A 71,674-nucleotide genomic window follows, 5' to 3' on the forward strand; every position below is an offset into this window, starting at 1 on the left:
CAAGTTGAAGAAAAAGCATTGAAACTATAATAAAGATTTATGAGTTATCATATGCTATATCATTCTTGTATGGCTGGACTTTTATTGATGTTTGACATACATACTTATATTGATTATTTGAGCTTTTGACAGCCGGTATATGAATTCATAATATGCGCTTCGATTTGTCGTGGTTTTCAAATTTACTATAATAAAGATTTATGAGCTATCATATGCTATATCATTCTTGTATGGCTGGACTTTTATTGATGTTTGACGTACATACTTATATTGATTATTTGAGCTTTTGATAGCCGGTATATGAATTCATAATATGTGCTTCAATTTGTCGTGGTTTTCAAATTCACAATATTATTATGTTGGTATGGATGTGTAGGAATTCTTACCGGGCTGTAAAGCTCATCCCCCTTCTTTCTCTTTTAGAGTTGCAGGATGCGTAGACATGGATGGGTGGGCACAGAGCGCGAGTATCAAAGTCATTAGCTAGTTACTTAGTTAATCTTTCTTTGTTGTCGATGAACATTTGAAGATCATGTAATTGAACCAGATTGATTATCTGGATATGTTGGATATGTTGGATTTGTCAATTTGAATTAATTAATTAGTAGTGGTTTTATTGGATTTTTGTTTATCTCAGGCCTTGCATAATCTTTAGGGCACTACTCTAGGGCTCATGCGGCCGGTCATGTACCAAACCCGGGTGATGGGTTCGGGGCGTGACAATCCTATATTTTACATCCTTTATGTAAATTATAATCCCCATTGCGAAAACCAGTAAATCATGCACTTGGGTTAGGGACGTTAGTCCATCACACTACAAAGTTATATTGATGACCCGTCGAACACGACGGCCCTGGCTTTGGCTATAGTTTCGATGACTGGACCGCAAGTTTCACCTTCGATCAATGTGGTCCTGATAGTTACAATGGCATCGTTGTTGGAACATGAAGCAACTATGGACCCATACAAGAGCGGCAAGCATCTTGGTTCTGTTGCACAACCATTGCCGTGGACCAAGCCTTCATCCACAAATGATTAGCTATAAAATATTTTTTGAGCAATAATTGGAAAAGATATATTTATATTCTAAATAAATTGATAATTAGTCTTTAGGTGCGTTAACAATAAAGCTCTGCAAACTCTAGTGTCAAAACATAAGCATTACCAGGTTTCCACCACAAGAGACTCTTACAGTGAGAAGTTATTGCAAGCGCAAAACTACTATATGCTTCTTTTTTTTTAGCGTACTTGACTATAGTTTAACACAAATTGAAAAAATAAAAGGCCGTGACTCCAGCATAATCTTACTTGTAGCGAACATTCAGCAAGTAATAGAAGGAATAGGCAAATTTACCCTTAATCCATATTTGTTCTCATTCACAGTACTAACATTTCTTCTTTTCACACATGCTTCACGAAAACGCAATTGGGTTGTACTGGGAAACCTATAAACATTATTAACTTCTTCGAAGTGGCGGCATAACTCCTAAGAAATAATAAAGTTTGTTTCATCCCCTAACATTCCATTTGTTTGCCAATTGGCTAAATCTCAATCGTGTGAAACCCCATCGAGGAGCCAGCAAGATATGGGCCTTTGACGTAGTTGTCAAAAATGAGTCTCATATAGGAGTTCATTGCACCCAAGCCTGTCAAGAATGTTATCATGAGGAAGGGACGGAAGCCCACCAGTATTATACTTGCCTCGGTCGTCATATTAGAGATTGCCCACAACTCAGAATACCATCTATGAGACACGAGAAATCTTTTGGAGAAAAGAATCAAAATTTCCTGAATGTTTCAATGTTGTTAACACCCATTGTGCAGAGTGCAGACAGCTAGAAACACCATCATTGTGGAAACAAGGTTAACTCCCCACGTTTTCAGACACCTGGGAAGGCCTGTAAACTTCGTGCAATCTTTTTTCCCCTGCACAAGCGACTGACACCTTGCACTCCGTGGGCCTTCCAAAGTTGGTCAAATGTTATCACCACCGTTGGAGTGCCATCCAAAGTGGGTCCGACATTTTTAATTAAATAGTACTTTTGCCAACCTGATGTAACATTGATGAAAAATACGAGCTGCATTAACTTGACAGCCCATGGATCCAAGCCATGTCGGTGTTTCACAAGCATCATGCCACTCGGCAATTGAACGAAAGAAACCGACGACAGAGGCTCCAACCAAATTCATTATGAGCCATGTGGAAGAACCAAAAGGTGGCATAGCGAAGAGTAATGGTTCACCACCTGGATTTTTAAAGTGGACCCACGGGCAGCACAATTTGAAGACGATTTATATTGAATATAAAGAGCTATTTTGAAGAATGTTCTATTGTTTTATGCATCAATAGATTACCATGGCCGGCCAAAGACGAAAGACTTCCAGACTAAGCATGTGTTCAGAAAGACTAACAAAACCGCAGTCTATAGCCTGTCACTCCAAAGGCACTAAGTGGGTTGAGAAAGAAAAATTGTCTGAAGCACTCCGAAACTCGTTGTTCGTCAATTTTATTGAATATATCCATACTAAAACTGTATGAATCATCTTTTCTAACAAAAAAAAAAAAAAAACACATCGACACTTATTTCTTTCTTTATATAATTAAAAATATTTTTGTTTATTTATCTTATTTAGATACATATTCCAAACCTTATGTAGCGGATTGCGAATCTGAATCAAAAGGCAGTTACATTAGCAGTGCGCATGCAACCAGCAATTATAACAGGGACAGTCAATTAGTTCACCACGAGTCCGTCCAACTGGAAAGCCATCCCCTGCACATGGCTAGACAGCCAAAAAATGATCTCTAGGGAAAAAAAAAAAGACGGGGAAGAAATAATGGAACTGCCCTCACTGCATTGCATTAAGAAATCTAGAAAAGCATTCGAGCGTACAAGCAAGCATTAATCTTAATTTACTTAACAAGGAGATCTAACAATCCACATGTGAACAGTTTGGATTAAATATTCCCCGGCTTTAGTGGGTATACTAGAAGGAATCCTTATTCTTATCTAGATTTGAACACCTAATGTCAACAAACTACAATTCTAAGTCCTTTTAATAATAACTTACCATTCTGGTCATATTAATTCTAATGCTATAAAGCATCAGTTGAAAGCAGAAAAGTTTGTTAAGCATTATTCACCAGAATTAAGGGGCCGATCCAAAGTAAGACCCCCTTCTCTACGTCCACTCTAAACCAGACCCAGTTGAGCAACCTTAACACACTCTTCTTCCCTAGTGCCTGCCAAATCAAGCTAAGCACCCTCCACTACACAGGAGCTGGATTAGGAACGAGGAAAAAGACGGACAACTCTAAGTATCTCAACATACAAATCCAAACACAAATAGGATCAAAAGAGAGTTTAAAAAAAGAAAATAATTAAGAACAGATCAGACTAAAACCAAACCAGATGGCAATGAGGTGCTGGTCAGGAAGAATTCTCACAGACGGCAGCCATCCTGAGCTGCGGCGGCCGCTCAGGCTCGCTATTCCGCCGCCAGAACGCCCTCCTCCACCACACCTCGAAGCCCCTCTGGATGTTTGGGCAATCGTCGCCGGAATTCAGGAACCGATCAAACCACGCCAGCAAGATCTCCTGCTGCATTGCCAACGGCAGCGTCAGAATTGTGTTAGCGAGCCCGTCTTCGATAAGATGGCGGTCGAGCCCCTTGCAAGCCCTCCTCATCCACCCGAAGTCCTCGTAAAAAGGCTCAAGCCAAGTCCTTAAGAGCAAGCTTCTCGCCTCCTTGGAGACTAAAATCTGGCCCTTGCCCACCCCGACGAAGAGCCGGGCCGTGACCCGGCTCACCTCGTAGCGGTGGATAGCCGGGACTCTGGAATGCGCCTCCGACAGCTCCAGCTGCGCCGCCCAGGTCCAGAGGAACTCGTCGGCCATCTGGCGGTCGATGAGGATGTCGAGGACCCAGTGGAGGTTGTCGGCCTGCCGGGCGATCTGGGCGGCCTCCGACAGATCGGCGCCGGCGGCGCGGAGGAAGTGGTGGCGGAGAAGGCGGAGGCAGCCGTCGCAGGCGAAGTACAGCGATTCCTTGCTGAGGTCCCCGCCGGCGGCGCCGCCACCGCCCCGGCCGTAGGAGGCGCTGTTTTCCCGGAGCATTTTTGACACGAGACCCTTCATCTCCCGCCGGGCCTTCTCGTCCTTGCCTTCTAAAACCACCTGGAGGAGCCGGACAAGTATCTCCTCGCCGCCATTGCCGTTGGCTTCGTCCGCCGAGGGAGGGGCTACTTCGAGGGAGACCCTTTTGAGCACCTCTCCTGCACCCAAGCTCTCCAGGTGGAGCTGGGAGAGGAGGGAGGCCACCTTTTCCTCCTCGTCCTCGGCCCAGGGGGCGGCCTCCAGGTACTCCAGGCAAGACAAAACCCCCGCATCGAACACGATTGCCGCCGAGACCTGCTCACAAGAGAAGAAAACGGCGACATTTTTATGATAAGAGAGAGCCATTGCCCGGTTTCTCGGAAGGGGGCAAGATACTAGAACTAGATGGTGAAAGGTGGGACCTTTAGGATGCCGAGGACCTTGGAGACGTCCTCCTTCATGAGGCGACGGCGGATGTCCTTGCAGTACATGAGGCGGAGAGTCTCGATGTAGACCTCGACGTCGTCGCAGTCGGAGATCTCGACGAGGTGGGGGAGGGAGCGCTGCTGACGGGACCAGCGGTCGGAGAGCTTGGCGGCGAAGAAGCGGCTGTGGGCAACCAGGATATGGCGGTGGACGTTGAGGGAGACGCTGAGGCCGTCCCTGGAAGTGAGGGTCAGCCGGACGTCGCTGGAGTCCGGGTCGTTGAACTGGTTCCCGGGGCTACAGCTGCCCAGAATACCCGCGACCCGCTCCTGAAGCAGAAGCTGCCGGTCCTGGACAGGGACGGCGCGGCCGGCCGGCGATTGGGGCGGCGGGAGTGCGGGGCGGGCATGGTAGTCGTGCTCGTTGGCCATCATGTCGAAGAGGGTGGGGCTGGAGCGGGTTTTGTCAAGGGGCGGGGGAGACATGGGGTTGAGGAGCCCCGCATTGAGGGCGGAGTTGAACTTGCTGTAGCTCGAGGGGTACGGAGGGTAAACCGGGGCAGCGGCAGGGGAGGCGTCCATGGCGGCGCCTGGCGAGGCCCAACTTGGGGAGGCCTGGGCCGGCGACAGGGAGTGGGATGGCTCCACGGCGAGCGCGGGTTCCGGCTCCGGCGGGGGCGGAGGAGGAGGGCGGCGGGGGTGGGGCGGCGAGGCGGAGGAGGGAGGGGGCTGGTGGTGGTGGGGCTTGGACGAGACGGCGCAGCACCAGGCGCTGCCGTCGGAGGAGACGACGTGGGGAGAGAGGGAGGGGGCGGAGGAAACGGAGATGGTGGTCTCGCGGCGCTTACGACGCTTGGATCTGTGGGAGTGGGGCTGGGTCTGGGTTTTGAGGTGGACGGACGCTGCCATCCAAGCGGGGCGCGGGAGGACCTTGATAACACCCACCGCCGCGGTTGTCGTCTTTTGATGAGAGCGCAGGGAAAATGGGGGCCACGTCTCGGGGAACCGCAGGAATAAAAATTAAAATTTAGACTAATCCATAAACTTACTCTTGCATTCTGAGGACTGGAGTATGGCGATTGTTTCGATGAGGAAGATCGCTGAAACTGGACAGAGAGAGAGGGGGGTGGGGAGATTAAAGTAATGAATGCAAGGTTATAATGGCATGAGGGGCTTGATCACAGACAGACGCGTACTCGTTCCATCCCATAATGCTCTGTACTCTTCTGAATTTTGTCAGATTGCCAGAATGCCGGTGGAGTTCCACCGAGAGCATGACCTGGGACCCAACACGATCAAAACGGACCGTAGGAGAACTTGGTTAGGAAAGGGGCGCCATAGCGCCTTGACCGCTATAGATACTTGTATCTATATCTATACCTATACCTAAAATAGAAGACGTTTGGGGGGGGGAGGATGAATCCCATCTCTCTCTCTCTCACTCACTCTCAGCTTTCACCCTCTCGTGGGCAGCAAGAAAAAGAGTTCCAAGAGGCAAAAGCACCCACTTTTAGAAGATATGATGGATGCTAGGGGGTGCCATACCGTTTAGATTAAACATGTCCTTCGAAAGATTGTGTTGTCCAATTTGTTGCTCATTGTTTTAAAAAATTATTTTGAGTCTATTAAATTTTTGTTTCTTGTGTTTTGTATAACTTTTTTTTAAGACCGTATAATTGGCTATGCTCATATGAGGACAGTGTAAGCGTCGATGAAAATAAAAAAAAATCAAGTTACTGAGGAGTGTGGGGCCGCTGGCCCCTTGGCATTATAACCTTTGGAAACAGCGAGAAAACGGAACATTAATGGCATATTACGCCAAGATCAGGTCCTTTCATCGTACAATGTAGCAATGCCATTTGACAAAGAAGCCAAGAAAATGACGTTGCAGATTTAGAGATTAGATTCAACGCATGTTTAGCGCTCTCCTTGTTAAGGAACATCGTACATCAGCCATGTGAATGTGGTTTTGTTTGCAAGTTAATATTTCAAAGTTTTTGACGATATTTAAATTAAATAAATTTTCGCGTTTGCATTTTTGTTATACTTGGCAAAATTTTATTTGCCATCATTTGGACATGTAAAATTTTAAATTTATATTATCAAAATATAGCATTGAGTCAAGAGGAACATTTACGTATGCTTTTGCACTATCTAAGAAAAGGATATAATTTTTTTAAGTTCACAATAAAAATGTACAATCTCACCAATAGGATTCATTGTCAACGTTAATCTAGATAATTATTCAAGATATCAAAATTCTCCAAATATCCAGATAAATTATTAAGTTGATTCTCTCCAAAAAAAGTATCTCCCCTGGTTATCCTGCATAATTTTTATTTTTAATGAGATTTTTCTGTCTGGTTTTGCTAGGCAATCTAAGCCCAAATCATTTCTCGATGATGCATAGCTTTCATTTCAAAGAGAACTTTATGAATAACTACTATCGTTCAACAAACTCAGTTGTTTTTAAGGATCCAGTTAAAAACACTATTGCTTGAATAACGACTATTACTTTTGTTATATAATGTTCATTGTGGCTGAACAATTGGTTCTTGAATACTTATTATATATGTATAAAACAATGAGGAGTATCATTGCTCATGTGCTGGCATTTCTTGGCGTGATTTTTCAACTTGGATCAAACACAGAATTACCTAGTTCTAATCGAGAATAATCAAATTCATATCTAGGATAGGTTAATGCGGGTATTCATTAAATGAATCTAGTTTAGACAGTTTGACTTGATCAACTCGATCAGCTTGATCGAGATAGACTTACTTAATCCCCAACCCCTGCAAAAAAAAAAAGAAAAAAAATCCTGCAGGGAGAAAACATTTATCTACAAGGGTAACCACTTGTTTATAACTTGCATACAATGAGAAGGGCCCCCAACTCGAGTCGCCCTCAATGCTTTTGGCCCCTTGATAGCGTCCCCGTTGCCCTGCTGTTCATTGCTTAGGAAAATGGTACTGGTGCTGAGCAGCAGGCCCACGCAAGGATAAGCGTGCAGGCGCCACCTTTTCCGCTTTTGCTTTGGTTCTTTGCCTCCGCTTGGAAACGATCCCGGGAAAAGTCCGAACCTTAAAAAAATTTGCCATTGTTTGGTGGGACGATGATGCCGAGCTGGCCGGGAATGCCATGCTTTCTCGCAATTGAAAGGGCCTGGTAATCGTTGGCAATGGAGAGAAGCTTATTCATGGTGAAGCTGTGGGGCTGGGGGAGTCCGGTCCATCAAAGCCACAGGGTTGCAGACCCGGCCGTGCAGGCGATCCGCTGTTAGGCTGGACGAGACTTTACACAAAATAATAATAATAATAATAATTGCCTGGATATTCTCCAAAATACCGAATTTTGCATGAATACTTTTTTAAATTAATATCTACATGTATACTCTAATAAAATACTTCTTTTGTCATTCTATCTTTTTTTTTTATTTTTATTTTTGCGTTTGTACCCATGCTATTTAACGACGTTAAAAAATTAACGATTTCAAATTAAAATGACTAAAATATCCTTAATAAATAGACATGCAAATAGATCATGATCTCAGGAGAAGAAAACAAAGATAATAGCGTAATTTTAAAATTTTATTTTATTTTTAATTAATATAAATATGATTTTTTTAATATGATTAGAACCACTGTTATATTACGAATATTTATACAATAACAGAGTTTAATGAAGGTATACATGCAAATATCAATTTTAAATGAATATTCATACAAAATTTGATATTCAGAAGAATATTTATGCAAAAAATTAGAAAATAAAATGCTACCATGGGTTGCCATTAGCTGGGCAGATATTAAAATTCTTCTGTCTTGAAAAGAAGTTTCAATCTGTTGATGGTCCTCGTATCTCAAGGCATGGTGATCATTTCTAAGAACGGAGGGTTTGAGAAGTTAATTCCGGAAAAATGGCTTGGTGGATGCAGCAATCTTGCAAAAAAACAAAAAAAAGTTTCAAGAATTATGCTATGCCCGAGTAATGTGGTGGAATGGTGCGATTTGTGGCTACTCATGGAATGTCACGTTAGTACCATGTCAGGATCTAGGGTTGCATTGCATTTGCCAGAGGGTTTTATAATTAGTGTTTAACTTTTTCATTGAACTTTTCTCTAGTACACAACACTAGGCAATATGTCACATTCCGACCCAACCGCACGAGTCTTAACACGTTCCATATATAGAATTAGTTCATAGAATATGCAAGACCTGCCTGGATTTTTTTTAATTTATAAACAAATATGCATCAAAGCAGATAGGAGTAGAAGATAAAGCATCTAGAAAATTCCATCATTATTGATTTCATAAATGAATCTAAGTTTAATTAGAAAGAGTCATTGCTTCCAAATTATACAACATTTTTTCAATCTAGATTTGCCCGAATGAGGGGAAACAAGCCAAACGTAGCCCACAATCCTGTCCGAGCTACTCCTCGGCATCTGCTAAAAAGATGAGAACAAAGAGTGAGCTAACAAGCCCGCATTTATATACATACATATATTCATGCGTACATATCAAGAAAGAGAGAGCTGCAGTTGGCTGCACTTGAGTGGATCTCCATTTAGATTCGGTCAAGTTTAGATCAAGCAATGGGGTTCTCATATCAATGATCCGAGCCGTTGGAAATGATCTACTATGTTCAAACTACTTATATGCAAAAAATTATTTGATTTGAAGATCTCTAACCTATGCATCAAATATTTAAAATAATATGTAACCAATTTAAAGATAGTGGATTACATACAACAACTCTGATTATGGATATAGAACCTCCATCATCCAATCAAAATCTAATTGGATTTAAGTAGAGATCGACTCAAGTGTAGCCAAGTCTAGCTAGATATGTATGTATGTACATAATATTCATATAAGTACTATATATGAAAATAAATAATAGTTGACACTAATTTGGTATATCATGTAAGAAATCCATAGCTGACATGTAGATATCTAAAAAATACCTTTCAAAATAATAGTATAAAAACTAGTTTCAAACATATCTCATGGAGGAAAGCTCTTTTATAAAATTTTCATAGCACCATGAGCCGACACATGGGAATAGCCACCACAGGCTTATGTGTGGAATTTTGCAGTCTCGAACTGGGTCATGATTTTGATTAATCTAAAGCTGGAAGTTAACTAATGAAAAACTTGAAAATTAAGTTAATGAGAAATGGATGACATGGCATAAAAATTTGTTACTGAACAATTAGTTACATTTGAATATATATATATATATATATATATATATATATATATATATATATATATATATATGTTTCTTTGAAAAGATGATAAAGAAAATTTATGTGCATGTTACTTATGAGTTTTCTAAGTATTAATACGATATTTATTTATCTAGTATTATTAATTGATTATTTTTTATTACTTATGGTGTAGCGGTTTGGAACTTTTACTGGATTGGAAAAGCTCGTACTCTTTTTATTTCTTTTTAGAGTCACTGGAGGAATAATTTCGAATAGGAGGGACGTGGAGTTTGTACGGCTAGTCATTAGTTAGTTAGTTATTTCTCTTATTTTGCTAATCTGATGGGCATCAAAAAATCTATAATTAATGGAATGATTTAATTATAATTGTTGGTATTGTGTGAATTTTATTTATTTCAGGCCTAACATATTTTCGAGGGCTCTGCCTTAGGAAATGTGTGATGGTGTCGCATTCCGAACCAGGGTGTCGGGTTCGGAGTGCGATAGGAGGGAGGAAAACAAAATATATAGAAAAGACAAAGAAGAAGTAAAAAGCAGGGAGCGTGGAATGAATAGAAGATTCAAACGAGCTATACCAATAACAGATGCTGTACCAGCCTGTTTTCATTATACTGCCAAGGCCTATATGAGCGTGGAACTGCCAAGGTCTAATGTATCTGATACCATATTTCTACGAGATGACCTTTCCATTCTGGTCCCCTGGAAACATGAGGAAGGGGTTTTTCAATTTCCCGTTGCCTTAACATGGGTAAGCTGCAGCTTCGAATCTGTGAAGTGGGTAAGCTTCAGTTACTTCCAACAGCTAGATCTACTATTTATCAGATAAGCAGTGCCTGATGTAGTCCGAAGAGGTCAGAAGCAAAATTAGAACGCCACAGATTTAATTGGTTATTGTCTCAAAGATCATTTTGCTGTTGTCCTGTCACGGTGTACCTGATCTGGCACAACTACGGAATGCTATTTCATCCTGGTCAGGTCTGGCCATCACATTTGGAGTTTTGCTCTTGTTATCTCATATGCTATTTCGTATCTTAATAAGAAAGTATATATCCTTCAAGGTCTGATCACAGAACTTCCAAATGAAGGAGTGCAGCAACTTGAATATAGCCTAATTTACTTGATTATTTTACAATAGACTGGTATGGTAAATAAGAATTTACCGAAATGAAAAGAAATACTGGTTGCAAACTGCATCATGCATGGCCAATAAGAAAAGTACTGGTTACACTCAAAGAGCATGCCATGACGCTATATCATGAATTGCTAAACTCTATATATTTTGGAAAATAAGAAATATTCTGTGACCTCTTCGAATATTGATCTTGAAATTTGTGGGCATCTACATTAGTTGACAACCTCATCCTATTCCAAGATAAAATCAAGTGAAGTTGAAGATTTTAATAATCTATACCGTTCCAATTCAGCATGAACTCATATGGCGAGACAGAGAAACTTGCTTTAGAATTTACCTCTTCAAGAAACACTAACCCTAAGAGACATTGACCAAAGTCAATTAAGTGCTCCACTTCCGCCAGAGCCGCCGCCAGAGCCTCCACTGCTCCAGCCCTAGCCCTAGCCGTGCGCGATTTGCAAAGGGCCAGTCCGCCAGAGCTCGTCGACCATCGTCTTCTTCATCTAGGGTCCGGTGGAGGCGTGGAGGCTCGTCGTCGTCGTCTAGGGTCCGGTGGAGGCGTCGTCGTCGGCTCGTCGAGCGCAGAGGCAAGACGAGAGCGGGGGAGGCTCGTCGTCGTCGGCTCCGGCGTGTGCTCTTCTCTCCCGCCAACGCCTCATACTCATACACCCCCTTTCCCCCCACCCCCACTCTCTCCGGCGTGTCCTCTTCTCTCCGCTTCACACCCTCGACGCACAGCAGGACCAGAAACTCATGTTCGGCCTCCTCTTCTCCCTCCGCTCCTTCACAACCAAGGGTCCAAGTCCCCCCCCCCCCCCCCCCCCCCCCCCCCCCCCCCCCCGCGGTTGCTCCCGTCAAGATCTTGTTTATGGACTCGGGAGGAAACGAGAAAAGGATCCAAAAATTCTAAAGATTTGGGAAGCTTCACAAGATTTGCCTGCCTGTTGTTGAGGTATTGTCTCCTCTTTCTATTTTTGAAAAAAAAAATCGCATAAATAAGCCGTGATTTGATCTTTATTTTCTAATCGTTGCGATTTTCCTATCCTTTTTGGAGATGTGGTCTTCCCCCTCCGTTTTTCTCCTCTCCTATTCAATTAAGTTGTCCGTGCCCTATTTTCCTTTTTCATTGTTCGGGGAAAACCAAGATTTGTTCTTCGTGTCGTTTTCTTTTTATTTGTTCTTCTTTTATGTTATTTGTAAATTTATTCCGCACTGTTTGTATCTTCTAACATTAGGTCTCAAGTTTTTTTTTTTAAATTTTTTGGGTTATCTTATGCTATTCAGCGATTTTCATTTATGTTCGAGCATTGACATTGGCTACTTTTTAATTCCACTTAGGATGCTTATCTTTAGCTTATTCAGATATTTTTGGGAAATTTTTTAGGCTTTCCTTTTCTTAATGTGTCGGGGTTTGAATCTGTACATATCTTTGTGTGATATTGTTATTTGATGTACTATGTGCATAGAAAAGATGAAAGAAAAGATCTATATGAACACGTTTAAGCTGATATTCAAAGCTTTCTGTTAAAATTGCGGGATTTTATTCTCCCTCTTCCACTCCCCCTTCCAGGTGGGTGTTTGTAATTCATACTTTTAGGTATTTGCATATATTCACATGGTTTTTTTCTGGATTCTTGTTAGGTAGAGACTGGTAAGTAAAGCTGTTTTCTGGATTCTTGTTAGGTAGATAGATTTTAAAGCCATGGTGAAAGAAACCGAGTATTATGATACTTTGGGTGTGAATGTTGATGCATCTGCTGCTGAGATAAAGAAGGCCTACTACATCAAGGTAACAAAACATTCCAAACGGGCCGGCCCAGGTTAGGGCCCAACTGGGCCGGCCCAAATGGGCTCGGGCCGGGCTCGGGCTCGGGCCTTGTTCCTTAAAAATTTTTCGGCCCCGGCCCGGCCCGAAGCCCGGAAAAAAAAATTCGGGCCGGGCTCGGGTAGGGGTTTGGCCCGACCCGGCCCGGCCCACTTCCAGCCCTAGCTGCACAGTTTAGACAAGCCATTTGGGCTTTTTTTGGGATCGTCTTGACTCGCCCCACGGTCCTTTTGGGCTGAGCTGAGCTGTTCCAATGCCCGAGCGTGCGAGTGACCATTCGCTAGTTGTTTACTTCACGATCCGAGTTTGGTTTGTTCAACGCTGAATTGTAGGCCCGTAAGGCCCAACCAAGACCTTCATGGGCTATAACGGTTCCAAGAGTTGCAGCGATACCATTGGGTGGGCGTGCTCTATATATAATATAAAAATGGCCATTCCCTTTTCGAAAACTGCCTCTCCAATCTTCTCCAACTTTCTTCTCGAGAGAGGACTCTGCTAGACGCTCTTTCTCTCCTTTTTCTTCTCCTTCTTTGTATAATAAGGCGATGATGGGTGACTCGGAATCGTTCTTCTTCTTCTCCTCTTGTTTGCGTTCCGTATTCTCCAGCGGTTGGCGAGGCAGCTCTGGAAGGCCTGCTGTTCCGCAGATTCCGAACTCGGATCATGATTCTTTTTCAATTATCACGGAAGCGTTGTTCTCCTTCTCCTCTTCTTGGGAGTTCTCTAGTGCAGCCATCGTTAGATGGAGAGACCGCCGGAGGAGAAGAGAACTCGGATCTTTCGTTCCAATCGATTCAAGAACTCTACTAAGCCCTTGTGCCCTAATCCGTGAATCTTTTTCCATTATGACGGAGCCCTTCTTTCTTTTCTACTTTATTCTCTCTTGCTCTCCTCTTTCTTCTTCTTCCTCTTCTCCTTCTTCTTCGTTTTCCAAATTGGGATAGCGGGTATCGCTTTTTAGGGTTATTTATAGAAGTTTTGATGATTCTTGGACCGGGGTTTTGCTGCATTGCCAAGCGGGAAATGGGGGAAATGGCTGTTTCCATGGGCGACACGATCGTGGATGGTCTTCTCCTGTTCTACAGGCAACTCGTTTGCAGGTGTTGCAGAGAGTCACGGACGAACAACTCAATGCTTGCTGGATTAAACGGCGAATCTGAGTCTTTAGGATTTTGTTTTCTAAGCTTTCTTTCATTTCTTTACTATAACTAATTTCTACTTATGAGTTGTTTGCTGGAGGTTGATGAAAGTTTGGCGCGGTAGGGATTGAATCAATATCAGCTACGATTTCGAGAATCCCATTTCTCGAATATTTTGTTTTGGTTTCGAGAAATTTGGGATTATCTGTTTGGGATTTAGCGTTTGTGAGGTCCAGGGGTTTTGAGTCTACTCCCTTCCAAGGAAACTATTTCAGTTACTTCCTTCACCAACAACATTCAAGGGTAAGTTTTTTGCCCTTTTTGTTTCATTCCGTTCTTTATTCGTTTCCTTTTTCCCTTTAAGCGACATTATGACAAATGAGATCTTGAAAATTCTCTAATGCTATCCTCCAGACCTTGAAGGAGAATTTTTCTGTTTGCATGCAAAGCTACATTACCAACTGGAGCTGGCTCTACACCACCGCAGGAGCCGCATAGAGATTTCTCTAGAGCTGATAAGTTTACCCGCTTCCCTGAAATCATCTGACACTTCTTATTTTTAAAATTCTCGAGATCTCAGTCAGATAAGAAGACTTATGCTTGTAACTTGCGAAATTTAACTTTAAAGCATTTTAATATTTTACTTTGTGTTTTTTGTCCTGTATAACAATCCTATGATTTTTTTTGCATTCTTTGCTGCTGAATGTAAAGTCATCCTGGTCTTATATTACTTTGTGGAAGTGAACTTCTTTTTTTGTCTTTATTATTTTACTATTCTCTGTCTCCCTATTTATTTGCTGCCTGCATGTTTGTCCGTGCAAAACTTTTTTTAGATACATGAGCTTTCATGCAACAATGAAGTATGATGAAAGATATCTTATATTTGAACATGTACATACATTTGCATATGAATTCATGCATGTCTTCTCCGTGTTTGGTTGTGTATGAAATCAAACTGGTTTTGACTAGATTAACCTAGAAAGGAGAAAAATATGTGATCATAATCAACCATTAAGATACAATGACAAATGTTCCCCTTGGTAAGACTAAATGCTGAATGATTTTAATAAAGCCAGCCTTTGTATCCATATGAAAGGTTGTTGGCTATGGTTAAATTACAGAAGATATTCCATAATTATTTTTAATGGTGTATGCCAGATTGGTAACCTGCATTGTACTACATTTGTTAAATTGACGTGATATTCATGTTGCATCAAGAGAAAGACTGTGATATTTAATGCAAAATTAAGGTCCTAGGCGGAGGTTGCAGCATCTTATCCAACGATAACATATGTTTTAAGCCAAAGAAATTACAATTTGAGCTAATGTTTTAGCGATCTAAAAGGCTGCTAGACTTCATTATTACTAAATTTGAGCAGTAAAATAAATCACCTTTCACCTTTCAACTGCCGGATATCCTGCTCTGGCATCCAAAGATCCCTTAAAGGTACTTGTTCCTTCCATTCTTTGTGTGCCCGCAAAAATAGAACCATTCTGTCGAACATGTTTACTTTTTATATTTGAGTGCTATAAGGCTATAGGCAGTATAAGCATATTGCTCACACCAACATTTCTTGTTGTTTTTGACATTCATTTGGTTGTTTATGAAAGTAATTTGCTTTAGAGAGGATCCACCTGGTAAAAGAATTCTGGTTTAAAGAGATCATGTAGATGGTTTTGTCAATAAATGTATCCTTTAAGAGGAACAAATGATGATGAAGGGTTTACAAAGTTGGCCTCAAATAGTTGAGGATGATGCTTGTTGGCAATGGATATGGAAGTTCGAGAGAATCTAAAATGGTTTTATGTATAATTACCATGTGGGCATGAACAGTCTTGCACTACATCTTTTAAATTAGTAAAATACTCAAGATGAGTACCGAAAAGAAAAGGCTTGTGTTGTTTGTTCCTAACCTGAAGATACTCATTTTTTTCTTAGAATGCTGTCCAAGAATTAAGATATTTCCTTGTAGATTATCTTATGTTTGTTGGTCATTATCTTTTGATTCTATTATGTATGTAGGCATGGCAGGTAAATAAAATTCACCAACACAGAGCTCTCCTCCAGGTCACTAATATCTAACATCCCGGTGACTTTACCAACTCAACCAGTTGACACCCTTCTTTTCTTTTCTCTATCTTGGTTTTGTTCTTCTTTCATTTTTCCCTAATTGCAAAAGTGGCATTGCTTTTAGGATGATATAAAGAAGCTGTGATGGTTCATGGATGAGGATTTGCTACTTTATGAATTGGAAATAAAATATTTTTAACCACAATGCCGTCTTGGATGGCCTTCTGTTATTTTCCAAGCAACTGTTTGCAGTCATTTTTGATTTAGTTGGATAGAGTTACTGACTAACAGCACGGTGCTGGATTAAATGGTAAATCTGAGCCTCCTCTTCCTCATCCCTTTCTTTGCTATTCTAATTTGTGATTTTCTCAAGATTTTGTTTTTTAAGCTCTCTTTAATTTCTTTACTATATATATATATATATATATATATATATATATATATTTGACAAGTTGTTTCTGTGGCTTCTCAAAAAATTCATAGGATTTGGAGGCTGATGAAAGATTAGAGCAGGGATGCAACAATAGCAGCTAGGGTTTTGAGCAAACAAATCCTTGAATATTTTATTTTGGATTATGTAGGACTTGTAATTGTTTGCATTCAGGGGTTTATTACAATACATTCAGGGGGTTGAAGTCTACTCCTTTTTTTTCAGTTCAGTTTCAGTTAGTTTTTTCACCAATAACAAGGGTTCTGTTCTTCTTTGTATTCCTTTTCTCCATTACTCTATTAACTTTTACTTTTTAAGTTATATTACGATAAATGGCAACTAGAAAAATGTCCATTTGCATCCTCAATGCGTGGAAGGACAATTCTACATTGCTGTGCAAACCTGATGTATACCAGCTAGGTCCCATAAGCTGGTTTTTCTAGCACTTCTCTTCTAACATGCCTTTCTATAGGTGGGATATTATGAGCAATTTTTAAATTCATATTTTATTATCGTTATTACTTTTAGCTTACTTTATGTAGAAGCAGCAGGAACCTGCCTGGATGTTTGTCTGTACCTGATAGTAAGGTTGCCCACTTTGACTCTCCCTCAATGGCGCTAATCTCATTTATATAACCTTTCGATTATTTATGCTGCTACTTTATCTGCTTTTGTTTTTCCAGTCTTCATGGTTATCCTTCTGTAGGTAGTGACAATCTGCTTTTCTTAGGCTTTTATGCATCAAGCACCCCGATCAATTCCCTGTTACTATCAGATGGTTTATCGAGGACTACTATATAAATTTCTACAGCCAGATCAATTCCCTGTTACTATCAGATGGTTTATCAAGGTCTACTCTATAAATTTCTACACAATCTGTTTGCATTTGATATGCACTCGGTTCTCTATAACCATCTCCTCTTTAACATATTTGTATTGCTTGTCTCTAGGAAATTTTCATTTGACTATCTATATGTCACATATTCTTCATGGCTATTTCAGAAAAAGGGTGAACATTTTTATTCTTCTAAAATTGAGAACTTATACTTATCCTTTTATTGCCTACGAACGTTTGTTGGTTATTTGAGAGAAAAAGAGAATAAAAAATGTAAGAAAATTATTCTTTGCAACTTGGATGATCTGTTCTTCTCTAGACAGCTGCAGCAAATTAGAGACCACACATGATCTCTGGCAGATGGGCCAAATAAGCCTTACCTCCTACTTATTGACTCCAAATGCCTTTTCTTTTCCTACTTCGTTATGGTTTACCTTGTTTTTTAGTTATAGATATTACATTTTATTCTTTTGTCAACAGCTAGGAATTTGTCAAGGCCATTTCCTCCAGCTTGTTTTACTCATTACTACATATGGTGTCTTTTTGCTAGTGCATTTCCTTATTTTTCCTTTTTTCGTTCTAATCTGGAAGTGGCAATTTTTGCTCGGCAGTGGTCTGCTTGTTGATTCTATGATGGTCTGTGGTTCTCAATCAACTTCTCTTATCATTATTTTCCTCTGATTGCTGAGGGAATAATGAAATACTTCGAGACTATTTGTCCATGGATTCATTATTTGCATGGAGTACTTCTCTCTTAAGCCAAAACATTCATGATTTTTTTAATTCATCCAGAATATATACCTATTGCTGTTTCCTTTAATATACTTAAAACATTACGATTTTCATTATGCAAATCTTTGCTTTAGTATGTACCGTATATCTACATGTATGCATTGTAAATGTAAATGAGCAAAAATTGCATACATGTGTAGACATATATACACATAAAAAAATTATACGTGCGATGTCCATAAACAATCATACATAAAATTGTTTGATATCAATTTGATAACTGTACTTATTGTTTTATTTTATGACATTTTGTTTCTTAATCATCTACCGTAGAGTGACTATGGAGGGATATATTTACCAAGAAGAGTGTATCTCTAGTGAGGAAGTGAGAGACACATAGCCTTATGCAAATTATTGCCTGTCTGCATAAACATATAGATGCATGCATGCAAGCAATTTTATACATATCCATCATACATGCATGGACACATATTATATACAGAACTTTTTTATCCTAATTTCTTTGTTAAAAATCATATTAACTTTATATGCATCTTTATTCAAATTTTTGTTCTGACTTTTTTTGTGGTTGACTATGTTTCTAAATAGTTCTCTGATCTTAGTTATACAAGAGTTTATTTTAATGTAGGCTGGATAACTCATGGATCTACCTAGTTGGTAATGATTTCTTTATTCTGGCTAGAAATATTGAAGCAAATCTCGGATGATCTGCTGCTTCGCAGGTAAACAGTTGAAGTTTCTGCCATTTGTTTAAGTTCTTTCTTCTTCTTCCTCTTCGTCTACCTCTTCTTCTTCCTCCGCCTCCTCTTCCTCTTCCTTGTCTTCTGCGTCCTCCTCTTCTTCTTCTGCTGCTTCTTATTCTTCCGCTTCTCCTCCTCCTCGTCCTCTTCTTCTTCCTTGTCTTCGTCCTCTTCCTCTTCTTCCTCTTCATTTTCTTCCTCTTCCTCCTCTTCTTCTTCTTCTTCTTCATCTTCTCCTCTTGTTCTTCTTCTACCTCTTATTCGTCTTCCTCCTCCTCCTCCCCCTCCTTCTTCTTCTACCTCTTATTCTCCTCCTCCTCCTCCTTCTTCTACCTCTTCTTCCTCTACCAATTCTTCTTCTCCTCCTCCTCCTGCTTCTTCTCCTTCTTCTTCTTCGCCTTTTTATTCTCCTCGTTCTTTTTCTCCTTCTTCGTCTCCTTTTTATTCTTCTCGTTCTTTTTCTCCTTCTTCATCTCCTTTTTATTCTCCTCCTTCTTTTTCTCCTCCTCCTCCTATTTCTTCTGCTTCTTCTTCCGCTTCTCCTTCTTGTCCTTCTTGTTCTTGTTCTTCTTCTCCTCCTTCTTCTTCATGTCTCTCCCCCTCCTCCTCCTCCTCCTCCTCCTTATTCTTGTTCTTCTTCATCTCCTCCTCCTCCTCCTCCTCCTCCTTCTTCCCCATCTCCTTCTTCTCCTTCTCCGTTCTTCCCCTTCTCCTTTTTCTTCTTCTTCTCCTTCTCCTCCTTTTTCTTCTTCTGCTCCTTCAACTTCTCCTTTTCCCCCTACTGAAGTGAGTTATATAGTCTTGCACATATTCTAGCCACCTTGCATGATTATATATATAAAGGAATGCATAGTACATGCAATTTTTCTATACATTATCCAACATAACTGCATTAGAGTAGATGTACGTACCAAGTTGTTTATATTGATCTTTCTAAAAATTTCGAAGTCAAATAAAATCTGAATCATCTTTTTCAAAATTTTTATGTTCTCATTTTGTATGATTGAATTTATTTTTCTGAATTATTCTCTAATTTCAGTTATGTATAACTTAACTGCTATGTGCCAAATGATTATCTATGTTGTCTGCATGTGCCAAATGACTACCACTTGTTGCCATTGTTAGGTGGCAATGTTGGAAGGTGATGGGTCTGCTTTTGGGATTAGTCCAGACCTCAAAACCCTATTTCACTGTTGTTTCCCTTTTCCTTGTGCTTTACAAATACCCAATACTAATATTATCAACTAAAACTAAGGTACCTTTAAAGTCTGGTTGGTCTTCCTTACTACATGAGGCTTTCTAAGAGTGTGGATGGTTGCCTTTTTAATGGTTATCTTAGTATGGAAAGATATAAGCATATATTAATAATTTTATATTTTTCTTTAATTCTTTATCCAAGTTCTTTCTCAAATTTTGGTGAGTTTTTCATATTTCTTTCTAAAAATTCTGATCTTTGGCCCAAGCCAAATTGTTGTTGATTTCTGACTTGTGACTATGGTTGGACATGGGAGGCCCCACAGTCGAACCCACATGCTGGACTCTAGGGCTTTCTCATTATATAAAGAGTAGATAGAAGAGTAGATGGGCTTTTTCATAGTGGCGAAGGCGGAAGGTGGTATGTATTTCTTTCTTTCTTTTCTTTTTCTAATCATAGAACAGATATTATTTGCTCAAAAAGGGTGAAGACAGGTGGTTCGTCATGTTTTTTTGATGCTAAATCGATCTCTATTATCATTTTCTTTCCGGTTGCTGAGGTAATATGAGATATTGTGAGAGCAATTTGCCCATAACTTAAGCAAAATAATTCATGTTCTTTGATTCATTCAAATTATATACTCTTAGTTGTTTCTTTGCATATGCTTTAAAGATTTGGACTTTTGATCTGAAAATGATTGTTTTAGTACATATGCATGTATGTATATACATGCACTGTACACAAAAATGAGGAAAAAATGCATATAATGCATATTATGCATATATTCGATGAAATTGTATGGGGAGTCCATACATTGTTTTGCCTCGGTTGCTGAGGTAATAATGAGATATTGTGAGAGCAATTTGCCCATAACTTAAGCAAAATAATTCATGTTCTTTGATTCATTCAAATTATATACTCTTAGTACAATTCTTTGCATATGCTTTAAAGATTTGGACTTTTGATCTGAAAATGATTGTTTTAGTACATATGCATGTATGTATATACATGCACTGTACACAAAAATGAGGAAAAATTGCATATAATGCATATTATGCATATATTCGATGAAATTGTATGGGGAGTCCATACGTTGTTTTGCCTCTCTTTCTCCATCAGGGTAGATTTACTTAAAGACGAGAGTATCAATTGTAGAGTGACTAGTGAGGGATTCCTCCTCTTTCTTACAACATCATCTGAAATAGGCAAATCTTAGCCGCCACCTCCATCTATATCCTATTGCTGCTCGTATTCTGTTCCTTATTCTTCTTCTCCTTCCTTTTCCTATGGATTCAAGTATGTATGTGAATATGTGATGATGGTAACCCACCGTACTGGGATTTCAGTTAGTGCCTTTGCAAAACAGAAATTTCAGTCCATTTGCTGCCATTTTTAGGTGGCCGGAGGTGATAAAGTCTGCTAGATACAAGGAGGTGATAAAGAAGAGTATCAATTGTAGATTGACTAGTGAGGGATTCCTCCTCTTTCTTACAACAACATCTGAAAATAGGCAAATCATAGCCGCCACCTCCATCTATATCCTATTGCTGCTCATATTCTGTTCTTATTTTTCTTCTCCTTCCTTTTCCTATGGATTCAAGTATGTATGTAAATATGTGATGATGGTAACCCACCGTAATGGGATTTCAGTTAGTGCCTTTGCAAAGCAGAAATTTCAGTCCAATTGCTGCCATTTTAAGGTGGCAGGAGGTGATAAAGTCTGCTAGATACAAGGATTAAATCCAATCAGCAAACCCTCTTTCTCAGCTCTTTCCCATCTCCACGTGCACCAGACACTTGGGTTATGAGTGGGAGGGTAATTTTCATTTTAAAAAAATGCTGTTGCTTATGGGAGTGTGAATGCTTATCTTTTATGTTTTCACGCAAAAGTTCGTAAATTTTTTGCTGCAATTTCTCAGCTTTTACGCTTCTCGACCAATTATTTTGCTAGTAGAATTTATTGCACATGGGGCTTCGGTTATAGATTGTCCAATCTTCCTCCTTTCCCCTAGAAAATCATCATCATCATTAAATCAGCCCCTTTTTCATTTATACTAGTTTTATTGTCCCTTTTTCTTTCATTTCTCCTTTTGTTTTCCTCTTGTAGAGCATTGCTGGTACACTCTATTTGTTGCACTCTCAAAAGCATCAAAGAAATAAGATTGCTGAGGAGGATGTGGATAAAGCCTGGAAACCTAGGGTTTGAAATGGATAAGAGTTACAATTTGAGAAGATTTAGACTAATTTAGATGGTGTGACTGTTTGAAAAAAGGGGGCTTCAAATAATGAGGGTCTAGATCATTTGCCCAGTCCTTAAAATAATATTCTCCATTAAACCCCTTTTTTTCATCAGGTTTGACTGGAGCCTTTTTTCCTTCTCAGCAAAATTACATTCTACTAGCTTTCTTTTGGTTAGACAGCTTATGACCTTATTTGCTCCAAGGGGTTCTTCCTACTGCTAAAGTTACTTTTGACCTGTCTTGCTGCTGTCTTTTATTATAATTTCTTAATAATGCATAGTATGTTGACAACTATTATATTGTGTAGTAACTGTTTAGTTTGAGTTATTTCTTATATTAAGAAAGTTCTAATATGTGAAAATGTTTTCACGTAATTTAAAAAATGTTAGCTTCTTATGTAGTAATGTCTAAACTGGATTCATACATTTCTCCCAAAAAATTATATAATAAGAGATCTGCAGTGGATTGATGTTCTTGATAAATTCTAACTTCCAGGTGTCACTTACCTCCGTCTCTTTCAAGCTAAGTTGATCAGTGTTTTTTCCCCCATCTTTGGATACTCTCTGAATTTCTTATGCATTTCATGTTAATCACGAAAACATTTACTTGTGAAACATGATGGGCTTGTGTTACTTGTAATGGCAGAATGATAAGCCTCCTCCATACCAATGCTTGAATGAATGTACGTATAAAACAACCGCGCATCTAGGAGTAAAAACTGAAAAATCTATCTTCAAATACGGTAATTCCACATTAGATTTTTGTTGGTTCACTGGGACTCAATGATGTCTCTCCGAAAACGTATTCATGCTTCTTATCTTTAAGGAATTGGCATGATGCATTTTCCAATGAATTTATTTTTATGACATCAGCGTATTGTCCCTCTTGACTATATTGTTTGATGATTCGCTCAGTCGCTGCACCAAAGAACCATGAATTTAATATGACATCAGCATATTGTCCCTCTTGACTATTTTGCTTGATGTTTTACTTTCAGCTGCTGCCGCAAAATTAAATTACGATATAGCATTTCCAGGGATAGCGGCTGATGTAGCTTCACACAAAAGGCCTTTTAATAGCGGCTGAAAAATATTGGTCGCTGAAAGCAACGGCCGATACATCGGAATCAAAATTGTAACTAATTTACACATCTCTTGACCGAAAATATAAGGTTAGATTATAATTAATGATCTCGTTCGTGAGCTTGTCATTATATGATAATCCATTAAACTTGTCATCATTTATTTTATTATAAGTCGTGATTGACCTAAATAGAATGTTAATGAAATTGCTAATTCTTAATTAATTATGTTTAAAACTTAAGTAAATAGCATACTGTTAATATCTTCATATTATAAGATATCTGTTCTGTACTCAAAACAGATTCATAAAGGGAAGCGGTAAAAGATGAGTTCCAAAAAGGCCAAAATTAATTGAGTTAAAATTACATTAGATTTTTGTTGGTTCACTGGGACTCGATGTCTCAGCTTCTTGACGGTATGCAGCAAAGAAGAAAAGACTAAAGTTCTCAATCTCGAGATACCGCAACTTTATCACGAAAATGTTTTTAAGCTTCTTAAGGAATTGGCATGATGCTTTTTACAATAAATTTAATTTACGACATCATCGTATCGTCCATGTTGACTATATTGCTTGATGTTTCTCTTTTAGTCACTACAGCAAAGTTGCCTTTCGGCTGCCATTTTTAGTGGCAGCCGCAAAAATTTAATCACTATATAACATTTTAAGAAGTAGTCAGGAGGGCTGCCGTATAAAAGGCTTTTTTTTTTTTTTTTGGGTTCTACGGTAGCTCATGTTAGCCTAGCCTGAGTTCTACTTCCAGTATCAAGAGAAATAAAAGTACATAAAAAAAAAGAAGGAATAGATCCTATCCATAAAAATAGTGAGCAGCAAAGGAGACAATCCAGTCTGCTACCGTGTTCGCCTTTCAAAACACATGGGCGACCAAAAACGAGCTATAGCTAGCCATCAGGCTCTGGATGTTCCTAAATAGGGGGTGGTCATCGCCTTATCGTCCGACGTCACGAATTCACTCAGTCATCGTAATCGAGTCTTCCTTTAGGATGTAGTCTGCTCTCTAGGAACCTTCTCGCATAGGTGACTCCCTCCTATGCTGTCCTGAGCTCTACTCCAATAGCAGTCATATCATAGGTGCACCTCTCATCTGCCACAATCAACCAAAGTTGTGATTCCGGATCACAAACCCTGTCCATCCTCTTTCTTCTCTCGTTAATGCGCTACTGTCAAAGTTCACTTTGAGGTGGCTAAGAAGTGGGAGCTTCCAAAAAACAAGGGTAACTCGGAGCACTGTAGTAGTGAAATGGGAGCCCTAGAGGTCCCTAGCCCACTCCGGTGACTCTGCCTGGATAGCAACGATGATCTTCGTCGCCTGACGGATGGCTCTATCCGCTACAACCTTTGGGAATGCTCTTCTACTATCAAAGATGCGGACATTTCTATCCAGCTAGATATGATACAAAAGGTCTTTTAGTAGTGGTCGAAAAATATTGGTTCCTAAATGAAGATTTTTAGTGGCAGCTGATGTATCTTGAAACCGATCTTAGCTAATTAGACAAACCAACTAATGAAATTTTGCCACCTATCTACAGATTGACTATTCAAAGTTTATCATATGGTTGATCTAGGAGGTGTGCGAAAGAATCTATCGATTTTCAAACTCTTCCCCTAGCCAACAGCAACTGAATTGTTTTCAAACAAAAGCAATACACAAATAATCTGTATGGCCAAGAAACATAGGCATGATTCATAAGAGAAATATGTTGTTGTTACTTTAATGGCCAATGTACATGCATGAACTATTTTATGATGGGTTTTGGCCCTTGTCTATATATTTGTTTTTAGGGGCTTTATAGGTAAGTTTTTTTTTTTTGACTTTGTTACTCTTTGTTACTCTAAAGCCTTCTATTTTCTAAGAGTCGTGCTTCACTTAGGTATCAATGGGTTTTTTGCCCCACAAACTCCAATAGTTCGACATTTTTATCTTTGTCGTTCTATATTAAATCTTGTTTTATATTAAATCTAGCATTGGAGCACTAGTTAGAGCTGTATCTTTGTCGTCCAACGCCAAGTTGAAGATGCGCAGCGTCAAAACCATCGCTATCCAAACGTAGCGGCCACTGAATTATTATTGGGGAGGTGTGCAGTAGTGACTCCTATCCGATCTTTTCAATTTAGATGGGGGCCAAGTCGAGTGCTTCAGTGACTTGGTCAACTTAGCGACCAAGGTTGAAAATGACATCCATAAATGGTTCCATATTCACCAAAAGCCCATTTTTTTTGCGGTGAGCGTTTGAAATATTTATATAGACGTCCGTTTTTGTAGCCACGGGGTGTTCTAGATTTTCCTAGCTAGTGTCTTTTAAGCCTGCTCGTTACCGTTCATGGTGGGCACGTGGCTCAATGAGTTTCGACTTGGTGGTTGCCTTTTGGCAGGAAGCTAAAGTTTGCTTCTAGTAATGGCTTGCTGGATTCCCTAATAGAAATGGAATAATTCAGTAGAGTCTTATCTTTCCCAATATTATCTTCTTTCCATCTCCAACACAGAGTAAACTGGATGCCAATAATTAACATAGTTTCAAAAAAAAAAAAAAAAGAGCGAAAGTTATGTTATGGGCCCACCCTGGCACCGGCAAAGTAGTTTGATAAGTTACCAGCCGACAAAGGCCAGCGTGAACGCGTTACCGGAGGACTCGGGTTTTTTTGGAGGTGACTTCTCGTCATGTCTGGTCATAATTCATTGAAAGGGTCTCTGGTAGTAGCTACCTCTCCAATTAATGGTTGACAAAGGTATTCAATATATTTTATTGGGTAGATGTAATTAATGCCTTTTATATGAATACTTCTTTTGGCAGAGCAACTCCGCAGCTGAACGTCTCTAAAATTGCGTATGAATTCAATTCTTCAGTTGGGATGGTTCGAATTTGCACTTTTGGAGCTAAACTATTTGTGATATCCTTCCACACCCATCTATAATTAAGTAATTAACACCATATATATTGACCAGCTAACCTTTTAACTAAAGCAGCTTGATGCTTTAAATGCATGATGGTTTCTCGCAACAAGCTTTGTATAGCTGTAAAACATCTAGGCACATTTTATTATGTATTCTTTATAGCTAACAATGCACTCACTCCATGCTTTATTGACATTCTGAGCGATGCTTGCTTACGCTGACGTGTAAGGTTATGCCTTGACGTGGTGGCATGTGATTGATCATGTGCGAGGTCGACTTGGAAATTTCTTAAGCATTGGCCCTTAAGCATGCAACCTTGTGCATAGGCAATTTCTTAGGTGAAACCAGTGTACCTAGATAAGAGACTTGGTTGGTGAAACGCCGGGAGAAATAGAGTAGTTTTTATTTCACCTCCACCCCTAGTTTCCTATCTTCTTGTGTTTCTTATTCTTAGCAATCATAGCACCATCGCCTCCGCCTCTCCTTTCCTCCTTTGCCCCCCCAACCCCCCTCCTGGCTCCTTCCCACCCACCCTTTTCTTCTTTGCTCGAGCCAACTTGGGAAGGCTTTCCTTCACCAGCTAGCTGCCATTCGTGACGGTCGCCACGTAATCGGTGCCAATTAAGCACCCTAAACCTCTTCCCACCTTCTTCCCTATTCCCTTCATCCTCCTCATCTTCCACCGGCACCACCACCTTTTGCTGCTTCTCGGGTCTCATCGATGGGCGTGCAAGACAAGGATTTGGTCGAACGCCAGCATCACCCCGGACCTTGACGGAGATGAGGTAATCGAGGCTTCCGCCTTCTCCGTTCTCTCTCTCTCTCTCTCTCTCTCCCTACTTGACACCAGGGCTTTCGGCCTACGACCGCCAGAAGAGCCACCGGATTCCATTGCTGTTTACATCCCATCCCAACATTCTAGATGACGGTTGATAGTGAATGCCACATGGGTCGGATTTGAGGAAGTCATACAAGAGATAGTCATGTTGACCCTTGCTATGTAGGGTCCAGTTTGATTGCAATGAGCTGCGCTAAGCGTGAAAAATGAAGACTAAACGAAGTAGGATTCGGCCGGAAGATGGATGTGCAGGCCGAAGGTCTAGAAGTATATGCCGGTACCAATGGCATGCCGAAAAGCATGGGGAGACCTTGTTTGTTACATTTCATTGAGAATCAAGGAAGGATTATGAAGGACCAATAGTTGTACTATGATTATTTATTTTTAGCTATGTTTTAGTTGTTTTATTTTTGCATAAATATTAAAATTGTACTCTATTTGAAGGCTTTTTGACAATCAGTTTAATCAATTTATTTTTATATTTACCTTTACCTTAGTCCACTCAGGATTTGAGCCTAGCTAATTTAAGCTGATCATTAGTGCATACCAATATTTGACATATTATGCTTATAGGAGCTCATCTCTTTGAGTCCTTTTCACATGGCCAATCATGCCCCTAGGCTCTAATGTTAAGAGAAGGCAAAATAGTAAATTTTTTTTAAAAAAAATTACTTACTAGCTATACCAAATTATTTTTTTTGCTGCTAGGAGTTGGTATGATCGTGGTGCCGCGTGGGAGAAATTGCTGGAGGGCTTGACGATCAGCTACTCAAGTCGTGCAAATTGATGACACACTTGAAATTGTGTCTGGAGGTTGAGATCGTGCTTAGGATTTCGATTCGATATTAAATTTGGCCTGAAACAACAAAGGTGAAGAAGTTCTCTTGCTAGAGAGTGTCCGGTGGGGTGCCCACTGATGCCTTATCAGAGCAACACTTAGAGAATAATTGAGGTTGGGAAAGTGACAGCATGATGGTTTGCTAGAGCTCAAGAAAACTTACTTGGAGGCCCCCCTGAGATTGAATTGTATAGGCAAGGGCTAGCACCCATCATCGAAGAATTCAGGCTTGTGGGTTGGCCGTCTTTGGTAGGCTGCTGCACATGCTGGAGATCATGCACAGTTGTTTCACATGCATGTTACACCTCGCGCTTTTTGTGCATGCAGTTTAAAAAACTACCTGCGATTGTAGGCGAGATGTTGCGAGCTATTGGAAGATTTTGAAATTCAAAAGACTTCTCGCATGCTTCTAGGCTTGCCACATAACGGGCCTTGGTTAGAGGATTGGAGGCTTCATGAAAAGTTTTGATTGACCATTCCACCATATCGGTTGTGGTCGGTTCCGAGGCATATCAACTTTCTACACCGATATTTTTAAAGGTGAATTTATGTTAATCATTCATATAGTATATATATGAAACTTTTCCTAAATATTGAACTTATTTCTTTGAAATTTGTATTTATTTTACATTATATAATATGTTCATTCAACCAGAGATGGAGAGAGAATTATTAAGCTATCAGCTCACTATTTTTTTCTCTTATTCTTTTATGATATTGAAAAGTAGCACTAATAGAGACTATGAAACTAAGTGCAAAAGAGCTCAAATCATGGTTTCCTTTTTTTTTTTTTTTTGCGCTAAAAATGGGAGTATCATGGTTTCAAATCTCATAGAATGAAGGCGCCTTAGTTTCTCCATAGAACAGAATGCTCTGTTGTCTCGTCCCATCTCAACATCGTCTTAGTCAGAAATTTCAGTAGGTACCCTTTGTCTTTCTCATTTTTATTCTTTTTCTCTTCTTCCTTGTTTTTTTTCTTCTCTTTTTTACTCTCCCTTCCATCCTCTCTTCTTGTTTTTTTATTCTTCCTTCTTTTCTTCATTTATGTCTTCTTTCTCACTTCATTCCCTTCTTTTTTTCTTCTTTTTTTTTCCTACTTCCTTTCTTTCCTTCCTTTTATTCTTTCCTTTTCCCTTTTTTTAACTGTGTGGATGGTGTTTGGTGTTACGCCCCCATCTCGATCTCGTTTTCTTACAGAAACAGGACGGGATGGTTGTGACACCTTTGTCTTGCTAGAATTTAAAATATTGGTTAGAACTTAGTCAATTTTTTGAATTAAATGAGTATTTATCTTTAAAAAATACTATGTATTTGATAAAAATCGGGAGACAGTAGCTTTCGGATTTAATTTGTTTCAGAAAATTTAATATTTGTATTTTACTAAATATTTTTTTTTTTTATAACTGCCTCATGTCATGTATAATGTGTCTAAAAATTAAAAATCTTAGGCAAGCTTTTCATATCCAATGAGTCAAAACACTGTGGAATGTATGACCACCGATCATTTACCCACCATACTAGTGGGTCAAAGCGTGATAATCCCACCATACCTATTAAATAGAAAAAGAGAGAGAAAACTTGACTCTCTCCAAAATTGAGAAAAACTAAGCTAAAATTCATATAAAATATCGACATATTTGGAAGTCATCTAAAAAAAAAACTGCATCTCACATGCAAAGAAAAAAAAAAAAATCAGATGTACGCACAGCGTAAGAAAAATACAACATAAAAAATTCAATCATTCCCATGCAGAAAAATAGAAAATTTAATCAAAAATTGAAATTCATTCGTACTAAAAGGAAAATTAGTATTTTTATCATTCTTAGGAAAAATTTCTATTAATATAGAAATTTAGTATTTTTATGATTAATATAGAAATTCAATTGTTCCCATCATTCCCACGCATGCAAGAAAAAAGAAAAAAGAAATATATTAATTTAGAAATTCACACATGCACCTAAGAAATTAAAAAAGAATTGCACAAAAAATTCGCATGAATGCACAACGTAAGAAAAATAGAACAAAAAAAAAAAAATTCAATTGTTCACACGCACAAAAATGTCATAGGTTCAAAAAAGAAAAAAGAAATTCAATCAAAAATTGAAATGCTAGCGTACTAATTAGATTCATATAAAAGAAAAAATAGTTTTGTTAGTGATTCATATGGAGGAAAAAATCAATCATTCCCATGAACAAAAAAGAAATTGCACACACAAAAATGGGAAAAGGAAATTCAATTATAAATTAAAATTTGATCATACTAAATTAGATTCATATAAAAAACTAATTTGTTAAAATTAGATCATACTAAATTAGATCCATATGAAAGGGAAATTAATTTTTTTAGTGATCTGTACTTAGAAAAAATCAATTCCTTTAATTATTCATTTTTTCTTATAATATGAATGATTAAAGTGTTGTAGGTATATATTGGAAGCAACTAAAGTCTAAAATTTGATTGCAGATGTAGGTATATATTTTATCTTGGTCTTCAATTATTTAGTTCGTAAATATAAATATTACTTTTATATTTATAGTTGCCCTATTGTACAAGTTAAATAATACAAATATGCCTTCATCTCCTTCTTTGTTTATAGATTTATTTAATATTTAAAGATATTAAATAAATAATAAATATTTTTATACACTGATTTAGTTATTATTTAGATTTATTTAAACATTAAATATCTATCAGATATAGAAGTTATTTAATGCGATCTTTAAATAGATTAAATAAATATAATCATATTATTTTAATATTTATTTAATGTAGAAGTTTAGTATAAATTTAACATCTATTAGTTGTACTTAATATTAAATATTACACTTTAATTTTATTATTAATGAATATCTTGTTCTATTAATACTTGTTATATAAAAATTTGTAAACATAAATTTTTAAATTTAAAATATAAAAAAAAGAAATTAAAATCTTTCGCATCAAATGAAGATATCTCTACATAAGGATATACTGTTTATCTTACGATAAATATTTAATTTTGAAATAATTTATTTTTTTACTATTGTAGTGAGATGTCGAAAGCAAAATGATCGATAATTATTAAAATATATTTTACTTATAATATATTTTATTATATTTTTAAAAATTTTATTTTTTTAACTAAATCAAATTATTTCTCGAATTTGAATGTTGTATCGTTAACTGTTGACATTGGAAGTTTATTCCATCATTTCACTAGATACCACTGGAAATTATTTTTCTACTTTATTTATAAATTTCAATCTATAGCTATTTATAGGACATCATAATTTACACTTAAATGCTTGTATTATAATTTTAGTAATAGTGGAAGAGAGAGAGAAAGAGGAGCGCACGGGAAGGATGCGCAACCTGCCACAAATGCCTGCCACTCATCCGTGCCTCCGCCTCTAAGCGCTCTCAATCCCAACAACCCCCTGGCATCGTCGTCTTCTTCGCTGCATCTAATCTCTCTCCTTCTGATGCCATGTCCATGCCTGCCTTCACGTCCAGAAATCGGAGTCAGACCGACCAGACGACCGACGGTCCGACACCATAATAATAATAGATTAGATCGGATCCAGGAAGAGATCTTCCTCTTCTCCTCCTAATTTATTTCTTTCTTTCATCTCTATCTGTCTACGCTCCTTAGCTGCATTGCCTCTTCCCTTCCCTCCCGTTCCAAAAAAATAAAAGAAAACCAAAAAAACGGGAGGGAGGTGAGAGGTGGATATCCGAAATAGCGAGAAGAATAGGGGTGGAGGAGGGAGAGGAGGCGAGCAATGAAAGCGGGTGGAGGGGGAGGGGCGAAGGATGGCTCCGATGGCTACCATCCGATGACCCCAACCAACAACAGTAGGACCCCTTTCATATGGGGCATGCTCGGCGCCGGCAACCCTGGCGGCGGCAAGACTTCCAATCGTCCCATGTTCATCCCTAGGTTCATGATCTGCCTCCTCCTCTCCATCTCCCTCATCTACTTCCTCTATACTGTCAACCTCCTCCTCTCCTCTTCCCTTACTCACCGCCAACTCCCCTGCTCCACCAGCACCACCACGTCCTCGGCCGTCGCCGATCCGGTCCTCCACCTTTCCTCCTCTAATCTCTCCGTCCATACTACCCCCTCGGCCACCAACACCACCACCACCAGCAGCAGCAGCAGCAGGATAGCTGCCCGGGCCGCGGCGGCCACGGGGCTCCAGCACGTAGTTTTCGGGATCGCGGCGTCTGCCAGTCTCTGGGACAGGCGCAAGGACTACATCAAGCTCTGGTGGCGCCCCCGCCAGATGCGGGGCGTCGTCTGGCTCGACAAGCCGGTGAAGGAGTTCAGCAACTCCGCCTCCGCAGCCGGCCTCCCGGCCCTCAAGCTCTCCGGCGACACCGCCCGCTTCCCCTACACCCACCGGCAGGGCAGCCGCTCAGCCATCCGCATCTCCCGCGTCGTCTCCGAGACCTACCGCCTCGGCCTGAACAACGTCCGGTGGTTCGTCATGGGCGACGACGACACCGTCTTCGTCCCCGACAACCTCGTCCGCGTCCTCTCCCAGTTCGACCACCGCCAGCCCTACTACATCGGCTCCGTCTCCGAAAGCCACCTCCAGAACATCTACTTCTCCTACGCCATGGCCTACGGCGGCGGCGGGTTCGCCATCAGCCGCCCCCTCGCCGCCGCCCTCGCCCGCGTGCAGGACCGCTGCCTCCACCGCTACCCGGCCCTCTATGGCAGCGACGACCGCATCCAGGCCTGCATGGCCGAGCTCGGCGTTCCCCTCACCCGCCACCCGGGCTTCCACCAGTTCGACGTCTACGGCGACCTGCTCGGCCTCCTCGCCGCCCACCCCGTGGCCCCGCTCGTCTCCCTCCACCACCTCGACGTCGTCCAGCCCGTCTTCCCCAATGCTCCCTCCCGCGCCGCCGCCCTCCGCCGCATCTTCGACGGCCCCGTTCGCCTCGACTCCGCGGCCGTCTTCCAGCAGTCCATCTGCTACGACGCCGGCCACCTCTGGACCGTGTCCATCTCCTGGGGCTTCGCCGTCCAGGTGGTGCGGGGGGTCATGTCCCCTCGGGAGATGGAGATGCCCGCACGCACCTTCCTCAACTGGTACCGCCGCGCCGACTACACCGCCTACCCCTTCAACACCCGCCCCGTGGCTCGCAACCCCTGCCAGAGGCCCTTCGTGTACTACCTCTCCTCCTCCCACTACGACGCCGCCCGCCGCACCACCGTCACCGTGTACGAGCGCCACCGAGAGGTCCACCCGGCGTGCCGCTGGAAGATGGACCACCCCCCAGCCTTCGTCGACCGCATCGTCGTCTACAAGAAGCCCGACCCCTCTCTCTGGGACAGGGTAACGATATTAAAATAAAATATCATACTTACTCATTTATATTAGTTTAACGTCATTGTTTGCTTCGGTTTGGTTAAATATATATTATGCCGGATTGTGTTTGATGAAATGCTTCTTCTTGATGTTGTTGTTGTTTGTAAAACGGGCAGGCGCCGAGGAGGAATTGCTGCAGCGTGGCGTCGTCGCCGAACGATGGGAAGAAGGGGAATAGGACGATGACAGTTGATGTGGGCGTTTGCCGGGAAGGCGAGTTTAGTGAGACACAGCGACTTTAATTTCTCTGTCTCGCTCTTCCTCTGTAGATCTTTTTCCTTTTGTTATTTTTTTCCTCTTTCTTTTGTTTTTGGTATTATTTTGTTAAAATCTTGGAACTTTTTGTGATTCTTGGCCTGGAATGGGGGATGCTCAATTTGTATAATTTTTTCTTTTGCTGTTATCAAGTGGCAGGGTCAATCATGCATGCCACTCACAGCTCAATTTCTATTCTATTTCTAAGTGCTGGCCTATAGATTGAGGTGGTCACGAGTGCAGGAAAATTTCTTGTGACGCCAGTGGGATGCTCTGGGTCCAGCCTTGCTTCCATGGCCTCCGGACTGTTCTACGGAGACGCAGATATCCAGTCTTGTAGTATAAAGGAACAGCTACAAGTGGGTCACAGCACGGCTTTTCCTGGCAAATGAAAGAGATCTCTAGTATATAATCATTCAGAAATCAAAAACGCGAGGCCTCCAACTGAGAAAAGAAAAGGATGCAGCTGAATGGGTTTCGTTCCATAACTACATACTTGTCTCTGTATTTTTGTTTTTTCGAAACTTCTTCTTTTTACCAAAAAAAAAAAAAATCCATCGCATCATCACATGTGAGGAGATAAAGCCAAAGAGAACGTACTAATAGAGAAGGCGACTTGAGAGAGAGAGAAGCTCAAAAGCGGGTGGGGAGGAACTAAAAAGGGGGATGGGGTGGCAATTTGGTAAATATGAGGTGGGATGGGAACAGGGTTCGGAACTGCGGATTCCTTCTGGGAACTCGAAAAGGTTGCCGTCCTTGTTGGCCTATCAGCCGTTGATTGTGGTGGCAATCATACGGCTTCTTTTTGCTCCGGATGCGTCAACGTGGCTCCCGTTCCCTTATAGTAGCATTATTATAACCACCCGCGGGCCCCAACATTTCTAGCCGAGCGCGGAAATTTAGCGGTGCGGTCGTCAACAAGATCCACAAATTAAGACATCGCCCAAGCGGTTCCCATATCTGTTGAACTGAGATAAAACAAAGTTGTAACGGCATGCGCTTATCATTTAGCTAAGGGTGTATTCAAAAAAAACAAAAAAAAAAAACTTGAAATTTAATTGTCTAGTTCTAACATTTTCTTCTTAAATCTTATTTTTAAAGGATACTATTTATTTTTAAAGTGACTTTTATTTTAAAAGTTATAAAAATATTTTTTTTTGAAAATACTAAATACTAAATATGACCTAGACTGTTTTTTAGGTGAATGTGCCTTTCATCACGTCTCTGTCCTGTTTTTTTAGGTGAGTCGCGGATGTACCAAAAAAAATACTAAATATAATCTATCTAAATAATGTTTGTTTTGTGATGATCCAAGGATAAATGGTGATTTATCCATTATTATTACGGGGCTTGAATAATTCGTCAGACCTGAAGAATTTTTTTTTGGCACAACATCTGAAAAAATATTTATTAAAATATTATATTAATATATATTTTTTTTTGATACATCGGCTGCTTACATTAATCTTATATTAATACGTTGTTTTGACTAGAGTTATCTATTAGAGCATGGCTTAGTTCAGTTATCGGTGGTAACAGTTGAATCCCACGAGTTATTCAGTTAATCATCAGTTTTCATACCGAATTGGTGAACTAAATGGTGATCTAGCAACTAATCTTCAGCATTTCACTCTTGCCAATGTCGGACAGCAGCATTTTGCAAGATCTTGTAAATAACGATATTAGTGCAATATTATATCGGGGGAGTACGAATGGTAGCGTGGTTTAAGGCCTCTCCCCAAAAACAAAGTTTGGAAGCAATTTATGATTCATTCCTGCTCTCCAGTGATGACTTAAGTGGTATGGTTGTCATGTCCTTGTGGAAAGGAAGAGCAGGATGCTTGTGAAGTTTGTTAAGCATGCCAAGGTAGTGTTGAATGGATCTGCTGTTTACTACGTTGATTGAGTGCAATTACTACCGGAAAAAGTGAATGGTTGGTCTCATGCGCAGATGAGCTGAAGACATGATTTTAAATGATGATGATTATCCATTAACCAGTCAAAATCGTTATAAAAGAAGGATAAACATTTTTTTTCCCTACCAGAAGTATATTTGATTAAAATACTTTTTATTAAGACACGCCATCTCCATATCGGTCACTATTCTATTATTATATCAATACACCTACTATACCATATACCGTTTATCAAACTGGTATAGTATAGTATGGTACATTCCATATCATCCAATTCAATGTAGTATCATATACCTTGCTTTTTACGTAAAATTTAATTCTTCGTTCGAGCTTACTAGTATCGAACCACCTGCAATATATATTTTAAAAGAATAATATAAAATTTTAAATTATAATATATAAAATAAAAATAATTAGATTTTTTTTATTTTTTAGAGCTTTTTGTAATTTTATCTATATTTATGTTATTCTCATAGATATTGTATATAAATATTTCCTTATCTATCTATAGTCGAATATATTCTCTATTTATTTGTAATAAAATTTTATTTTTTATTTATTTTTAAACAATGATAGCGAAGGAATAACAAAGAGAGATTTTTTAGGAGGATCTAAAAATATTTTATTATATCTTCTCTATTTGTCTATAGTTGGTATTTTTTATTCTTTTTATTTATTTTTATCACAATTTTTTTTGGTATGATCATTTTCTTATGTCTTTGTAATGGGCTCTCTTAAATTTTTCCTTATTTTATTGAAAGCCAAGATTTATTTATTTTTATTTATTGCTAGAATGTAATTAGTAAAACTTTTTATTTGCCTAAAACTAAGATTTTTCAGAAAATCAGAACTTGTATTTTTAATACAGTGAAGAAAAATAATATTTTATTTTTTTAAGAATATCATCACCAAATAATATGTATTTTATTATTATTATTATAGTCTTCCTCTTCTTTCTTATAGGTACTATGAGGGTTTGCTATAGCATTTATTATTGTATTTCTGAAAAATCAGATCAAAAGATGATTTGATTAGTAATAACTATTATTTCTATTCTAATAAAAATAATATTTCTAAAATATTTGGCAATAACTGATATTGACGTTACAAAAATTTTTTGGATAAAGGATAAAGATAAAAAAAGAAGACCGAAGTTATCAATTTGCCATTCTAATCTAAGAAACCATAATTATTTTTTGAAACAAAGTCAAAATATACTCTGATAAAAAAAAAATTAGACATCTCGACTTCGGATTAGATAGACTTTTTTGATCTTGATATTAGTCGAGGTGAACAACTTCGGTAAAAACCGAAAAGTACTCTATTCGTGGTAATAATGACCGGCAGTTATGACAATACTATAGTTAATGCATCATCAGCATAATTATTGCCGCATGCTGCCCAGACAGGACGGTTTCCAATCCTATTTCCGGTGACGGGAGATTGAGCCCAATATTAACATCACCAGTTTTCAGAATTCCCTCACTAGGATTATTCAGCCACAGCCTGTGAAAAGCCGTTGGCACGCCTGGTTGGCACCCCTCCACCACCCCCTCGCCGCCTCAAAGGAGAGGTTACGGGTCAATCCTAAATAGTGGTATAATTCTACTGCCTTTATAAAATACTACTTATGTTTTCAAAAAAGAAACCGCCAAGAGTGTGGTCCGGGCCACTCAGCCTGTCATCTTCTACTTATATCATTGTTTTGTTCCAACTTCTCAATGGGCAACCCCACAGCTCGGTGCTCTCAAATTCGACTTCCACAAGGCTTTCGGTCCCTCCTCTACTCGGCGCTCTGAAATTCGACTTCCACGAAGGCTTTCGGTCCCTCCTCTACGAGAGGCAGAGAGGTAGAGCGGGGTGCCTTCATTGGAATCGTTAAAGATCAAATCTCCTGGTGGGTCATGCAAGATTCTCACTTTCTCAGCCAAGTCTGCAGCCTCTGCTGAGCTTCATCATGTTTATAAGAGTTCAGAGATGGAAAAGGGTTTGCATCTTTCGCACAAATCCATCTGTCGGATTATCCACCGCATAGATCTCAAAGCACTCCAAACTTCATCATTCATCTCAAAGCTAGCAGTGAATGTGTTGCTGGAATTTGGACCCGGGGGCGATCGATGGGCCAGGAAGGAGGAGCTCCGGTGAGAATCGGGGTGCGGCAGTTCGGCGATGCGCGACGTCCTCCGAGTGACCTGCAAGAAGCCGGTGGCCGGGGTTTCCGACTTCGGCCCTCCGATGCTTAAGTCAGAGGGGGAGTGTATAAATGGAGATGGAAGCTAGAAAACAGGATTTCAATCCCCCCCTAAAATGGAGGAGTTCCCCTTTTATAGAGGGTGCCGGGTTACCTGCGATGTGACAGGGCAAATGATCTGTCGTACAGTTGGGCATGCAGTGGGCATTAATGCTCGATCGTGTGAATCAATGCTATTACTGTAGGAGCTCTTAAGTCGTTGTGGAGTCATGCCATCATTCGTAGCCAAGTGGGTTTGCCGTGAGAGGCTCGATGTCCGTAGGCAACGGAAGCCATACGCTTTAATTGTTGAGTAGGCTGAGGGCCTGCAGGTGCCATGCGCTTTGATTGTTGAGTGAACCAGATGTCCGCAGGACCCATACACATTAATTGTTGACGAAGGCAAGACGTAGTCTTTCGGTCGTGCTGCGGGAGGATGTGGCCTCAGCGCGCAGGTCGGACGTCTGGGTTGGTAGAGCTATTCGGGTGCTTCCAGGTCGAAGGGGGGGCTGCTCGACCGCCCGCAGGTCGGAGGGGGCTGCTCGGTCGGCCCCTCGCAGGCTCGAGCGCGGGAAGTAGTTTTGGCCGCGTTAATGTGGATTGGGGGAATTTTGAATTATCGCGCGTTTCAAGGCGCCTTTAATGGGCGGCGTCTCTTTTTCCGAAAACGTTTCATCAGGAGTACCCTTTCCTTTTTCGAAGCGTCCTCGCATCGTGGGCTCATGATGAGACCACACGATCCGACGGGATGCTTCTATATTCGAAGCGTCGGTCCGAACTGAACGCCGCGCATTAATTCTTAGGGTTGACGCGTGTTATGATCTGAGCGGGGAGCAGCGCTCCACTTCGCAGATCTGGGCCGTCAAGGGGTTTATATATAAATCCCTTCTTGGCCATCTCCGATTTTCCTCCCATTGTCTTCATCGTCTTCCCATCTCCTTCTCAGTCCGAAGCGGCCGATCCTCCATTATCTTCGGTGAACGCCCACAGGTGTCCTTTTCATCCGCCCGGAACCCCTCTTTCCTTCTCTTCTTTCTCTTTCTTTTTTCCTAATGGGTCCCGGTCCGAATGAAATCGGGTCCACAATGATTGAGTTGGAGGTTGAGATGGTCGAGGAGTGGTTTTTTCCTCGGCGAGGGTTCCGTTTGGAACCCGCTGGGTTGGGGGATCGGGTAACAAACCCCCCTAGGTCGGATCGGAGTGTACTTGGAGGCACTCTGGGCCGGCCTACGGTTTTCCTTCCATGGGTTCGTGAACGAGTTGCTCGGGGAGTACCAACTTGTCTCGGCGCAACTTGCTCCGAACGTATGGAGGACGATTATCGGGTTCCTGTCATTGTGTATGGCATATGGGATCCCGTCTTCCGTGATTGTCTTCAGGCGGCTCTTCATGTTGAAGTCCAATCCGAAAGACGGAGAGTGGCTCTATATCGCCCTTCGGGCGGGCCGGCCAATCTTCCAGGGCGCTCCGTCGTCCATTCACGATTGGAAGAAAAAAATTTCTTTTTGGGTTCCGAGCGGACGTGGAGGTTTGACCCTAGGTGGAGGCCGAGCCGACTCAAGACCGCCAACAAACTCCCTAGGCTTTCCACGCGTGAGCAGGGGATCCTTAACGCCGTTCGCGGCCTCGGGGACGGTATTCTTCTGAGCGGCCTCGTGAGCAAGAACGCTCTAGTGAATGTAGGTCTGAGCTCGGCGCGTCCTCAAGGTAAGGGTAACAATAGGAAGCTTTTCTTCTCTCTCTCTTTTTTTAGCATTATGCAATTTATCCTGCTCGTCCTTGCAGACATCGCAAAAATGGTGACTAAGAGCGGGGCTTTGTACGCTCGGTTCCGGAAGAGGGCGGCCGAGCTTGCAGGAGAACCGCCCGAGCCGAAGCAGAAGGCGAAGATCTTGGTCGACGGGGCCGCCGGGAGGAGCGCTCGAGTCGACCCCTCCGAAGCTGCTAAGAGGGGAGGTTCGAACTCCGAGCCCGGGAGCTCGGAGGGGGCCGCTATGGCGCTCGCGTGCCCAGTGCCGATCTCGCAAATTCCTGGTCGGCCTCCCGTCCGACCCAAGGGCCCGGCATCCGAGCCGGGCAGCAGCCAAGGGGCTGGGGGGCCGCCTTCGTCGGAGGCGACAAGGTCTGGCCTCCCCGACCCGCCGAAGAACGAGGGCCAACAAGAAAAGCGGTCCTATGTTGTGGAGTGGACGATGTCCGAGGGCGACTCAGCCCTCGAGAATATTGAGACGGCGCGGCAACTTTTCCGCGTCGCACTCCTTCCAGCCGACAGGGCGAAGATTCAAGCTATGAGCCTGAATCAATTTTTGGAGTCGACTCGCCTCTCCGCTGTTCGGGTAAGTCTTTCGTTTACTGTCACTTATTCCTCACGCTTTTAGCTTTTATGTCCTACCTTCATCCTCGACCTAATTTCCGTCTTGCTTATAGCACCTCCACGAGATCGAGACTTTGATCTTGATTGGTGCGGACTACAAGGGACGGGCTCATCGGTGTTTACGGGCGCAGGAGGAGGCTGAGAAGAAGGCGGCGGAGCTCGAGCTCCAGAAGAAGGAGTTCTTACTTAGGCTGGGGGCCACCGAGGACGAGATCCAGATCGTGGCCACGGTGCTCAAAGAAGAAAAGCTCGCTCACGCTCTGACCAGATCAGAACTGCGGGCCTCCGAGGCTCAATTGGCCGAGGCGCGGTCCCTGCTCGTCGTCCGCGAGCAGGGAATAAAGGACGCGGAGCTCAAGGCTGAGCAACTCCAAGCTCAACTCGGAGCCCAAGAGAGGGCGGCCCAGGAGCAGGTCCAGGGCGCCGTCCAGCACTTCCGCGAGTCGGAAGAGTTCCGCGACCTGCTCGAGGAGGAGGGCGTGAACGGGCTCATCCAGGGCTTCAACGACTTCCGCAACCAAGTAAAGCGGCTCTGCCCCGACTTCAACCTCGATCTACTTCAACCGGGAGCGGGGGTCGAGGAGCTTGAGGAAGAGGGCGAGGCCATTGTCGAGGAGGGTCCAGCGGGAGCGTCCGAGGCCGCCCCCGAGGCCGCTCCCGAGGCTGCCGAGGATGGCCGGGCCGAGATCAGCTCAGAGGAACCAGCCACCGTCGAAGAAGGTCCGGCAGGAGTCTGAGGCAGCCCCCGAGGCAGCCGAGGATAGCGGAGCTGGAGAAATCCCGGTTGCTGGCGCCGCCCCCGTCCCCTAGACTACGCTCTCCCCCCTTTTTTTTGTAAAGGACGGTCTTTGCTTGTTGCACGGCTGAGCCTCGATTTTGTACTCAGCCTTCGGGCTGTCGGGGAATCCTCTTTTCTAGACTTTGTATAATTGAGTTAGAAATCCAAGTTTCTTTGGGTTCATTTATGAATTCGGGCTCTGCGATATCAACCACGCTCATTACGTAGACTTAGGTTTGGCATATTTGCCAGGTCCCCAGACTCGGATTCCAAGTTCCGCTGCTCGGACCTTCGACCAGTGATGTGGTATTTAGACTTGTCAAGGCTTCTCGAGCTCAGCATTGAATTCTGCCGAGCCCCATAACCGGAGGTCACTAGGGGCCCAGGCAGATCGTCGGACCCCCCGACCTAAGCGGGCGGAGCTGCGGGTATAAACCGAGCCGGGGCGCACTGTCGAGCAGTGCGCTCAGGGCGGATGAGGCCAGGCGGTGATTGACCCGGGCGATCACACCGACGCTGGTCAGAATTTTATTCAAGCATTCGATCGGTACAGAACAAATGGAACAGCGCAAATGTTGATTAAGATGTACCTTTTGCACAGTCGAGCGTCTCACGTCGAGCTCGGCTGCTTTGCTCTTCGGCCAACTTTTGAGGACGCTCTTTTGCTCGGGTTCCGCTTCATTTTTCGTCGACTACGAACATTTTCGTCGACCACGAACATGTCGACCACGAACATGTATCCGGGGGCCGCGAAGGTACTACCCCATCATCCCGAGGTCGATGGAGCTCGAGCTCACTGTCGACTTATCGGGGCATCCCGACCGTAGTCGAGGAGACGCCACGGGGGGCCGCAAAGGTATTACCCCGTTTTTCCTAAGTGCTGAGGGGTCTGGGAACGTACTGTCGGCACTCGGGGCGTCCCGAGCTGTCGGAGGATCGTACGCGGGTCGAGAGGTCTGGGAACGCACTGTCGACCTGCGATGCTTCCCGAAGTCGGGGGGGTCTGGGAACGTGCTATCAACCACGGGGCATCCCGATCTTAGCCGAGGTATTTGATGGAGATTGAGACCGAGCTCGACATCGGCGCTCCGAACTTTTCGCTAAGGCGCCCGGCTTCACTTGGTTCTGGTTGTATCCAAACAGGATCGTATATACGAGCTGGGCCGGGTCGTCTGGGGGTCACGAAGCATTTAGACCAAGAGAAATTCAGCACAATTAAGCAATTGCGAATAAGTCATTGCAGAAAGGTGAGATTTATGATTGAAACGGAGAACCCCTCGGGGTTCTATTGGTAGTACACCCGGAGGTTTTCGGAACTCTAACTTCGTGGAATGGGGGTCCTGTTAAGAGATTCCAGCTTGTACTCCCCGGGTCGCTGGACGCGTGCGACCCGATAGGGTCCCTCCCAGCTCGGAGCCAGTTTTCCTTGCTCGGTCGGCTGGAAGGCCTCAGCCCTTCTGAGGACGAGGTCCCCCGCTTTGAAGGATTTGACTTTGACTTTGGCGTTGTAGTATCGTGCTGTCTTTTGCTAGTACCTCGCCATGCGAATTCGGGCGGCTTCCCTCGTCTCCTCGATTAAGTCCAGGTTATTCTGAGCTGCGAGGAGCTGGAGCTGGCGTCATAATGCTCCACCCTTGGAGAAGGGAGTCCGATCTCTAGTGGGATGATGGACATTGGCGTTTCTCTAGCATCAGTCGCATCTTCGAACGAAGTCCAGAGTATGCTTATGGAGTGTCGGCCAGTAGTATCCTTGGCGCAAAATCTTGTGCGCCAGTGCTCGTCCCCCTAGATAATTTCCATAAATTTCCTCATGTACTTTACGCATTGCATAATCCGCCTTTGTCGGGCGGAGGCACCTGAGGAGGGGAGAGGTAAAAGATCTCCGATAAAGCTTGCCTTCGTATAACATGTACCGAGCGGCTAAACGCTTGACTCGGCGAGCCTCGCGTTCATCACTGGGGAGGACCTCATCCCGCAAGTAGCTAATGAACTCATCCATCCAGCTCGGCTCGACTTCAATGCAAAGGGCCAGCTCGGGCTCCGTGCTACGTTTTTGGAGGTACTCTAGGGCTGCTGCTTTGGAAAGCTCGCTCATGCGAGAGGACGCCAACTTTGATAGTTGATCTGCTCTAACGTTCTCCGTCCTGGCAATGTGTTGGATGTGGAAGGAGCTTAGAGTCGAGGTGAGATCCCGCACTTTCCGAAGATACTCCTGCATCGTGGGCTCTCTGGCCTCAAAATCACCCGAGATTTGGTTCACGACCAGCTGGAAATCGCTGAAGACCCTTAGGTCCTTCACTCCTAGCTCCCTGGCCAACTTGAGTCCGGCGATGAGTACTTCGTACTCCGCCGCATTGTTAGAGGCGGGGAACTTGAAGCGTAGAGCCTGCTCGGCAACCACTCCATCTGGACTGGTGAGGATGAGATCCGCTCTGCTACCCCCCGAGTTCGAAGAACCATCGACGTGCAGAGTCCATGTCGAGCTCGGGGTCTGCTCCATTGGCGCTGGCTCGGGCTCGGGCTCGTCCGGCATAGTGCACTCGACTATAAAGTCGGCGAGTGCCTGCGCCTTGATCGCCGGCCTGGGTCGGTACTCGAGGTCGAACTCCCCGAGCTCGACAGCCCACTTTGTAATTTGACCGGCACGATCTGTTCGCTGCAGGATCTGCTTTACCGGTTGGTCGGTTAGCACGGCCACCGTGTGAGCTTAAAAATAGGGCCGGAGCCTCCGAGCTGAGACGACCAGGGCAAAGACGGTCTTTTCCAGCTTGGAGTATCGGATCTCGGCATCCCTCAAGATCCGGCTAGTGTAGTATACTGGTCTTTGAAGCTTGCTCTCCTCTCGAACCAGGATCGAGCTCACTGCAACCAGAGAAACAAATACAGATAAAGGAGCTCGCCCTGCTGAGGCTTCGTGAGCAAAGGAGGAGAAGCGAGGAGACACTTGAGCTCTTCAAAGGCTCGTTGGCACTCCGCTGACCACAAGAAGTTCTTCGACCGCTTGAGAGCCACAAAGAACGGGAGACAGCGCTCGGCTGACCGAGAAACAAATCTCCCGAGAGCTGCGATCCGCCCGATCAGCCGCTGTACTTCTTTAACTGTCCTCGGGGGCACCATCTCTTGGAGCGCTCGGATCTTTTCGGGGTTGGCTTCAATTCTCCGTTGGGTTATTACGAAACCAAGGAACTTACCTGAGGTCACTCCGAATGCACATTTGGGGGGATTAAGCCTTATCCGGTATCTCCGAAGCGTGCGAATGCTTCGTCGAGGTCAGCCACATGGTCCTTCGCCATTCGACTCTTCACCAACATGTCGTCGACATAGACCTCCATATTTCGGCCTTTTTGGTCTTTGAAGATTCGGCTGACCAGCCTTTGATAAGTTGCTCCAGCATTCTTTAAGCCGAAGGGCATCACCTTGTAGCAATAGGTACCCCCGTCGGTGATGAAGGCCGTCTTTTCTTCATCTTCTGGCGCCATCCGGATCTGATTGTATCCGGAGAAGGCGTCCATAAATGTCAACAGCTCGTGTCCCGAGGTGGAGTCTACGAGCTGGTCGATGCTAGGGAGTGGGAAGCTGTCCTTTGGGCAGGCCTTGTTCAAGTCGGTGTAGTCCACGCACATACGCCATTTCCCGCTAGCCTTTTTGATGAGGACCACATTGGCGAGCCACTCTGGATAGGATATCTTCCGGATGAAGCCGGCCTTGAGGAGTTTATCGACTTCCTTGGCTGCTGCTCGTTGTCGCTCTGGGGCGGCATTTCGCTTCTTTTGCCGCACAGGCTTACAGGGCTTTACTTGGAGTCGGTGGACCGCGACCTCCGGATCTATCTCCGGCATATCTGCGGGCGACCAGGCGAAGACGTCCATGTTGTTCTGCAGGAAGCTGACGAGGCAATCTCTTTCGCGAGCATCAAGGCCGGAGCCGACCTACTATCGGAACCGACACCTTGGCCGGTTGCTTTGCCTCGTGGGTCGCCATGTAACATCGTCTTGCTACCGCCTGGTCCCCACGGACTTCGCCGACCCCTTGGTTGGTGGGGAATCACATAAGTAGGTGGCGGGTTGAGACCACGGCTCGAAGAGCGTTGAGTCCTGGTCGTCCGAGGATGGCATTATAAGCCGAGGGCAGACGCACTACGAGGAAATCCATCCTCACGGTTCTTTCTCGGGGGGGCGAGTCCGACCGTGACCAGGAGATCGACCTCGCCCTCCACTAGGACTGAGTCTCCAGTAAATCCGACCAGCGGGGCGTTCATCCTCCGCAGTTGCCTTTCTGTCATCCCCATTCTGGAATAGGCATCAAAGTACAAAACGTTCGCCGAGCTTCCATTATCAATTAGGACGCGTTTTACATCAAATCTGTTCACAACCATAGAGACGACCACAGCATCGTCATGGGGAGTTTCGACTCCCTCGAAGTCCTCATTCGAGAATGAGATGGCCTCCGAGGCACGCAGGCGCTTCGGAGCGGTTCCTTCCTCCGCAGCTCCTCCGACTGAGGCCCCGCCTCGGATGGTATTGATGGTGCCGGCGATGGGCCTGTTGGCATTTGGATCTTCGAGCTGCGCGGTATCCTCCACTAGCCTTTTCTCTTCGTGCCGGTTCCGTACGAACCGGTCGAGCACTCCTCGACGGATGAGTGCCTTGATCTCGTCCCGGAGCTGGAAGCAGTCCTCCGTATCATAGCCGTGGTCCCGGTGGAAACGGCAGTACTTCCGGAGATTGCGCCAGGCTCCAGGATCCCGCCTCGGGGGCGGAGGCCGGAAATAATCCCGGCCCTCAATCTCCATGAGAATCTCAATCTGAGGCGCGGTGAGGGGAGTGTAATTTTCGTACCTCCCGTTGGGTATGCGGGACCATGGTGGAGACCTCGGACGAGGCGGGGACCTTTGCTGAGGTGGTCCCCGCAGCCGGGGTGGACTCTTCAGACGAGGCAGGTTCTTGGCTCGGTGCGAAGACGGGCTTCTGGGATGGCTACGCTCCTCGCGACGCCTTTTTTGCTTCTTGGAGGTCTGCTCAGCCCCGCTCCGTCTAGAGGCAACGGCTTTCTCGGCGTTCGCGTACTTCCGCGCCCAGACTAACATCTCGGTGAGGTCGGCTGGAAAGTTTTTCTCGATGGAGAAGAGGAACCTGTAAGACCGGGCTCCAGTCTTGAGTGCCGACATGACTATTGACTGGTCCAGCTCGCGAACCTCCCAGATTGCGGAAGTGAAACGGTCCAAATATTCCCTGAGCGACTCCCCCTCCCTTTGCTTTATGTCGAGGAGGGAGTCTAAAGTTCGCCGCTGGGGTCGGCTGGCAGCAAAGTTGGTGGCAAACTACCTACCGAGCTGCTCGAAAGAAGAGACCGTGCTAGGTTTCAGCCCGGCGAACCAAAGCCGAGCTGCTCCCCGAAGCGTTGCCGGGAAGGCCTTGCAGAGCATGACCTCCGAGGATCCCTGCAGTGCCATCAGGGCCTGGTAACTTTTCAGATGGTCGAGGGGGTCGGTCATGCTGTTGTAAGGCTCCACCTGGGGCATTTTGAACCTCGGCGGGACCGGCTCATCCTCGATTTGTTGGAAGAAGGGGGACCTCGTGGTAAACTCGAAGTCACCCTCGCGTCCCGCCCTTCTGCTGTGGAGCGCTTCAATCTGGCGCTCCAGCTTCTCGACTTTCTTGTCGAGCTCGTCGCTCTGGGGGATCGCCGCAGTAGCCCGCTCGGGTGCAGGTTGCCCTGGGACTGACTCGGCCTCTGACGGTTGCGGCCAGTCGCCAGGACCCCTCACTGGGGGCTCTCTCCAGGAGGATACTCGGGCATGGAGGTCTTGACTTTGGAGGGCCGGTCCACTTACAGGGGGCACCGGCTGAACCGGGGCCTGAGGTAATGGTGCTGTTGGGATGCCCCTAGGTTGCAGGCCTTGGACAGCAGCGGACAAGGCCTGGACCTGCTGCACTAGGGCATCAAACTGCTCTGGCCGAACTTGGGGAGTCGAATTGGCCGGAGGTGGCGAGTTCTGGACAGAGTGTCCGGGGCTAGGTGGAGGATGTCAGGAGGCGTTAGAAGCTTTCTTGCTTCTCAGCTTCATGATCGCAATTCGGGCCCTTCCTGTAGCGCCAACTGTTGCTGGAATTTGGACCCGGGGGCGATCGATGGGCCAGAAAGGAGGAGCTCCGGTGAAAATCGGGGTGCGGCGGTTCGGCGGTGCGCGACGTCCTCCGGGTGACCTGCAAGAAGTCGGTGGCCGAGGTTTCCGGCTTCGGCCCTCCGATGCTTAAGTCAGAGGGGGAGTGTATAAACGGAGATGGAAGCGAGAAAACAGGATTTCAATCCCCCCCTAAAATGGAGGAGTTCCCCTTTTATAGAGGGTGCCGGGTTACCTGCGATGTGACAGGGCAAATGGTCTGTCGTACAGTTGGGCATGCAGTGGGCATTAATGTTTGATCGTGTGAATCAATGCTATTACTGTAGGAGATTAGGCCAGAGCTCTTAAGTCGTCGTGGAGTCGTGCCATCATTCGTAGCCAAGCGGGTTTGCCGTGAGAGGCTCGATGTCCGTAGGCAACGGAAGCCATACGCTTTAATTGTTGAGTAGGCTGAGGGCTTGCAGGTGCCATGCGCTTTGATTGTTGAGTGAACCGGATGTCCGCAGGACCCATACACATTAATTGTTGACGAAGGCAAGACGTAGTCTTTTGGTCGTGCTGCGGGAGGATGTGGCCTCAGCGCGCAGGTCGGACGTCTGGGTTGGTAGAGCTATTCGGGTGCTTCCAGGTCGAAGGAGGGTCTGCTCGATCGCCCGCAGGTCGGAGGGGGCTGCTCGGTCGGCCCCCGCTTGGAGGGGATCTGCTCGGTCAGCCCCTGCTCGGAGGGGATCTGCTCGGTCAGCCCCTGTTCGGTCCCTCCTCTACTCGGCGCTCTGAAATTCGACTTCCACGAAGGCTTTCGGTCCCTCCTCTATGAGAGGCAGAGAGGTAGAGCGGGGTGCCTTCATTGGAATCGTCAAAGATCAAATCTCCTGGTGGGTCATGCAAGATTCTCACTTTCTCAGCCAAGTCTGCAGCCTCTGCTGAGCTTCATCATGTTTATAAGAGTTCAAAGATGGAAAAGGGTTTGCATCTTTCGCACAAATCTATCTGTCGGATTATCCACCGCATAGATCTCAAAGCACTCCAAACTTCATCATTCATCTCAAAGCTAGCAGTGAATGATTTAGCCATGGATTCGCACGAAGCAAGATGAATCCTAAGTAAAAAATATAGCTCGAGTCCGTGTCATCGATCACAAAGGAGACTTCCGGCTGCTCCTCGGCCGTCACGTACGGTAGGCAAATTTCGAGTAAATAATGCACTTAATTGTTGATTTTGTAAGAAACTGTTGAATTCATCTTTGTAAACCAAGGGTCTCCCAATGATCTCGCCCCTGGATCGAAGACGGCCAACAGTCTAAATTAATATATAATTATATTCAAAAATATCATTCATCAAAAAACGTATTTTAAGTTATGCGCAACAAGTGTTTTAAACTTATATATCTATTAGATTCGTATTTTGATTCAAGGACAACATCTTTCAAGAATCTTTCAACATATATGTACTGTTATATGACTAGGCTTTTCTAATAGAATTGGTAACTAAATAATATTTTTTATATAAAATTTACTTATCGAGCACTTCCAGTCGCTGCATATAGACTTATATTTGGCGGCACCTAAGTGGCTCAAGGCCGGCCTTCGATGCCTGGCTCCAAGATCTGGTGTGAAAGATTTTCCGCTGACTTTTGACGATTACTCACATCAACTCTAGTGTTCGGGTTTTCCAAAGAGCTGTGCCCGTCAATGCAACTAGTCAGCAGGCCTACTCAACGGCGGGCTGGGCTGGACTCAACCTAAAGTACCCTTTAATTATTTCAGATTCAGATCCGGTCCGTCTCGGCCTTCCGGCTTACTTTCCAAATACGAGCCTGCTACGTATTGCACTTTCCTGGTATCTTAATATCTATTTTTTAATAAGAAGAGAACCAAAAATATCCAATCTAGCTGTTATAAAGATCAATAATAGTTTGAAGAAACACCGTCTTAATGTTATCAACCTTGCATCAATCTAAACTCAATTCAGCCTTGCACCTTAGTTGACGTTTCTCAAGCCAAATCCATCTCGACTAACTAAGGGACACAAAGCTAACCCTGACCCCAACTATGAGTGGGTTTATCCCGCCTAAGTGACAGATCTACCAGGTCGCTTTAGGCAACTTTGAATGGTTCTACAAACCGGTTTTGAAACCCACGAGTAAGCTGACCTAATCTGTCAGAGAGACTAGAATATAAAAGTATATTTTATTTTAGTAAATAATTAAAATGTTGGATATATGGATATATGGTTCTCACTTCATCCTTGCCACCAACAAAAAAATAAAAAAAGAAAAAAGAAAACTGAGACATCCCCCCACCCCCCACCCCCCGGCCCCCCACCCCCCGCCTCCCCCCCCAACCCGCCCTCACTAATTTCTAGGGGTGCAAATGGGTCGGGTCGGGTCGGGTCCTGAGTGACCCTGATCTAATCCGATTTTTTGTTCGGATCCTAATTTTGGATCCAGATCTGATCTAGTTGAAGATCGGGTCGGGTCGGGTCCGATTCGGATCCGGATCGGATCGGGTCCGATTCGGATCCGGATCGGATCGGGTCCGATTCGGGTTCTGTTCGGGTCCGATTCGAATCCATTTTTTTGTATTTTTGGAGAAGATTTGGGCAAATCTTATTTGGTAATATCATAATTATGAGGTGCTGGGTGACCCATGACTCGAAAGACTTGCTAAGTCATGGGTGATCTTGAGTCAGAACAGATGACCCATGACTAACTAAGTCGGTCTACAAGCCAAATGTCATGCCACGCTATTTTTTATCTATATGACTGATTGGACGGAATTTGGTGTCTCCCAGCTCCCCTCTCACGAGGACAAAAAAAATCCCAGACCTTCTTCCAAAATCCAATTCCATTGCAGAAAACTGGCACATGACCCATATTCAGTTTAGTGTTCCCTCACTTTCGCCCTTCAAAAGTTAAAAGAAATCCAAAAACAGAAGGAAAAAAAAAAAAAAGCCAGCTACCGAGACATCAGAGGTATCAAAAGTGTAATAGATCGAGAGAGAATCCTGACGGGCCGAGGCTCTTTTCGATGCCGTGAACCTATGCTTGTTGCTATCCTTCCACACTTGAACCCTACTCCCCTTAGGCCTTAGGGCTTTTCCTTCTTTCTTTTTTTTTCTCTCTCTTTCTGTTCAGGTCCATTCAGGTCGGGTCGGGGCCGTTCGGTAAATCCAAACCCGACCCAGAAAATTTTAGGACCTGACCCGGACCCGCGGGTCCTAAAATTCGGATCGGATCGAGTCTACGCGGGTCGAGTCACGGGTTGACCCGACCCATTTGCAGTCTTACCTATTTCTCACAATCCATGGTCATGACCGGAAAAACATTATGACAATTTCATACCGGCCATCCGAAGGCTGGACCTTATGGGCCTCCACTTAAATGGTAAATATAATTTGTAGGTGCATGGTTATTGATCATAGAAGAAATCCCGAAATGTACACAATATATCATCCGGCCACAACTATGGGAGGAAGGGAGAGCTAGACACTCGTCCATCGATAGAGTTTTCTTTTTTTGGTACAACGGCTGCTCACACTGTTCTAGTATAAACATAACCAAAAGAGTCGAGAGAAAGAAGATGGCATAAGAATTGAGGGGCGGCTACAAAACATATCCAAAGAATTTCTCTCGAGTGGTGAGCAACGAAGGAGGCGACCCATTCTGCAGCCTTGTTTACCTTTCGGTACACATGAGCAGCATGAAATAAGCCACAATCTCTTGCCATCATGTGGATATCCCTAAGCATTCGGTGGCCATCGCCGCCGATCCTCATTCCAAATTCACTCGATCACCGTAGTGGAGTTCTTTTTTAGGAGAGTTTTTTCAATAACACTCGAGGAGGTGAGGTTTCACCAAAAAATAACATTGAAGGAGAAACCTGACCTCCATAGAGCATAAAGAGGATACGTAGCGGTGGCTGGCATCTTTATCCATGGCCTCTTCTCCCCAAGCAAACTGCTTAGCACGTTAATTATGTTCTTTCTCATTATAGCAACATATAACATCTATTCTCTAACAAAAACAAAACAAAAAAAATGTCCTATCTATGTGTTACAAAGATTGATAATATTTTGAAGAAAGGCCAGTATAATAAGATTATGGGTTATCAAAACCTGCATTAATCCAAACTCAATTCAAACTTATGCCTGAGTTGATATTTATCGAGCCAATCCATCTCAACTAAGTGATACAAACCTCATCCCAACTATGAGTTGGGTTGATCCTGCCTAAATGATAGACCTACCAGGTTTCATTTGGAGGTAGACTTACTCTCATCAATTCAATGCCCACCTCGCTCCCTATTTACTTTATATCTATCATCAAGCTCCCTACCCGGGTTGTAACAAAAATTGAAAAGTGCAGATGACTTTTTTATTTGGACCCATACCTCAGAAGCACATAGCTTGCAAAGTCAACTAGCAAATGGTATATTTGCAGGAGGAGGAAGGAGGTCCAGGGATCAACAAGGATATTACCTAATTCAACAGCGTTGCTAGAGAAATAAGGGTGGAGGTTTATTACAAAAGATCTTGGCCTTTAAAGAAAGCAAATTGAGAATGCCTATCATAAGAAGGTAAAATTGTCCATGAGTTGGAAGCCCCCACGGAGATGTTCATTTTTTTTTTTTGGTGAAAACGGCAATTTCATATAACTCTAACGTGAGTGCATCCTGCCAGATCATAAGAAAGCAAAAAAATACAGTGGGAACGAGAGCTCTACAGTGGAAGTCCAGCAGATCTCTCCTAAATGCCGTGCAATGTAAGAGGCGACTCAGTCTGTTGTTCTGTTCGTCTCTCGGAATTATGTACTGCCTCAAAATTGTCCATCTCCAAAGCCAGCCTGCGGGTCTCACGAATAAGAGGATGACCATCACCATACCTGTCCGCACCCCGAATCTAATCGATAACTATAGATGAATCCCCCTCGAGGTACACCCGCCTAGCACCGAGCACTCGCCTCGCATAGGATACGCCCTCCCAAGCTGCCCGCAGCTCAGCTCCCACTACTGTGAGCCCTGGCGTACACCGGCCACCCGCAGCAACCAGGCGCCCAAGGTAATCTCTGATAACAAATCCAACCCCTCCGGACCTCCCTTCCAACGCCACGCTACCATCAAAGCTCATCTTGAGATGACCAGGAGGTGGGGGTACCCAAAAAGCAACGACAAACCTGAGCACTGAAACAGCACAACAAGTACTCCAGATGTCCCTGACGATCCCAAGAGAACATAAGTCGAGATTGGAGGAAACCTCCCCGGCCTGAAGCACAGTCTATCCACCACCATCCTCGTCGAGGACCTCCTGCCCTCAAACAATCGCGCATTTCGGTCCAACCAAATGTGGTAGGCCAGATATGCTCTAAGTATTCCTGCATGGGCAAACCTAGGACTCCACACGGATACTCTCAGCAGATGTAACAAATCCTGTGCCGACTCCACTGAACAAGGAAGAGGGGCAGGTGACCTCCTCCATATCTCCCTAGCCCTGGGACACTGTAACAGAACATGCTCGATGGTCTCCATAGCGCCTGAACACATCTCGCAATACTGAGGGATCTGCACACCTCGCCTGACTAGCACACTCCTGGTAGGTAGGCAGCCCCAAGCCACTTTTCAGATGAAGAGTGCCACCCACGGATGAATCCGCATCCTCCAAATCCACCCTTCCTCAATCTGCCTGACTGGTTCCTCACTGAAGAGAACCAAGAGACCCCTAACTCGCACCTGCGATCGTTCCAATGGCACCCAGATCAGCTTGTCAGACTCCCCCCTGGTGGGCACCGGAAGAGCCAGGATTATCTATGCCAGTTGCTCTCCAAACACCTCTCTTAAGACTCTTCCACCATTTTGGAACAGAGTCCACTTCTATATTGGAAACGGCTGAGGGACTTTGTTTTGGAAAGATAGCTGGCTATATGATACTCCTCTCAAGTTGATCTCCCCTACCCTCTATGTTTGCAGCTTAATAAAAAATAGATCAGTGCCGGATTTCTTCAACTCGAGAACCATTTTATGGAAACTGATCAAATCTCCGGCAATCAAAAGAGGTATGCTCATAGCTCAACCACTTGCTCTCCTTGCTAGCTGCGGTTACATTCAATAGCGAAGAGGACAAAATTGTCTGGAGATATCAGATTGTGAAGGTACTTTTTCATCATCGTCCCTTTTTCTATTTACTAACTCTAGAGGAGTAACATGTAGGTTCGCATCTTCTCTTTGGAACCTCTGTAAACCCCTAAAGATGAAAAGCTTCCTTGGGCTCTGCTACAAGAGAGTGCTCAATACAAGAGACGCCCTTGGCAAGAAGCTTGGAAAGAATAGTGGTGGATGTGTTCTTTGTCAACAAGCAGTGGACTTTGTATCTCTCCTCTCCCTTGTATCTCTCTCCTAAAACTTTTGTAATTTCTCCCGATCTTTGATTTTTAATAAAAGCTGGATGGCTGCTTTTCTAGCCCTCCTTATCATTAAAAAAAAAAAAAAAGAAGCTTTTAAGCAATTTTGAATGATTCTACAAACTTATTTTGAAACCCAAGAGTAAACTAACCTTCTACTTCATCACAGAGAAAAAATTTTAGCCTGTACTACGCGCACCAGTATGGTCGTACATGCCACCAATCATCAAGACGTATTTATATATGCCAATCACCGTTGAATGGAATCCACGGTAATACATCTCGGTGATTGGTGGCATGCACAACCATACCAATACATATAGTATAGATAGTAATTTTTCATGACAGAATTTAAATATAAAAATTTATTTTAATAAATAATTAACAAGTTGGATATGGTTCCTATTTGTTTTATGATGAATATCATATAATCATTACTTGAATTGTTTGAGCCAGGTTGTCTCTCTCGGGAGGAGTGCAAATTCTTCACGATTATAGCCGAAGAAAATTCAAACAACCAAGTGTGCCATAAATTTTAAAGCTACGCGGCTTAGATGTGGCTCTAATATATCATGGTGGATTTTTAAAAAAAAATTATTAATAAAAAAAAATTGAACTTGTCAAATATACCAAGTATCTAAATCAAAACAATTTCCCACCGCTCAGATCGCAAAAGATCTGCTACCCATTTGATGCGGAGCGTAGACCAGCTAGTCAATGCCGAGGTCTGTACGTATAAGACAAACCGCACCACCAAATTTCCACACCGGATAACATTTTCCTGGCCAGGGTTGAATCTTTCGCGCGAATGAAGGATTCGCCTGCCTTCGCGCGAATCTGCCGTTGGATCATCCCCTGGTCGCTTTGAGCTATGTGCAGACGGATGGATGACGGGGTTCGGAGCGCTGTGCAGTTGATGATCCATCGGTGGAATCGCGCGTTCATGCGAAACATGCAGCCCCGTCACGTCAACCATCGAGAACGTTCCAACACAGGTCAGTGTCTCCGGTCGTCGCTGACAGCTCGCCCTCTTGACTAAGTCTACCCCGTCAAGAGGGGAATCCTCCTCCGATGTTCCTATCCCAATGTCCCGGTGCTCGCTCCCTCTTCTTTTCCCTGGTGCTATCTCAATATCTCGGAGCATCAGCTGCACCTCCACACGCCATTCGGAGATGGAGCTGCTGCTCGCAATTACTATTTTCTACTTATCCTCCTTCCACTTATCCTCCTCCGCCTTGACCCCTACTAATCCCCACTTCCTCGCCTGCGGCTCGACCTCCATCATTCCCCTCACCACCGACTATCCCGCTCGCAACTTCACTCCTGACTCCAAGTTCTTCCCCCCCAAGTCCAACTCAATCTCCCTCTCCAACCCCAACTCCTCCCTTCTCTACGCCACCGCCAGGGCCTTCACCGAGCACTCCACTTACCGATTCAATCTCGACTCCCAGGGTACACATGTCCTCCGTCTCCACTTCTTCTCCTTCACCGACAAAAACCATGACCTCGCCACTGCCCGTTTTGACGTCTTCGCCCTCGACCGCTTCCTTCTCTTCGGCTTCTCCGTCCCAAACACCCAAACTCCCGTCATCAAGGAGTACCTTCTCTGGGTGGACACCGCCGAGCTCGCCCTCACCTTCATTCCCCATTCTAATTCCAGTGCATCTACTTTAGCCTTCGTCCACGCGATTGAAGTCTTCCCGGCACCCACCAACCTCATCAGCATCAGCACAGATCCCGACCCAGTACCTTCCAGCCGGAGTATCAACCAATTAGCCCACCAGGCACTGGAGGTAGTCCACAGGATCAACGTGGGAGGCCAAAAGGTGACCCCGGCCAATGACACCCTTTGGAGGACCTGGGTTCCCGACGAGGAGTACCTCTTCACAGACAAGGACTTTTCGCTGGAGAACAGCACGAGCCCCCATAACATCAAATACGCGGCGGGCGTAGATCCTGTAATCGCACCGGCGAATGTCTACGACACTGCCCGAACCATGAACATAACGAGCTCCATGGTATTATCCAACCCTAACTTCGACTTCAACATAACCTGGAGCTTCCCTGTAACTCCAAACTACAGTTACTTGATCCGAATGCATTTCTGTGATTTCGTTTCGAAGACGCATACTGACCTCTACTTCGACGTTTATATCGGCAACCAATATGCGCACCAAGATCTCCATCCAGCTGATAAAGTAGATCAGCTAGCGGAACCTTTCTGTCTGGACTTCACCTTGGACGTTCCAACCTCGCGGCAGCTCATCAATGTTAGCATTGGCCGTTCGAGCAAGAGCAGCCCGACGACGGCTAATGCTATCCTGAACGGGCTGGAGATCATGAAGGTGTTCGGCAGCTTCAACGGAGGCTTCTGAAAGATAACAGGCGGTACAAAAACATACCAGGCCTTCAATGTATTGCATTAATATAGATGTGTCGTACATGGTTTATGTATAGAAAACAAGCTTTACAAGAAAAAATAATGAGGATGTTAGGTTGTACAAAACTGTCATATGTAATCGTGTGAGATCAGCTATAATTAGTATAGTATTAGCTGAATTAGTTGGAGGATCCGGAGAATCATCTGGAGATGATTGTGGCAGAGATTCAGCTTAAATTAGGAAAGTATTGACTGCAGAATTAGCTGGAGGATCCGGAGAATCATCTGGAGATGATTGTGGCAGAGATTCAGTATTATCTCTAACACCCTCCTACAAACTGAGGGGCGGAGAGACACACAGTTTGGACCGAAGATGAAGAAAACGAGCAGCTGTATGATCCTTAGTAAAGATATCTGCTAGTTGTTTAGTGGTGTTGATATAGCGAAGAACAAGATCACCAATAGTCACCTTCTCTCGAACAAAATGATAATCTGTCTCAATATGTTTTGTTCGAGCATGGAACACAGGGTTGGAAGCTAGAGCAAGAGCACTCGAATTATCACAGCACAAAACTGGAGGAGAGGAAAGAGTAACATTAAGGTCACGAAGCACCATGCGTAGCCAGTATAATTCAGAAGTAGTAATGGCCATAGATCGATATTCAGCCTCAGTGCTGGATTAAGATACAACTGGTTGCTTTTTCGAGGATCAGGAAACAAGATTGTCACCCAAAAAGATGCCATAGCCACTAGTTGATCTGCGATCATCAGGATCCCCAGCCCAGTCCGAGTCACAGAACGCTTGAAGATGAAGAGAACTGGGCTTGTAGTGAAGGCCATGATGTGAAGTATGTTTGAGATAGCGAAGAACTCGCTTTGCTGCAATCCAATGAGCTGTCGTTGGTGCATGCATATGCTGGCAGAGTTGATTCACAGAATAGGCTATCTCTGGACGTGTGAAAGTAACATACTGAAGAGCTCCCACTGCATGTCTGTATTCATAAGGATCATCAAGAACATTACCATCAAACTTAGACAATTTAGAGCCAGAGACACAAGGAGCATTGTAAGGTTTTACTCCACCAAGATTAAGTCTGTCGAGTAAATCATATATGTATTTGGCCTGTGACAACTGAAGACCAGTAGCATCCCAAGTTGCTTCGACACCCAAAAAAGATGATAACAGACCAAGATCCTTCATTGCAAACTCTAGCTTAAGCTTATCAATAAAGAAATGAATGGCTGCCTCAACATTACCAGTAATTATTATGTCATCAACGTAAACCAGGATGAAAACAATTGTATCACCAGACTTGTAAGTAAAGAGGGATTGATCTGCTTGTGAACAAACAAACCCAAGATCAGTAAGTGCTGAGCAAAGGCGTTGAAACCAAGCCTGCGGGGCTTGTTTCAAACCATAAATTGATCGATGAAGTCTGCACACCCAATCTGGATGAGTGGAGTCAATAAAACCCTTTGGTTGTTGCATATATACTTCTTCACTTAGAAAACCATGTAGAAAAGCATTAGAAACATCTAATTGTCGTACATGCCAGTGTTGAGAAACAGCAAGAGCTAGAACAATACGAATTGTAGCAGGCTTGACCACGAGACTAAAGGTCTCATGATAATCTATGCCATCTTGTTGATCAAAGCCTTTTGCAACTAATCTGGCCTTAAATCTTTCTATGCTTCCATCAAGCTTCTGTTTGATCTTGAAAACCCATTTATTTCGAACAACATTGTGACTAGTGGGACGAGGACACAGGGACCATGTACCATTTTCAACCAAAGCACTATATTCAGACTCCATAGCTCGACACCAATCAGGGTTGGTAGCAGCTTGGTTATAGGTTTGAGGTTCAAGTGGAAGTTGGACAGTGAGTAGGGCTCTTAGAGGGTATCGTGTGGAGTAGTAGGTATGGTAATTAGTGAAGGATTTTGGTTTGAGATTGCCAGTTCGAGATCGAGTGACGATTTGATGTTGGGGAGGATGTTGTGGTTCTATGAGTGTAATAGGCCTAGGTAAATCAATAATGGGTGAGGTTGGTGTATTTAGTGAATGTGATGGAGAATTAGTATTATCAAGTTCAGGTATAGGCTCAGTTTGTGAGGAAGTTGGTGAGTTGGGTTGATTGGTACAGGTCGTAGGCTCAGTTGGTGGATTGGTGTTGGTGGGTAGAGGTGGTACGATATCTGGTAGAGGAGGTATAGGAAATGTACCTGAATGAGTTAACTGCATGGCATGAGTATCTTTAGGAGGTTGAGTTGATGTAGGAGACACGTGTGTTGGACTCGCGAGCAGGGAAGCAATTCTTATCAAATATGACACTGCGAGAGATGTACACTTTGTGAGATTAAAGATCATAGCACCTGTATCCCTTTTGTTGAGAGCAGTAACCAACAAAGACACAAGGGATGCTACGATAAGAAAGTTTATTTGGATGTATGGTCTGAGAAGAAGGAAACACTTACATCCAAATACTCTTAGAGGACGATAATTTGGATGACATTTGAACAGTTTGAAATAAGGTGTTTCGTGATTAAGGGTGACAGAAGGAAGTCTATTTATAAGATAGACTGCAGTGAGGAATGAATCAACCCAAAAGGATTTCGATAAACTTGATTCAACAAGAAGTGTTAAGCCAGTATCGACGATATATCTATGTTTACGCTTAGCTATGCCATTTTGCTGAGACGTATGAGGACAAGTTAGACGATGGTGAATTCCATGATTTGCAAGAAAATCTTTATATTGATTAGATAAGTATTCACCACCGTTGTCACTTTGGAATTGTTTAATGGTACGCGAGAATTGATTTTCAACAAGGGTCTTGAATTTGACAAAATAGGAAAACACATCAGCTTTATTGAATAAAGGATACAACCAACAAAATCTATTGTAATCGTCTATGAATATTACATAGTATTTGCATCCACTAAGAGATAGGACAGGAGATGTCCATACATCAGAGTGGATTAATTCCAAAGGAGTAGTAAACTTTCTTATTGAATCTGGAAAGGGGAGTTGATGATGTTTTCCTAATTGGCATGAATCGCAGACATGATTTGAGATAGAGACATTTTGAACTGGAAGATGCTGGAATTGAAATATTTTATTGAGATTGGAAGAGGAGGGATGACCAAGTCGCTTGTGCCACATTGCTCGTGAAGTGTTAACTCCAAAAAGAGCAGTGAGACATTTAGCTTTATTCTGAGAGATTTATTGTTGATGAAGAGGATAGAGTCCATGTTTATTGTGTCCCACCAGCAGAACAACCCCCGTCTGTATGTCCTTAATTTCATAGCCATGATTAGAAAACTCAATCAGGACATTATTATCAGCACAAAATTTATAGATTGAAATCAAATTTGTAGAGGCATCTGGACAGTGAGCAATGTCTTTAAGGATGAAGGTTTTATGTGGTGTGTGAATGGATGTTGAGCCAATGTGTTTAATAGGTAAGACAGAGGTATTACCTACACCGCCGATTGATGTATTATCTTCTGGAGCCTGAGGATATTCAAGATTTGCAATATTTGATGTAACATGGGTGTTAGCACCTGTGTCCATGTACCATTGATCATTTTGATGAGCAAAATGGGCTCTGGGAGCATTGTTCTGTGTAGCAAGGAAGGCAAGTTCCTGTGGTGGATGTCTTCCTTGGAAGGCAGTCCAATGCCTTGTGATTAAGTTTTCCACAAATTTGACAAGCACACTGTTTACACTGGTAGCAAGGAGTTGTAGGTGCAGAGAGGGGTATGTTACCTGGTCCAAGGTTATTTGCTCGACCAAAGTTAGGTTTTGGTGCTGCTAGTGGTGGAAATCATGGCCTGCATGGAGCTGTTGGAGTACTAGGCCTGTTTGAATAGAATGCAACAGGACCAGTTTCAGGAGTAATTGTCTGTTTATTGAGCTGATCAAGCATCATCTCATTAAGTAATTCTGAATGGAAATCAGTGAAACTCATAGCCTGGTGTCGTAGAGAGAATGTCAGAGGAGTAATAAATCCAGCAAAGTGAGGATTCAGGCCATTTGTGACATAGGAGATAAGATCATCATCTGAGACTGGCTGTCCCACAGCCGAGAGTTGATCTGCAAAGAGCTTAGCCTGGGTCAGATACTCATAACAGCGGAGGTTACCTTGCTGTAGAGTCTGCAATTGCTTCTTGAGGTGAGTGATTCTGGATGGAGATTGGGAAGCAAATCTTGTAGTGATTGATTTCCAGGCTGATTGTGAAGTATTCAATCCATACATAGAAGAGAGCAGTGATGGTGCTAGAGTAGACTGTAAGAAGGTAAGTAGAGTTTGATCCAGTTTATACCATTTGGCATATTCTGGATTGATAGTACCAGCAATCTTTGCAGCATCATTAACAAATTGCACAGGTGCTGGTTTTGATCCATCAACGAAGCCAATAAGATCATGGCTTCGAAGTAGTGGCAGGAACATAGCCACCCAACCAAGGTAGTCATCAGGGACAGACAATTTCACATTCAAAGTAGGCAGATTAGGTTGTTGAGAGGAAGTAGCATCAGAGTGCGCCATAGGAACGTTAATGGCAAAACTTGATGTTTGCAAAGCTCTGACTTCACCTTGGACGTTCCAACCTCGCGGCAGCTCATCAATGTTAGCATTGGCCGTTCGAGCAAGAGCAGCCCGATGATGGCTAATGCTATCCTGAACGGGCTAGAGATCATGAAGGTGTTCGGTAGCTTCAACGGAAGCTTCTAAAAGATAACAGGCGGTACAAAAACATACCAGGCCTTCAATGTATTGCATTAATATAGATGTGCCGTACATGGTTTATGTATAGAAAACAAGCTTTACAAGGAAAAATAATAAGGGTGTTAGGCTGTACAAAACTGTCATATGTAATCGTGTGAGATCAGCTATAATTAGTATAGTATTGGCTGAATTAGCTGGAGGATCCGGAGATTTATCTGGAGATGATTGTGGCAGAGATTCAGCTTAAATTAGGGAAGTATTGACTGCAGAATTAGCTGGAGGATCCAGAGAATCATCTGGAGATGATTGTGGCAGAGATTCAGTATTATCTCTAACAGCTTCAACCCTGACTCAGGCAATAGCCAAACCAAGAAGATTCATGTTGCCATTCTGATTTCAACCATTGTTGGTGGTGTTTTTCTGATTGCTTCAGCGATCGCTGTCTTGGTGCTTGTATGTAAGAGATGTTGCTCGAAGAGTGTGACAAAGCCAGCGGAAACCCCATTTTTGCGGGCACCATACAGGACCGACGGTGCCAATTCTGCAGAGCTCTCGAGCCAGTTTACTGAAAGAACAGCTCCCAGTGCCTCGCCCCACTTCAAAATGTCTCTTCATATCAGCTTTATTGAGATCAAAGTGGGGACCAACGACTTTGACGACAAGCTCGTGATCGGCACAGGCGGGTTCGGGAAGGTCTATCGGGGAGTTCTCAGCGATGGCACCAGAGTTGCAGTGAAGCGAGGAACGCGACTGTCAGGGCAAGGCTATCCAGAGTTCCAGAGAGAGATCCTTCTCCTGTCACAAATTCGCCACCGCCATCTTGTCTCACTGATTGGTTACTGCGAGGAGCAGTCGGAAATGATCTTGGTCTATGAGTACATGGAGAAGGGTCCTCTCCGGAATTACTTGCATGGCTCCGACTTGCCATGCCTTTCCTGGAAGCAGAGGCTGCAGATATGCATCGACGCCGCCAGGGGCCTCACCTACCTCCATACAGGCTACTCGCATAACATCATACACCGTGATATCAAGTCCACCAACATTCTGCTTGGAGACAAGTACTTGGCCAAAGTATCGGACTTCGGGCTCTCGAGGTGGGGGCCTTCTTACGGGGAAACCCATGTTTCCACCGGGGTCAAGGGCACCTTTGGATATCTAGATCCGGAGTACTTCCAGATCCTGAAACTCACTGATAAGTCTGATGTTTACTCCTTCGGAATGGTGCTCCTTGAGGTGCTGTGCGCGAGGCCAGTGATCGACCAGACACCCTCAAGTGAGCAGGTCAACCTGGCAGAGTGGGCTCTGCAGTGGAGGCAAAGAGGCCAGCTGGAGAAGATCATTGACCCGAGGCTTGTGGGGAAGATCAATGTGAATTCTCTGAGCAAGTTTGGCGAGACAGCGGAGAAGTGCCTTGCAGACTACACTGTTGATAGGCCGACCATGGCGGATGTGCTGTGGAACCTGGAGTATGCTCTCCAGCTTCAGGAAACAGAGCTGAAGAGGGAGCCTTACGAGGACAGTGGTAATGTGGAGTCGCAGTTTCCGGTGACAGCAGTCGGATGGGCGCCTTCAACTAGGATATTAATTGATGAAGGTCGTTCGATGGCAGGGATGAGCGAAGACTGCTCGGACACAACTGCAAGCATGGTCTTCTCCCAGATAATTGTTGATGAAGGCAGATGAACGGGATTGATTTCTAAGGGCAATTTATTAGTTATATCGTTACAATGTAGAAGAATATCAGTGAAATTCTGTGATTGTACGACAGTATGGATGTAGTGCATCCCTCATATTTCCTATCAAGTATCTCTTAATGATTTCAGAACTCGGCTGTGCAAGTTTACTTGGTCCTTGTAGTATGGTCATAATTACTCATCCGAAAAAAATTGCTGACGAAATTGTGAATGGAAGTTACGGTTAATTACCTGCATTGGAATATGAGTGCCTTTTCCTGGCATTAATAATTTATTAAACTTTAGAAGTTCAATCTTTGTAGTTCCCTTGCAACTCTTTAAGGTGCTTTTGCTACATAAAGAATAAGGTGATGTTACAAAGATTGCATCTACTATGAGGACGATGGTGATACCTGCGATGAGTCCTCTACTTTGTTTCCGGCTTATTAGTTGAGTCATGTTTTTTTGGGATTTCTAGTTTATCATCCAGTGTTTGGTTGTTATTTAGACGTCATGGGACTAGGTTGTATCTTTTGCAAGAAACTACCATAGGATTGTCCACTGCACAGTTCATAAAGCACTCCAACCGCTGTCAATCCTAATTCCTAAATAGTGGTATAATTCCACTGTCTTTATAAAATACTACTTATTTTTTCAAAAAAAGAAACCGCCAAGAGTGTGGTCCGGGCCACTCAGCCTGTCATCTTCTACTTATATCATTGTTTTGTTCCAACTTCTCAATGGGCATCCCCACAGCTCGGTGCTCTCAAATTCGACTTCCACAAGGCTTTCCGTCCCTCCTCTACTCGGCGCTCTGAAATTCGACAAACCGGTTTTGAAACCCACGAGTAAGCTGACCTAATCTGTCAGAGAGACTAGAATATAAAAGTATATTTTATTTTAGTAAATAATTAAAATGTTTGATATATGGTTCCCACTTCATTGCCAACAACAAAAAAATAAAAAAAGAAAAAGAAAAGAAAAGATGAGACATCCCCCCTCATCACCAATTTCTAGGGGTGCAAATGGGTCGGGTCGGGTCCTGAGTGATCCTGACCCAATTCGATTTTTTGTTCGGGTCCTAATTTTGGACCCAGACCCGACCCAGTTGAAGATCGGATCGGGTCGGGTCCGATTCGGATCCTGTTCGGGTCTAAATCGGATCCATTTTTTTTGTGCTTTTGGAGTAGATTTGGGCAAATCTAATTTGGTAATATCATAATTATGAGGTGCTGGGTGACCCATGACTCGAAAGACTTGCTAAGTCATGGTGACCTTGAGACAGAACAGATGACCCATGACTAACTAAGTCGGTCTACAAGCCAAATGTCATACCACGCTATTTTTTATCTATATGACTGATTGGACGGAACTTGGTGTCTCCCAGCTCCCCTCTCACGAGGACAAAAAAAATCCCAGACCTTCTTCCAAAATCCAATTCCATTGCAGAAAACTGGCACATGACCCATATTCAGTTCAGTGTTCCCTCACTTTCGCCCTTCAAAAGTTAAAAGAAACAAAAACCCAAAAACAGAAGGAAAAAAAAAAAAGAAAAGCCAGCTACCGAGACATCAGAGGTATCAACAGTGTAATAGATCGAGAGAGAATCCTGACGGGCCGAGGTTCTTTTGGATGCTGTGAACCTATGCTTGTTGCTATCCTTCCACACTTGAACCCTACTCCCCTTAGGCCTTAGGGCTTTTCCTCCTTTTTTTTTTTTTTTTCTCTCTCTCTTTCTCTTCATGTCCATTCAGGCCGAGTCGGGGCCGTTCGGTAAATCCAAACCCGACCCAGAAAATTTTAGGACCTGACCCGGACCCGCGGGTCCTAAAATTCGGGTCGGGTCGAGTTTACGCGGGTCGGGTCATGGGTTGACCCGACCCATTTGCAGCCTTACCTATTTCTCACAATCCGTGGTCATGACTGGAAAAACATTATGACAATTTCATACCGGCCATCCGAAGGCTGGACCTTGTGTGTCACGCCCCGGATTCGGATCCGTGACACGGCCCTGCTATTGCCGACTACCGCCCACAATAGCACGCAGCCTCATACATGGGTAACAGGGTAGTCAAACCAACCAAACCTTTATATATGAAGGCATTTTTAGTACAACATGCTGGTCAGTACCCAAATACAGAGCTTCTATGTAGTTTATGTACACAAAGTATACTTGTACCCCAAAAGAAAGAAGCCCCGTTGCTAAAGAGAAATGCATCTGATGACGATCATTGATGAGGATCTGAAAGAAAATGCAAATAAATAGGTATGAGCTACGCGGCTCAGTAAGTAATCCTGCATAATCTTATCGGATCAACTAAAAGACTGAACATGCTTTTTAGGGTTTGAGAAGCTGACATGCATATTATCTAACAATTTATCATGGCAAAATATGTATGCTGGGTAAACAAAGTAGTATTTCGAGTCAAGCAAAAATTTTCATAAAGTATACATATGAAACCGTGCCCCCAGCATGCCATGGTCCATCCTCTCGGATGCTACTGCGAAGTCAATCTCGGCCACTGGCGGGGCCAGCTCAATTATTATTCAGCCACTGGCGGGGCAGGCTCAGTCATTCTTGGCCACGAGCAAGGCCAGCTCAGTTACATTCGATCAGTAGCATCTTTGAGTCCATTTATAGTGCCCTTCGGCTAAATAGAAAATTTTGTTGTACTTACTTGCATGCATGATTTAAAATATCAGCATAATCGTAATGCATATATGGCCATAAATTGTAAATCAGGCAAGTTACTTACTTATCATAACATATCATTCATGAAGTATGTACTTGAATAACACCTATGAAAATATTAATAACATGACATGATCCAAAGTTGGATTAGAACAGGTTACTTACAATAAGTAGTATTCCAATTCCTTGGGTCCGGTCGACGGGTCTTTGATTCCTAAAATCACATTGCATGACCCACATTATCCTCTAATTAACATAAATTTTGTTCATCTTACCATGGACTTGTTTGTATCCCAACCAAGGATTTAACCTAGTTCAATTCACCCAACTTGAAGCCTTTGGGTTTAATTAAAGTAACTTTGGGTCTACAAGGCCTAATTGGGCCTTTAATGAAAGGGTTGGGTCGGATTTGTGGTTAGGTCCACTCTTTTTCTAACCAATTTGGCCTTCTGCCAACATAATTGGACTTAAATTGGGCCTGATCTATATTCAATTGGAACTGCTGGAACTAATCCAACTTAATTGGGTTCGGATCCAAATTAATTTGGGCGTAATTCGGTTCGAATTTGACTCAATTTGTAGTTTGGGTTTGTCCAGACTTAGCCCAATCTGATTGGGCTCAGGTTCAGGTTCAATTGGCTAAACTAATTTTTTATTATTGGGCATAACGGGTTTCGGACCCGAATCCCGATCCGTCCCGTTAGGCCGGACCCGTTAAGGGTCTCTTCTCTTTTTTTTTTTCTTTCTTTTTCTTTTTCTTTCTCTCCCTTTTCTTTTCTTTTTCTTCTCTTCTCCAGAACCTTCCCGACTCCCGACTCCCGACTCTCTTCACCCTTTCTCCTCCTCTCTTCTCCGACGAAGGGAGGACGACGAGCGGAGGGGAGGACGGCGAGTGGAGGGGGGCCGGGCCACGACCGGCGGCGTCCGCAGCCAGGCCCATGACGCCTTCGGCCGCGCCTGCGGCCGATGCCCGCGGCCAAGCCCCGCGGCATCCCCGGCCGAGCCCACGACACTCTCGGCCGCGCCTGCGGTCAGCGCTCATGCCGACGGTGCTCGCGGCCGAAGCCAGCGGCCGCCGCACACGATGACGAGCCGGTGAGTCCTCGTTCCTTTTCTTCTTTCCTTCTTTTCTTTCTTTTCTTTCTTGCCTTCTTCTCTGCTTTCCCTCTCTTCTTTCATGACCATAGAGGGGGCGACCCCATGCCGGGGCTCGGGAGGGGGGCCGGATGGAGGTCGGCCGGCGGCTCCTGTGGCGCCTGTAGCAGCCGCGGCCCATGGTCGCCGACCCTCTCTCCTCGTGGAGAAGAGGGACCTCAGGAGAGGAAGAGCCAGCGACGGGGACCAACGGCGCCGGCGACGCTTGCGGCCGCACACGGGTGAGTCCCCTCTTCCCTCTCTCCTTTTTCTTCTTTCTTTCTTTTTCTTTTCTTTCCTCCCTTCTTCTTCTTCACCGAGACCCCCTATCCCACTGAAGAAGAAGAAGGGGAATGGGCTCCAGCCGACTGCAACCCCCTACCGAGAGCCGGCAGCGACTGCAGCTGAGATCCCTCCTCTATTTTATTTTGAAAACAGGGAAGATGAAGGACTGAGCATGATCAGGGAGCTTACCCATTTCCAGGGATGATCTGCAGTGCTCCCTGCTCTGGCGCTTCAGCGGTCGTCCCAGAAAATCCTTGGAGAGGAAGAAGAGTTGTAAGGGGTCTATACATGAGGCTCTAAGGTGTCACCCCCAGCTTTCCCCTTGTGAAGAGCCTAACAGCCCCAGCTGGCCCTAGTCACATCCATGCACAAAGCATGAGGTGGCAGCCATCAAACGGGCTGCCAACCATGGGCCTAGTTAGCCTATTAGATGTTATGGCCCAATGCTCGAATATGGGCCCAAAAAGGTGTATTGGGCCCAGTTGATTTTTGGGCCCAGGTATTACATTGTGGGCCTCCTCTTAAATGGTAAATATAATTTGTAGGTGCATGGTTATTGATCATAGAAGAAATCCCAAAATGTACACAATATATCACCCAGCCACAATTATGGGAGGAAGGGAGATCTAGACACTCGTCCACCGATAGAGTTTTCATTTTTCGTTACAACGGCTGCTCACACTGTTCTAGTATAAACATAACCAAAAGAGTCGAGAGAAAGAAGATGGCGTAAGAATGGAGGGGCGGCTACAAAACATATCCAAAGAATTTCTCTCGAGTGGTGAGCAACGAAAGAGGCGACCCATTCTGTAGCCTTGTTTACCTTTCGGTACACATGAGCAGCATGAAATAAGCCACAATCTCTTGCCATCATGTGGATATCCCTAAGCATTCAGTGGCCATCGCCGCCGATCCTCATTCCAAATTCACTCGATCACCGTAGTGGAGTTTTTTTTTAGGATAGAGTTTTTTCAATAACACCCGAGGAGGTGAGGTTTCACCAAAAAATAACATTGAAGGAGAAACCTGTCCTCCATAGGGCATAAAGAGGATATGTAGCGGTGGCTGGCATCTTTCTCCATGGCCTCTTCTCCCCAAGCAAACTGCTTAGCACGTTAATTATGTTCTTTCTCATTATAGCAACATATAACATCTATTCTCTAACAAAAACAAAACAAAAAAAATGTCCTATCTATGTGTTACAAAGATTGATAATATTTTGAAGAAAGGCCAGTATAATAAGATTATGGGTTATCAAAACCTGCATTAATCCAAACTCAATTCAACCTTATGCCTGAGTTGATATTTATCGAGCCAAATCCATCTCAACTAAGTGATACAAACCTCATCCCAACTATGAGTTGGGTTGATCCTGCCTAAATGATAGACCTACCAGGTTTCATTTGGAGGTAGACTTAGGCCCTGTTTGGGGGAGCTTTTGGAGGGCCAAAAAGCACTTTCTGGCCCTCCAAAAGTACTTTTAGGTAAAAAAGTGTGTTTGGTAAAATTTCCAAGAAGCTGTTTCAGCTTTTGCGGGAAGCTGAAAACAGCTTTTTGGCAGAAGCCCAATTTTGGAGCTTTCCGAAAACGCTGTTTTCAGCTTTGTCGGGAAGCTGTATTTTTGACCAAAATACCCCCATTTAAAAGTTTTTTTCCTCCCAAAAATCTCAATCGCACCGCCTCTTTCTCTCTCACCATCCCCCCCTCTCTCTCTCTCTCCCTCTCTATCTCCTTCTCCTCAATGCCGCCGACCCTCCTCTTTTTTTTTTTTGGGGGGGGAGGCAGCCACCACGCCGGCCACCCGTGGCCGCGCCCCCCAGCCCCCACCCGAGCCCCCCGCCGCTGCGACCCACCACGCAGCAAAAAAAAAAAAAAAAAGAAAGGGGAGGAAGGGGCCGCCATGGTCGTTGCCTCCCCGGCCGGCCCGCCGTCTCGGCCCCCTCCCGAGGCCCCCCCTCCCCCACGGTCGCCGCGGCCCGCCGTCCCGACCCCCTCCCGAGCCCCCCCTCCCCCCGCGGTCGTCGGGGCCCGCCGTCCCGGCCCCCTCCCGAGCCCCCCTCCTCCCGCGGCCGCCGCGGCCCGCCATCCCGGCCCCCCTCCCGCGGCCGCCGCGGCCCGGCCCCCCTTCCGGCGCCGCCGGCTTCGCGGGAGAAGAAGAAAGGAGAAGAAGGAAAGAGAGGAAGGAAGGAGAAGAAGAGAAGAAAAAAGAAAAGAAAAAAAAAGAAAAAAAGGAAAGAAAAAAAAGAGAAGAAAAAAAAGAAAAGGAAAGAAAAAGAAAAAAAAAAAATAAATAAATAAATAAATATGTATATAAATGAACGAATAAATAAATAAATAAAATAATAAATAAATATATTTCAATGAAATAAAATAATAAATAAATAAATAAATAAAAATATTAGTAATTATTTGACCAATTTTTTCACCTAGTTAGAAAATTTGTTAGAGAAATAAATGGTCATCAAAAGAGTAAAAAATTAATTTATACTAATAATTATAATATTTTATATATTTATTATTGTATTATACTATAAATATAATATAATATAATATTATGTTATGTTAAATAATTTAATATTATATTAAATTATTATCCTATAGTATACAATGTTATAGTACTATATTATAATAATATTATGTTACATCACATTAATATTATACTATATCATATATTTATGTATTAATATATATTATATTTTATTATGCACTATTGTATAATACTAGTAATGTCCTTTATGGTCATTTTGCCATATAAAAGTACTTTCTCAGTTTGTTTATCAAACAAATGTTAAAGTGCCACAACACTTTAGAAATATAGTTACCAAACAGAAACAGCTTTTTTATAAAAGCTCTACTTCCAACAGCTCTACTTCTAACAGCTCTACTTCCAACAGCTCTACTGCCAACAGCTCCCCCAAACAGGGCCTTACTCTCATCAATTCAATGCCCACCTCGCTCCCTATTTACTTTATATCTATCATCAAGCTCCCTTCCCCACCCGGGTTGTAACAAAAATTGAAAAGTGCAGATGACCTTTTTATTTGGACCCATACCTCAGAAGCACATAGCTTGCAAAGTCAACTAGCAAATGGTATATTTGCAGGAGGAAGGAGGTCCAGGGATCAACAAGGATATTACCTAATTCAACAGCGTTGCTAGAGAAATAAGGGTGGAGGTTTATTACAAAAGATCTTTGCCTTTAAAGAAAGCAAATTGAGCATGCCTATCATAAGAAGGTAAAATTGTCCATGAGTTGGAAGCCCCGACGGAGATGTTCAAATTTTTGGAAAGACGTTATTAAGACTCTTCCACCATTTTGGAACAGAGTCCACTTCTATATTGGAAACGGCAGAGGGACTTTGTTTTGGAAAGATAGCTGGCTATATGATACTCCTCTCAAGTTGATCTCCCCTACCCTCTATGTTTGCAGCTTAATAAAAAATAGATCAGTGCCGGATTTCTTCAAGTCGAGAACCATTTTATGGAAACTCAAATCTCCGGCAATCAAAAGAGGTATGCTCATAGCTCAACCACTTGCTCTCCTTACTAGGTGCGGTTACATTCAATAGCGAAGAGGACAAAATTGTCTGGAGATATCAGATTGTGAAGGTACTTTTTCATCATCGTCCCTTTTTCTATTTACTAACTCTAGAGGAGTAACATGTAGGTTCGCGTCTTCTCTTTGGAACCTCTGTAAACCCCTAAAGATGAAAAGCATCCTTGGGCTCTGCTACAAGAGAGAGCTCAATACAAGAGACGCCCTTGGCAAGAAGCTTGGAAAGAATAGTGGTGGATGTGTTCTTTGTCAACAAGCAGTGGACTTTGTATCTCTCCTCTCCCTCTCCCTTGTATCTCTCTCCTAAAACTTTTGTAATTTCTCCTGATCTTTGATTTTTAATAAAAGCTGGATGGCTATTTTTCTAGCCCTCCTTATCATTAAAAAAAAAAAAAAAACTTTTAAGCAATTTTGAATGGCTCTACAAACTTATTTTGAAACCCAAGAGTAAACTAACCTTCTACTTCATCACTGAAAAAAAATTATAGCATGTACTACGCGCACCAGTATGCCCGTACATGCCACCAATCACCAAGGCGTATTTATATATGCCAATCACCATCGAATGGAATCCACGGTAATACATCACGGTGATTGGTGGCATGCACAACCGTACCAATACATGTAGTATAGATAATAATTTTTCATCACAAAATTAAAATATAAAAATTTATTTTAATAAATAATTAACAAGTTGGATATGGTTCCTATTTGTTTTATGATGAATATCATATAATCATTACTTGGATTGTTTGAGTCAGGTTGTCTTTGTCTGGAGGAGTGTAAATTCTTCATGATTATAGCCGAAGAAAATTCAAACAACCAAGTGTGCCATAAATTTTAAAGCTACCCCGCTTAGATGTGGCTCTAATATATCATGGTGGATTTTAAAATAAAAATTATTAACAAAAAAAAATTGAACCTGTCAAATATACCAAATATCTAAATCAAAACAATTTCCCACCGCTCAGATCGCAAAAGATCTGCTACCCATTTGATGCGGAGCGTTGACCAGCTAGTCAATATCGAGGTCTGTATACGATCAAACCGCACCACCAAATTTCCACACCGGATAACATTTTGCTGGCCAGGGTTGAATCTTTCGCGCGAATGAAGGATTCGCCTGCCTTCGCGCGAATCTGCCGTTGGATCATCCCCTGGTCGCTTTGAGCTATGTGCAGATGGATGGATGACGGGGTTCGGAGCGCTGTGCAAGTTGATGATCTATCGGTGGATTCGCGCGTTCATGCGAAACATGCAGCCCCGTCAAGTCAACCATCGAGAACGTTCCAACACAGGTCAGTGTCTCCGGTCGTCGCTGACAGCTCGCCCTCTTTACTAAGTCTACCCCGTCAAGAGGGGAATCCTCCTCAGATCTTCCTATCCCAATATCCCGGTGCTCGCCCCCTCTTCTTTTCCCTGGTGCTATCTCAATATCTCGGAGCATCAACTGCACCTCTCCACACGCCATTAGGAGATGGAGCTGCTGCTCGCAATTACTATTTTCTACTTATCCTCCTTCCACTTATCCTCCTCCGCCTTCACCCCTACCAATCCCCACTTCCTCGCCTGCGGCTCGACCCCCATCATTCCCCTCACCACCGACAATCCCGCTCGCAACTTCACTCCCGACTCCGACTTCTTCACCCCCAAGTCCAACTCAATCTCCCTCTCCAACCCCAACTCCTCCCTTCTCTACGCCACCGCCAGGGCCTTCACCGAGCGCTCCACTTACCGATTCAAGCTCGACTCCCAGGGTACACATGTCCTCCGTCTCCACTTCTTCTCCTTCACCGACCAAAACCATGACCTCGCCACTGCCCGTTTTGACGTCTCCGCCCTCGACCGCTTCCTCCTCTTCGGCTTCTCCGTCCCAAACACCCAAACTCCCGTCATCAAGGAGTACCTTCTCTGGGTGGACACCGCCGAGCTCGCCCTCACCTTCATTCCCCATTCTAATTCCAGTGCATCCTCTTTAGCCTTCGTCAACGCGATTGAAGTCTT

At 43.7% G+C, this 71,674-nt stretch overlaps 3 protein-coding genes, 2 long non-coding RNA genes and 1 pseudogene across 5 annotated transcripts in view; 4 read left to right on the plus strand and 2 right to left on the minus strand.

Annotated features, from left to right (window-relative positions):
• Nucleotides 1-3,111: 3,111 nt before the first annotated feature.
• LOC103719662 (BTB/POZ domain-containing protein At1g63850-like) lies at nt 3,112-5,545 on the minus strand. Its single transcript, XM_008809007.5, has 2 exons — nt 4,520-5,545; nt 3,112-4,412 (listed from the first exon to the last, which is right to left on the minus strand). The coding sequence occupies exons 1-2, from the start codon at nt 5,429-5,431 to the stop codon at nt 3,432-3,434; spliced, it is 1,893 nt and encodes a 630-aa protein (XP_008807229.3). The 5' UTR covers nt 5,432-5,545; the 3' UTR covers nt 3,112-3,431.
• A 7,613-nt stretch (nt 5,546-13,158) lies between these two features.
• LOC103719663 (uncharacterized) lies at nt 13,159-14,617 on the plus strand. The gene is made up of 2 exons (XR_606023.5): nt 13,159-14,157; nt 14,269-14,617. It is a non-coding gene; the product is annotated as an uncharacterized LOC103719663 (long non-coding RNA).
• Nucleotides 14,618-26,661: 12,044 nt separating this feature from the next.
• LOC103719664 (uncharacterized) lies at nt 26,662-33,624 on the plus strand. Its single transcript, XM_088723623.1, has 4 exons — nt 26,662-26,897; nt 27,659-28,328; nt 31,091-33,116; nt 33,266-33,624. Exons 3-4 carry the CDS (start codon nt 31,551-31,553, stop codon nt 33,389-33,391), a joined length of 1,692 nt encoding a protein of 563 aa, XP_088579749.1. The 5' UTR covers nt 26,662-26,897; nt 27,659-28,328; nt 31,091-31,550; the 3' UTR covers nt 33,392-33,624.
• A 20,683-nt stretch (nt 33,625-54,307) lies between these two features.
• LOC103711463 (putative receptor-like protein kinase At5g24010 pseudogene) lies at nt 54,308-62,013 on the plus strand (annotated as a pseudogene).
• Nucleotides 62,014-64,071: 2,058 nt separating this feature from the next.
• On the minus strand, nt 64,072-66,389 carry LOC148703211 (uncharacterized). Its single transcript, XR_015988388.1, has 2 exons — nt 66,304-66,389; nt 64,072-64,245 (listed from the first exon to the last, which is right to left on the minus strand). It is a non-coding gene; the product is annotated as an uncharacterized LOC148703211 (long non-coding RNA).
• A 4,578-nt stretch (nt 66,390-70,967) lies between these two features.
• Nucleotides 70,968-71,674, plus strand: part of LOC148703212 (putative receptor-like protein kinase At5g24010) — a 2,948-nt gene continuing 2,241 nt past the window's right edge. The window contains exon 1 of the mRNA XM_088723624.1: nt 70,968-71,674. This exon is cut by the window's right edge and continues 319 nt beyond it. Within this exon, the coding sequence (XP_088579750.1) occupies nt 71,148-71,674 (527 nt within the window). The 5' untranslated portion in view covers nt 70,968-71,147.

The sequence above is a fragment of the Phoenix dactylifera genome, chromosome 6, assembly GCF_051530095.1.
Source record: "Phoenix dactylifera cultivar Ajwa chromosome 6, Ajwa_hap1_PhDact_Kaust_v1.1, whole genome shotgun sequence".
Classification (NCBI taxonomy): Eukaryota; Viridiplantae; Streptophyta; class Magnoliopsida; order Arecales; family Arecaceae; genus Phoenix; species Phoenix dactylifera.

Bases quoted from the DNA above. Each gene is read 5' to 3' on its own strand.
- LOC103719664 (XM_088723623.1), top strand. From the start codon at position 31,551: ATGAAAGCGGGTGGAGGGGGAGGGGCGAAGGATGGCTCCGATGGCTAC. The intron at 33,117-33,265 runs GTAACGATATTA...TAAAACGGGCAG, and splicing joins ACCCCTCTCTCTGGGACAGG to GCGCCGAGGAGGAATTGCTG.
- LOC103719662 (XM_008809007.5), bottom strand. From the start codon at position 5,431: ATGGCAGCGTCCGTCCACCTCAAAACCCAGACCCAGCCCCACTCCCAC. The intron at 4,413-4,519 runs GTCCCACCTTTC...TCTTGTGAGCAG, and splicing joins AGGTCCTCGGCATCCTAAAG to GTCTCGGCGGCAATCGTGTT.